The sequence below is a fragment of the Panicum hallii genome, chromosome 6 (genome assembly GCF_002211085.1).
Source record: "Panicum hallii strain FIL2 chromosome 6, PHallii_v3.1, whole genome shotgun sequence".
In the NCBI taxonomy this organism is placed as follows: Eukaryota; Viridiplantae; Streptophyta; class Magnoliopsida; order Poales; family Poaceae; genus Panicum; species Panicum hallii.
The window spans coordinates 5217814-5284577 of record NC_038047.1 but is presented as its reverse complement, the minus strand read 5'-3'; the positions used below and the strand labels follow the sequence as shown (position 1 = coordinate 5284577).

At 47.3% G+C, this 66764-nt stretch overlaps 7 protein-coding genes and 1 long non-coding RNA gene across 14 annotated transcripts; 6 read left to right on the top strand and 2 right to left on the bottom strand.

The window, feature by feature from the left end:
• Window positions 1–13869: 13869 nt before the first annotated feature.
• Window positions 13870–19047, top strand: LOC112898051 (probable RNA-dependent RNA polymerase SHL2). Its single transcript, XM_025966465.1, has 3 exons — window positions 13870–14058; window positions 14125–16692; window positions 18009–19047. Exons 1-3 carry the CDS (start codon window positions 13870–13872, stop codon window positions 18924–18926), a joined length of 3675 nt encoding a protein of 1224 aa, XP_025822250.1. The 3' UTR covers window positions 18927–19047.
• Window positions 19048–20770: 1723 nt separating this feature from the next.
• Window positions 20771–23558, bottom strand: LOC112896239 (26S proteasome non-ATPase regulatory subunit 8 homolog A). Its single transcript, XM_025964159.1, has 6 exons — window positions 23323–23558; window positions 22688–22766; window positions 22230–22332; window positions 21412–21675; window positions 21214–21325; window positions 20771–21116 (listed from the first exon to the last, which is right to left on the bottom strand). Exons 1-6 carry the CDS (start codon window positions 23425–23427, stop codon window positions 20976–20978), a joined length of 804 nt encoding a protein of 267 aa, XP_025819944.1. The 5' UTR covers window positions 23428–23558; the 3' UTR covers window positions 20771–20975.
• Window positions 23559–24201: 643 nt separating this feature from the next.
• LOC112897511 (VIN3-like protein 2) lies at window positions 24202–30065 on the bottom strand. 2 transcript variants are annotated; one of them, XM_025965817.1, is made up of 6 exons: window positions 29847–30065; window positions 29439–29504; window positions 26449–27115; window positions 25785–26110; window positions 24636–25597; window positions 24202–24552 (listed from the first exon to the last, which is right to left on the bottom strand). In XM_025965817.1, the coding sequence occupies exons 3-5, from the start codon at window positions 27105–27107 to the stop codon at window positions 24684–24686; spliced, it is 1899 nt and encodes a 632-aa protein (XP_025821602.1). In that variant the 5' UTR covers window positions 27108–27115; window positions 29439–29504; window positions 29847–30065; the 3' UTR covers window positions 24202–24552; window positions 24636–24683. The 2 variants fall into 2 exon arrangements, with proteins under 2 accessions (XP_025821602.1, XP_025821601.1); XM_025965816.1 differs by having other exon boundaries at window positions 24202–25597.
• Window positions 30066–31204: 1139 nt separating this feature from the next.
• Window positions 31205–37862, top strand: LOC112897955. 3 transcript variants are annotated; one of them, XM_025966361.1, is made up of 3 exons: window positions 31205–31677; window positions 33023–33119; window positions 33542–33684. In XM_025966361.1, exons 1-3 carry the CDS (start codon window positions 31536–31538, stop codon window positions 33543–33545), a joined length of 243 nt encoding a protein of 80 aa, XP_025822146.1. In that variant the 5' UTR covers window positions 31205–31535; the 3' UTR covers window positions 33546–33684. The 3 variants fall into 3 exon arrangements, 1 of the variants encoding a protein (XP_025822146.1); XR_003229793.1 differs by lacking the exon at window positions 33023–33119 and adding an exon at window positions 36707–37862 and having other exon boundaries at window positions 31214–31677; window positions 33542–35439; XR_003229792.1 differs by lacking the exon at window positions 31205–31677 and adding an exon at window positions 36707–37862 and having other exon boundaries at window positions 31684–33119; window positions 33542–35439.
• Window positions 37863–38212: 350 nt separating this feature from the next.
• Window positions 38213–41949, top strand: LOC112897886 (protein ECERIFERUM 26-like). Its single transcript, XM_025966283.1, has 2 exons — window positions 38213–38724; window positions 40891–41949. Exons 1-2 carry the CDS (start codon window positions 38221–38223, stop codon window positions 41761–41763), a joined length of 1377 nt encoding a protein of 458 aa, XP_025822068.1. The 5' UTR covers window positions 38213–38220; the 3' UTR covers window positions 41764–41949.
• Window positions 41950–44367: 2418 nt separating this feature from the next.
• LOC112896446 lies at window positions 44368–45302 on the top strand. The gene is made up of 3 exons (XR_003229459.1): window positions 44368–44531; window positions 44664–44812; window positions 45171–45302. It is a non-coding gene; the product is annotated as an uncharacterized LOC112896446 (long non-coding RNA).
• A 3174-nt stretch (window positions 45303–48476) lies between these two features.
• Window positions 48477–52352, top strand: LOC112897817 (probable cinnamyl alcohol dehydrogenase 5). The gene is made up of 5 exons (XM_025966209.1): window positions 48477–48782; window positions 50759–50872; window positions 51005–51518; window positions 51630–51783; window positions 51971–52352. Exons 1-5 carry the CDS (start codon window positions 48646–48648, stop codon window positions 52174–52176), a joined length of 1125 nt encoding a protein of 374 aa, XP_025821994.1. The 5' UTR covers window positions 48477–48645; the 3' UTR covers window positions 52177–52352.
• Window positions 52353–61824: 9472 nt separating this feature from the next.
• Window positions 61825–66511, top strand: LOC112897940 (SKP1-like protein 21). 4 transcript variants are annotated; one of them, XR_003229788.1, is made up of 10 exons: window positions 61825–61961; window positions 63319–63598; window positions 63719–63943; window positions 64036–64227; window positions 64410–64520; window positions 64623–64698; window positions 65438–65538; window positions 65617–65776; window positions 66077–66175; window positions 66249–66511. XR_003229788.1 is itself a non-coding variant. In XM_025966346.1 (10 exons), coding segments are annotated over exons 2-10 (996 nt in total). In that variant the 5' UTR covers window positions 61825–61961; window positions 63319–63562; the 3' UTR covers window positions 66250–66511. The 4 variants fall into 4 exon arrangements, 3 of the variants coding, with proteins under 3 accessions (XP_025822131.1, XP_025822130.1, XP_025822132.1); XM_025966346.1 differs by having other exon boundaries at window positions 65622–65776; XM_025966345.1 differs by having other exon boundaries at window positions 65622–65776; window positions 66077–66511.
• The last annotated feature ends 253 nt before the right edge of the window (window positions 66512–66764 follow it).

Sequence of the window (66764 nt, the reverse complement as noted above, 5' to 3'; positions counted from 1 at the left end):
GTGTGCCAAGATACACACTCCAAGCCCTCAATCCCGAGATCGAGTTAAGTTCGCTCGCTCCCGCTAATAGCTCCACTCACCAACTCCTTGAAAATGCATCTCCAATCACGCCAAGACTATTCATCCATTCCCACACAAACATATGCGAAGCATAATAAGGCATCTCATATTTATCAAATGTATAGGATCGCAAGGAATTCAGATAAATAAATAGGCTATGCAGGTTCATCTCATCGTAACACATCACGGGTGATAGCATATCTAGCAAGCAATGCCTAATAGGTATTCAAATCAAAGATGGGCATGAACTTGGATTCTCTTTGTAGAACTCCTAGGCCTCCTGGTAGTCTTGGGTGTCGATCAACTCCTCGGCGACGCGTCCTATTCGTAAATACGTATAAGGGCAAGGATCAGAGTGCAAAAGTGCTCAAAAGTTTCCAAATAAGATCCAGTTCACCACAAAACCTACTTTAACGGGTAATTCATGATTTTAGATGAATTATGAAACTGGTTTCAGAATTTTTGAAGGTCCGGTTGATTTATTACGAATTTTCTAAGAAAAATCCTATTTCTGAAATTGATAAATGATTATCGGAAAACAAACAAGCAGTGACACATGGCAACACCAGATCATGCCATGTGGCATGCTGACATCAGCAGACATCACTGGGGTCAGTCCTTGCTGCCGTCAGCAGTGGGCCTGTTGACATCAGCGTTGACTGGTCAATGCTGACCAGTCAATGGGTCTACGGTCTAAGGTTAGGCGGGGCCACTGGTTAGTCTTTGGGTCTCATCGACAGGTGGGACCCACGGGTCAACTAAGGCTTAAAACAAAAGGGAAAGGACAGGCAGCTCCGGTTCTTGGGCTCAAAGCGTTGGGCCGGCTCAGCTGGGCCCACACAGTTAGGCTTGGCTAAGAAGGCTCAGCTCAGGGTTCAGCTCAACCTGCGGCTCAGCAGGCCGGCTGGTGTTGTGGGTTGGCTCAGCTGGCGGTGCGTCGGGCCGGCTTGATAGCAGGCTGGCTTCTAGGGCCGACTCGGCTATGTGGGCCACCTCCTCTTCTTCTCTTCTACTCTTCTGTTGGTGTAGGTAGCCCACTTGTCAGCCTCTTCCTCTTCCTCTAACAGCTAGGGTCTGCTCATCGGTCTCAGGCTAGATCCGGTGTGGTAGTGCCCAAATCTGGTGCGGCAACTACGTGTGCCTGCGTGCGTGTGTGTGCAACGGTGTGCAGGTGATGGCCGTCCGCAGGGTGCTCGGCGAAATTTTGTAGTGGCACCTGCGGGTGCCAGGCTGTGATATCGCAGGGATGTGCACGGTCACCATAGCCGTGGCATGGCCATGGTGCGACGGCAGCGGCTCGGGAAACGGGCAAAAAGGCACGGCCTTGGTTGGTGCCGGGTGTGTGTCCGTGGCATCCTGGCCTCCTAGGGCCGCGGCACAACACCGACAAGGTGGGACGTTGGCGGTCCGGCGAGTTCAGGGCCAAGGCTTGGCCCTCCGGTTGGCTTGGTTTGGGTGCACGCTCACGTGCGGATTCCTGGGAACCCACGGCTGCGACGTGGCCTTGCCGTGCACGCGGGGCACCGGCACTCCGGGCCTGCGGCACAACATGGCGGTGAGGTGAGGCGATGGTGGTTTGCGAGGTGCAGAGGCGGCGCGATGGGCTCTTGCATGTGAGGGAAACAAGGGGGGTAGAGTACTGGGGCTCTTCTACAAAGGGCTCATCAGCGGCGCCGGCAGCACTATGGTGACGGGAAAGGCACGGGTGAGGACGGGTTTGGTGCGGTGGAGAGGTGAGGCAGGTGGAGTCGTGGCAGTGTAGGACGCGCAGCATCGTCAGTGGAGTCATTCGGGCACAGGCCTGGTGAAGCTCCGGTGATCGGTCCTCCTTTTCGAGCTCCTCCTGCTTCCTCGGGTCATGCCGGCTGACATGGGGGAAACCCTAAGAGCTAGGGTTTGCGTAGCACTCAAGGGCTCTTATAGGGTGGCTCGGGGCTAGGGTTTGGCGCGGCTGGAGTGGCCTTGACGTCCGGGTCAGGACGCGTGGAGACTTCACGAGGCACGAAGCGGCGAGGTACTTTCGCTATCGCGTCATCTAGCGTGCAGGGCGAGCGGGGAGCAGGGCGAGGCGCTGGTGGGGTACAGTAGTCAGCGAGGCGAGCGACGCGATAGGGGGAGCCGACAGGCTCTCACAAGCGTGTGCTTGTCAGACACCCGGCCATGCCGTTGCGAGCGCAGGTGAGGCGAGGTGGTGTCAGGGGGAAGGGGAAAAGGAAACAATGGGGGCTAACATGTGGGATTGGGCTGTCAGCAGCTGCGGGTTAGGTTGGCTAGGCTGGTTGTGGCGATGGGCCGGCATGGGCCGTGCTGCGCCGTGGGGTGCGGGCGAGGCTGGGAGGTTTAGGCTGGGCCAGCTTTGTTAGCGGGCCAGGTTGTTAGAGAAGTTAGGTTTTGAGTTTAAATTCAAATAGCCCATTTGAATTTAAACTCCACACAATTTCTGACAATCAAATAGAATCCAAATAAAGCCTAAATCAATAAAAACCAAATATTCACACTAGCAAATAACAATCTTATTTCAACTAGGTTTTTCATTACCAGAAATTTTGTAGAGAGAGCGAAGGCATTTGTCAGTGGGTGAATACTGCAAGGATTTTGGCCGTATGACGATTAGGAAACAAAGGGGTTTAGATAGGTTCAGCCTTGCCTGGTTGCAGTAGGGCGGGCGCATTAAATGTGCCGTCAAGCGATCCTTCCCCACAAAGGAACCGCCACCTCTCAGGGAGGTGCTTGGCCTCCCGTGGTGTTTGGTTCTCTAGGAGGCGCCTCTCTTTGGCCCATTACCGCTAATGGGCCAAGAGGGCCTTTAGCCCACCTATCTTTGATTTGTCCAAGGCTTCGGGGACCCCCGTTCCCATGGCACTGACAGTAGCCCCCAGACCCACACCCGAATCTGAATCGATGAGTTGGGCGTCGAGCTAAGAGTTACTCTCTGCTCCACGCGCCTGCGCCGTGTGGCGGCTATGGTCATTCCTTCCACTTCGGGATTCTGCCAGCCTTTCCGAGGAGCCGGCGTCTAGGGTCCGTGGGATTCTCGCGAAGTTGGAGCGTCGCTTCCCTTCCCTTCAATTAGGTATATATTGTCAGAGGGGAGGGCATCGTTGGCCACCTTGTCCACTTGTCTTCTCACCAACAACTCCTTCCATCTTCCTCTCGCCGCCGTCACCCAAGCTTTCACCATGGCGTGCCACAGTGGGCAAGATGGTAGCTGCCGCGTCCTCGACTTTGGGCCCTTATCGGTCACCGCGGCTGCAGTGGACCAGGCGAGAGGGCCCATGTCCCCACGCACTCCCCTCCACGCTGGGATGGCCTATCCCAGCCCGCGGTGCTTCGGGGAGGTTGTTATCTTCCTCCCATTCCTGATGGCGGGGCTGGTGCCGCCATTCTCGCCCTTCTTCATTGAGGTGCTGGAGACGTATGCCATCCACATGGTGCGCCTTGTCCCCAACACTGTCGTCACCCTGGCGCTCTTCGCACACATGTGCGAGATGTTTGTCGGTGTGCATCCGTTGGTGGAGCTCTTCCGCCACTTCTTCAGCCTTTGCTAGTCGCACTCAGTGTCACCGGGCCCGGGCACCGCCCCCCCAAGGCCGCACGGTGGGCGGATGCTACTTTCGGATCCGTCAAAGGCGGCGCCAGGAGTTCATCGCGCTCTCGGTGCGGAACAAGTAGGAGAACTGGGAGCGGTAGTGTCTGTACATGGAGGTTGCCAACGATTCACCCCACCTTCGCCTCCCCTCTGGCCCGCCATCGAACACCCCCGCCTGGACGGATGTGACCCGGTCCTAGCCAGATTCGCCCAACTGCGCCGGAGCGGGTTGTCAGCGGCGATGGCGGGGATGGATTTCTTTTGTCAATGCCTTGCTCCGCTCCAGGTTCGCCTCCGCCCAGCGTGGTTCAACACCAGCGACGATGACAGAGTGCCACCTCGCGCGTGGCGCCGAGTTCAACCACTCCAAGGAAGTCGTGGCATCCTGGATAGATCAAGCCATGGAGGTGAAGGATGTGACGGCGGCCTAGCTCCCTGAGGAGATCCAAGGCCTGTGCGAGAACCTGGAGTGGCACGCCGTCCTTGATGGCCTGTAGGAGTCCGCTGGCCTTGGCTGGCTCGAGCTCACCCGAGCCATCACTGACAGCCCGAGCAAGTTCACGCCCCAATTGGCCGCCCTGGCAGAGCGGTCGGAGGAGCTGGGCGACACCATCAAGGAAGCCATCATGGAGGGCTCCCGGGAACTTGCCGCCAATGTGGTGGAGCATGTCCTGGCGAGCTTGAAGAGCTGGCTCCCGAACTTGCCCCTGGAGGTGGCGCTTGACGACATCATCCCCGGCGATGAGGAGACAACTTGCGAGCAGGTCTACGGCCTGGCTGCGGACGCGGTGGCCATGTTCGTTCTCACCGTCCGTGGATCTCCGCCTGCGGACGGGGATGGTGGTCCAGCCGGCTCCAACCCACCTATGGGGGAGGAGTCAGAAGCCTCTTCTGATGCTAGCCAGTAGGGCCAGTTCAGTCTTCCTTTTTGTTATTTCTGAAGTGTGGTGCTTTCGGCGCCATGTATCAGAACCTTGGGGGGGCCTGCCTTGCCCTTTCACTTGTTAACTTTGTTGCTTGTTACTTTTGTGTTCTCTTCTGTGCCACGACCAGCATTGCATGTGCTTTCCCTTACATGTCTCGCTCAGGTAGCTTTGCTAGGGTGCCCAGCTGGCGTCAGCGATGAGTCGGACGACACGCCAACATTGTGACACGCCAACAAAGTAGGCGAGGGCATGACTCTTGATTGCATGCCGGGGCATGAGCTGCAGACCAAACTCGACCAATTCGATTGCCCACTCACCGTGTGCCCCGTCCCCTCCAGTTCCAGAGGATGTGGCCAAGGGGGTATAAGGTAACCATAGTGACCTGATGCGCTTGGAAATAATGCCACAGCTTTCGGGACGCCATGAGGATGGCGTACAACATCTTCTGTGCCTGCGGGTAATGCTCCTTTGCGTCTCGGAGTACCTCGCTCACAAAGTACACCAGGTGCTGCACGCGTCGAGGTCGCCTTAAAGGCCTGTCCGGAATGATCCCAGGGTCCAGGGTTGGCGACCTTTCCGCAGCCTTTTGTGGCTCCTCCCTCCCGAGGTCCGGGCTTCCATCTACGCTGTCTTCCTCCTTCCCTCTCGACAACCAGCACCGCACTTATGACTTGCGGGGTGGCCGAGATGTAGAGGAGTAGTTCCTCCTTGTCACGGAGTGCCACGAGCACCAGGGGGGAGGGAGGAATGATATTCTTTCAGACCCCGAAATGCCTGATCCGCTTCCATGGTCCACTCGAACCGGCCGGTTTTCTTGAGGAGCTTGAAGAGTGGAAGGCCTCTCTCTTCGAGCTTAGAGATGAATCGTGCGAGAGCCGCCATACACCCTGTGAGGCGCTGAGCCTCCTTCAACTAGGTCAGGGGCTGCATGCGATCAATTGCTTCCACCTTCTCTGGGTTCACCTCGATGCCACGACTCAACACGAGGAAGCCTAGGAGCTTCCCCGCCGGCACCTCGAACACGCACTTCTCGGGGTTGAGCTTGAGCCTGGTGGTTTGCAGGCTATCGAAGGCTTCCGACAGGTCCCGCAGGAGAGTCTCCTGCCATCTGGTCTTCACCACAATGTCATCGACGTAAGCTTCAGTGTCGTGGCCCTGCAAGTCCTTTAAGGTAATACGCATGGTCCGTTGGAATTTTGGCCCAGTGTTCTTGAGCCCCAAGGGCATGCAAATGTAGCAGTATGTCCCCACAGGAGTGGTGAACGAAGTTTTCTCCTCATCCTCCTTTGCCATGCTTATCTGGTGGAACCCAAAGTACGCGTCCAGAAAACAAAGGAAGTCGCACCCTGCCATGGAACCGACAACTTGGTCGATGCAGGGCAGTGGAAAAGGATTTTTGGGGCAAGCTTTGTTGAGGTCGGTGTAGTCCACGCACATGCGGAGCTTGCCGTTGGCCTTTGGGACAATGATTGGGTTAGACAGCCACTCAGGATGAAAAACCTCCTGAATGAAGCCTGCTTCCAACATCTTCCCCACTTGCTCGCGGATGAAGTCTTGCCTCTCTGGTGACTGACGTCGGACTTTCTGCTGGACAAGCCGTGCATCGAGGTGCACGGCCAGGCGGTGCTCGATCACCTCCCTGGGGACTCCAGGCATATCCAACGGTTTCCACACGAACACGTCGGTGCTAGCCCGGAGGAAGGAGACGAGCGCGATTTCCTATTTTTCGCTCAGCTACGCTCCAATTGTCACCACCTTCTCGGGATCGTCCCCGAGGCGGATCACCTTGGTGAGGGCCGCATCATCTGGGGTGATCCGCTGCTTGGCCAAAGGGTGTGCCGATGGCTCGAGGTGTTCGCCATCGTCCGGGGAGACGGCCGCCATGGCCTCGTAGAGCCTCTCAGTGCAATGCACCGACCCCTTGATGTCCGCCTTGACGGAGATGACCCTGAAAGGCCCCGGGATTTTCAGGGTGCTGTATGCATAGTGCACGGCTGCCATGAACTTGGCGAGCGCTAGGATGGTGTTGTAGGAGAGGTCGAAGTGCGCCATGTCAAAGACAATGTTATCAGTGCAGAAGTTGTCTCGTTCCCCAAACATGACGGGCAACTCGATCTGCCCTAGGGGAATCATCTTCCCATCAGTGACACCATAGAAAGGCATCGATGGAAGTAGCTTGCGTTCCTCGATCTGCATCTTGTGGAACACCTCCGGGGAGAGGAGATTCAGACCCGCTTCCCCATCAATGAGGACTCTTCCCACCCCGAGGTTGCAGATCATGCAAGTCACAACCACAGGGAGGATGCCAACCCCCGTTGTGTTGTCCGAGTGGTCCTTCTGGTCAAAGGTAATCGGTGTACCCGACCATTTTAGGAGCTGGGAGCTCGCCGGCGTAGGGGAGGCAGCGCAGACCTCCCTTCAGAGGAGCTTATCTCTCCTCAAAGATGGAGGAGCGCTTGCTCTGCCAAAGACGGTGGCCACGGCATGCTGTGGCTCCTGGAAGCCTAGGCCCACGCCGCCCGGGGCGTCTTTGTTGCCGTCACCATAGCGGCGATGCTCCTTCAAGTGGTTCTCCGTGAGGCCCTTGACCAGCCCACACTCGGTGAGGTCGTGCCGGTCGGTCCTGTGGATCTCGCACCACTTGTCGTATCCTTGCTTCGCCGGGGCAAGCTTTTGGGAGCCCCCTGCAGGTTTTCTCCCCATAGCTGGCTTGTTGCAGCCTTCTATCACCAGGGCAGCGATAGCCTTCCGCTTGTTCTTCTTGTTGCCGGGCCTACTGCACTTTAGGGAGGCGGGCTCCTCGGGTGCGTTGCGCCGTTCGGTACTGTTATGAGCCTCTGCTTCCTGGGCGCACTTGTCCACCAGGGCGAACAGCTTGGCAATGGTCTCGACGTTGTGCGTCCCGAGCTTCCCCACCAAACGCTTGTTGGTGACCCCTTCGCTAAACACTAATATGATGGCAGATGGCAAAATGCAGGGAATGGTGTTACGCACCTGGCTGAAATGCTGGATGTACTATCGCAGCGTTTCGCTTTTGCATTGTCTGACCGCAAGGAGATCTCCTCGGATCCCGAATTGGTTAAACGACCCAGAAAAGTTGGTGACGAACTGTTGGCATAGTTTGCCCCAAGAGCCGATAAATCTTAGCGGGAGGTTCATCAGCTAGGACCTCGCGGTACCCCTGAGGGCCACGTGGAAGTAGTTGGCCATAACCTAAGGCTCCCTACCCACAGCCTGGATGGCCGTGGTGTAGATCTGGAGGAACTCCTTAGGGTCTATGGTACCATCATATTTCTTTGGGATATCCGAACGGAACTTGGTGGGCCAGTTGACCCGCCGCAAGTCTGCAGTGAAGGCCCGGCACCCGGTCCCGTAGGGACCAATGTCGTCATCGCCGGTGGAGCCGCCCCGCCCCTAGTTTTCCTGCGCGGGGGAGCCGGACGAGGCATGATCCTCCTCGGCCTCTCGGCGCCATTCGTGTGTATGCTCGAGGGTAGTCCGGACGTCTCCACCGGCTCTCTTCTCGTCGAGGAGGGAGTGCAAGTCGCGTGACCTGCCGATGCGCGCTCGGCCAGGAGTGGGCTACCGCGACGGCGGCCGGGAGTCCATAGGAGGGACCTCCGGCGATAGCGTAGGAGCCATAAGCCCCCGGCCTCGGGCACGCCTTCCTGACGAGGCTGGCCAGCTCATCGAGCCACTTCCCCTCGGGCGTGGCGGGCTCTACTCTCACCGAGGGGTGGCGTAGGAGCGCGCGGGCCGCCACCAGTGCTTCCCTAGGGGGAACGCCGCAGAGGTCGAGCTGCCCTTGTGCCCAAGACGCCTGCAGGGCCGCCCGCTTCCAGGCCTCAACCAGGAACTGGGCGAACCTGACATTGGCGGAGGCGGTGCCTCCAGAGACGGATGTGGGAGCATCAAGTCAAGGCAGCGCCGTGATTATTGACGCCAGCCGGCACCTGCCTGGTGCGAGGGGATGTGGTTCCACTGCCCCCACGCTAGGCGGCGCATTGGATGGCCCCATCCGGGGGCATCATCATCATTGCTCTCTCCGTCGGAACGATTAGAGCGGTTCGCCATGGTTTCTCTTGAAGGTTCTTCGTCCGGGATGGAGATCCTACGTGCCAACACCCCCTACCTGGCACGCCAACTCTCGGTGGGTGAGTACCGCAAGCAGGGATTCGTGGGAACCCCCGTTTAGAGATTCGGTCAGGGGTGTAACATGCAGTAGGATTCCGGCCGTATGACGATCAGGAAACAAAGGGGTTTAGATAGGTTCGGGCCGCTGTGAGTGTAACACCCTACGTCCTGTGGAGCTGGTGGTAGTATTCAGCTGAGTTTGAGTTCGGATTGATCGGATCGGATCCCCTTTACATATTGCCCATCTATTCTATTTATAGCCTTCCCTGTGGACTCCGGGAAGAGGCTTACCGCCTCAAGTGTGAATGCGGCGCCTAATGAGGGGCGCCGGCTTGTAAGTGGCGCCCGCCCGCCAGGCAGGGTCCTGCGCCGTGGACCAGGACTGTCGTCACCCGAGGTCCCTTCGGGATCTCTCTCGGGCTCTGTGCATCGCTTGGGATCTTTTCTGTGCGTTGCCCGTGACCGCAGATGCTCCTCCCCACGTGTATCCGATGTAACGAGAGGTGTGAGTGGCGGGGGCCACACCACCACCTATCGCCAGACGACGCGACGTGACCCGGGCGGGGAGGCTCCCTTTATCCCAGTCGCTGCACCATCTAAGAGCACACCTCCCCCGTAATCATGTGGTTTTACGGGGAAGGGGCGTCGCTCACGGGCCTCGCCCGGTTGTAGTAGGGCGGGCGCATTAAATGCATTGTCATGCGATCCCTTCCCTACAAAGGAACCGCCCCCTCCCGAGGGTTGGAGGTGCTTGGCCTCCCGCAGTCTTGGGTCCTCTAGGAGGCACCTCAGTTTGGCCCATTTATCGCTAATGGGCCAAGAGGGCCTTTTAGCCCACCTATCTTTGATTTGTCCAGGGCTGTCCAGGGCTGGGGACTCCGTTCCCCTGACGCTGACAGCATTGTTATGGTGGATCCTTGCTAGTAGCATAACAAAAAAAGGTTTTTGAAAATTGCAATTTTCAACGTGTAACATTCCGTGAAAATGCGGGATGTTACAACCTTCGTACTTAGGCCTTTGATGATTGTTGCAATAGAGCCAGCCAGCGAGGCCCAGTGAGGACCCGAAGACCCAGAGGGTATGTTGAGTCCATACACCTCTGGAAGTTTGTTTTTGTTGTATATGAGAACCAATGACTGAGTACCCTTAAGCTTGTAGGGTTTCCGTTTGAACTCAGTAGTGTCGGTTTCTATGCACTAAGTTTGTTTCTTAAGTTGTAATAAACTTGAACCTTCATATCGTTGTATGATATCGTGTGTGTAATAAATGTTGTGCCCTTGTGCAAGTGATCCGGATTTACACCGTTTTAGGAGCGTTGATTCGATTATCCTAAGATAAAGGATGATCGAGCGCTTTTGAGCCAGTTTAAATTGCGTGGTTCCGTCACAGAAGGCTTGAGAGCAAGGCACGAGAGAGACTGGACAAAGGGGAACAATTAGATGAGACTGATTTTTCATGTTATGACCATCAGCTTTTTTGGCGTACTTCTTTGGTGGCGACGAGGGGAAGAAGTTGGCTAGGAGGGGACGTGAGGGCAGGTGCCAATATTCAAAGATAAACCATACATATCTGAACTAAAGATCACTTTTGTATTTTTGAAGCGGGGTCGCTCGTTGCTTGACCTGATTCCAGAAGCGCTTTTATGTATATGCAAATTATGCATTTTCTATCCGGACTAAATAGATATACTACTGAAGAAAGAATAATAATAATAATAATGAGCGATAACCATCAACAGTGACATGCATAAAGCTCGTTACCCTAGACACGTCATAGTTACATCAAATTCCAGCATTTATAACTTAGGCTAGTCTCAATGAGAATTTCATCGGGAGTTTTATGAGCATTAAATAATATATACCACATCAGCAATAATTTTGATAACTTGACAGTATCATTATGAGGAAAGATGAAGGAGAGTTTTATAAGATGAGAGATGAGTTTCATCCGCATAAAATTCATGGGTATAGTTACCAAGTTCTCGGAGTTTGATAATTCTACAATAAAACTGTGCACTGACGTACAATACAAAAGTAACGTGCAACAATTACCTCTTATCGCCATAGGGCACTCCATTTGTGATCGTAGGATCGGAGACAAGTTTGACCGGCGAACCTACCAATCGTTATCTCGAGGCATGCACAAGTTTGATGTAGGAACCTATCTTTGCCCGGGAGGTATCTGATCTGGGAGGTAATTAAGCACAGTAGTTCCATGCATGCATGATGCAACTGCTCACGGAAAACAATCATGCATGGTTCAAGGAAACGAATCCAAGGATCGTCGCCGTCAACCCGTCATGGTCACCACTAACGCCCCTATCCGAAGCCATCGTCCAAACAGGATCAGCACAAAGTGACAAACATAGCAGACTGAGCGCCGGGCCGGTCTGGCCGCCGGCGGCGACGACCCAACCCGGCCGGCCGCTACGGTGAAGTCGCCAGGGGAGCCGGCGGTCGCCACGCGGGTGAGCCTGCGCGGCTTCGACGCCCGCCTCCCGGCGCACGACCTCACCGGCTATTTGGAGATCGCGGCGGTAGGCAAGGTCCTGGGCCCGCTGCCGGGTCAAGACCTCCTGCGTGCCGCCCGGCCCCGGCTCCTACTACCGACTTCCAGCGGGCCGCCGCGCCGTCGCCGTACGGTCGCACGCGCGCGCACGCCTTCGTCCACTTCCGCGCCGCCGGATGGTCTGGGCTCCACCTCCGCGACCACGACTACGCCAAGCAGCCGTTTTTATTCGCGGGCCCGCTCGTCGAGGTCGGGGAGCTCGTGGCGCCCGGCGGCACCTTCCTTGCCGCCTGGCTGCGCGGACCAGACGACGCCTCGGCCTCCGCCTCCGAGCTCGACTTGGTGTTCGTGTTCGCCCCGTCCTACGGCCGCTTCCGGCTGCTGTTCGCCAGCGACGCCGCGCTCGCGCTCCCCGGCGACTCGACGGCGGAGTTCCTCCGTTGCGACAGGCGCGACGCCAGCCAAGCTCGAGTTCCTCGACCTCCTCGACACGACGACGCCCCATGGATGCGGACCACCGACGTCACGCCCGGCGGGCGGCGCCATCGGGCGTTGCGGGGTGTGCAGGATCTCTCGTTCATTCAGGACGTGGCTCTTGGACACGATGATGGACGCGCTGGCGTAGTACATGGAGGAGCAGGGGCTGCCCGTCGAGTACTTGGACGAGTCCAAGTTCGGCCAGCCAGTGCTGAACCTGTTTTTTTCTTTTCTTTTCTTTTTTTGCGAGTGTGCTGAACCTGTTTTTTTCTTCTTCTTTTTTGCGAGTGTGCTGAACCTGTTCTTCATCAGTGTGCATAGACCATAGTTCTTGTTCTTGAGCTCCGTTATTACCATAGTTGGAGAAAAGCTCCGTGACAGAAAAAGAAAACAAAAGAGAGATTGTTGCCCCTGCTTGAGTAATGTCCATACGGCCATGCCAAGGAGAAATTGCAAATGGTGTAAAAAAACATGTTACCTAGCTATCCCACTTGTACCCCTGGTTCCCTGATTGCCTGTCATACTAATAGCCAGCAGGTTCAGAACCCTTCCTTGTGCTCCGACCATGCAAAACGATGGTGTTGGTGTCTTCAGGGAAAGTTTCGTGTCTGGACGGGTGCCTTGTACGCGTCCTCGTAGCTTTTGTTTGATGTGAATGTATTCCACACCTCCTTGGAACCTCCCTGCCGCAGCGGGGACCACGCAGTAACTGATGTTGCCGATCTTGAAGCAGCAGCGTGCATGTCTCGACTCTCGACGTGACCACATCTGCCTGCTTGCAACCCGGAAATCCTGATCAGAAGGTAAAGGCGGTGTGAGCAGCGAGCACGCCTCGCCGCCCCGGACGCCGGCCGGCCGGCCGGGTCAATCGGCACGACGGGGCATTCGACCGTCGCCACGCGGCGAGCAGGCACTGACCGCCACCGCGCATTCCACCACCGCCCACCCAGCCACCAGACGGTCAAAAGCCTGTCGCCGACGTCATGCTCGAGCTCCTGTCCCGTAGCCTGCCTGCGTGCGCCACCCACATCTTCCGCGAACACTGTACCGTCGGCATGGGCGCCGTCTCCAGACCTCCCCGATTATTGGCCTTTCGAAGTTGAACAAGTTTGGGTAATCTTTTTTCTCATCTGCCCATCTCGATTCCTGAAGTGAAGGTGAGACGCCAAGCTTTGTGCCATCGCTTCGGATTGTCCATTGCAAATCATAAACAAATTAGGGAGCTTCTCCTGTTCTTGAGGATTATCAGGGAGCTTCTTCTTAAGAGAGTCCTGCCGCATCACTTGTCCTCTCAAAAGTTGGTTTTCTTTCCATCGCCAACCCCACCATCACAGTTCTCTACCTTGTGCAAGTACAAATCTTTTTTTAAAAAAAACTCCAATCAAGTAAGTACTGGACCAACGTTTTGTTTGCCACATTTATGCTCTTGTCCCTTTGTTGTACTATCCTTTACATTATTATTAGAGAGATTTGGGGTCCGTTTCGATGGACTAGGTCCAATTGTTAGGTGCCGCTAAAACAGCCTAATTTCTAGGATGGGTTCAAATATTAGCTGTTCGACTATTAGCACTTTGGTGTGTTTGGTTCCACGAATAACAAACTACCAGTGTGTTTTTTGCTGAGGTCTATTGTGCCCTCCGCTCTCTCTTTCCCTTTATCCTAGGGACTAACTAGTGACTTTTGGTTGTCGCGAGGGCAAAATTGACTTTTGGCAACTACTCTTCTGATCTAATGCAGCAAACATGTCCTTGTTGATTTTGATCCTTTGCATAATTCTCGAAACACAAGATCCAATTATCCGAGCTTACTGCATAACGGCACGCCATGGTGATAATAACCACAATTAATCTCATGAGGTTACTCCCGAGTATGATTGGTGAGGCCATCACCATCTGTTACTATAACGGGTAACGCACGTTCCATCTGCTACGCGGCAGCTACAAACACGGAAGGAAAAACTCATCCCGAAACAACGGCATCAGCGCGAAATCGTGAAAGACACGCGACCAAGATGAGTCCGCGTCGAATCCTACTTCCCTCCCACGAGCCGCCGCTCAAACCACATCAACCGAAGCCGGCGGCGGCCAACTGATGGATGGTGTGTTGGAAACCAACATCCTAGAGTTAAAACCCCAACATCGTCGGCCGCGGTTGTAGCGCAAGCAAGCCCCGCCAATGGTGCCCACGAGCCGGGAGCCGCCGGCCGCCACCACGCAGGTCAGCGTCGCCGGCTTCCACGCCGGCCTCTCGGCGCGGGGCCTCGCCGGGTACTTGGAGTCCGTGGCCGGCCGGGTCCGGTGCTGCCGGGTCAAGAACTCCTCCACGCCGCCCGACTCCTACCCCAACTTCCAGCGCCTCCTCCCCGCCGCGGACGCGCTCCGGACGGGCCAAGCGCCGCGCCGGCGCCGAGCCCCGGACGGGGACGGCGAGAACGACGACGACGCGTTCCGGGCCGCGCCGGCGCCGCGCGAGCTCGCGATGCCCCCGCACGCCTTCGTCCACTTCGCGGAGCCGGAGGCCGCACGCCGCGCCGCCGCCGGCTCCGAGCTCCTCGTAAAGCGCGCGCGCCCCGCCCACGGCGGCTCCCTCCGCCGCGCGGCCCGCCGCCGGGGCGCCGAGCCCTTCCGCTTCGCGGGCTCGCGCGCCGAGGTGGGGAACCTCTGGGAGCCCGACGACTTCGCCGTCGCCTGGCGCGCCCCGGAGCCGGGGGACTCCGCCGCGCCCGGGGGGCTCGACTTCGTGGTCGACCCGCTCGACGACACCTGCCGCCTCGTGTTCTCCCGCGACGCCGCATTCGAGTTCCCGGGATCCCGCGGGGCCTCCGCCGTGCTGCGCTGCGACGTCAAGCTCGAGTTCTCCTTCCTCGACGTCGCCGAGGTCCTGGCGTTCCAGAACGACGACTCGCTCCTCCTCCGGCTCTCGGCCGCGCCCCTGCTGTACTACCGCACGGCGGCCGACGACGTTCACCAGCCGGTGCCGTTCGACCTGCTCGACGACGACGACGACGACCCGTGGATACGGACGACCGACATTACCCCCAGCGGGGCGATCGGGCGGTGCTGGGTGTACAGGGTCTCGTTCAAGACGTGGCTCTGGCCAGAGATGAAGGACGCGCTGGCCTACATGAAGGGCCAGCAAGTGCCTGTCCTGTTGTGTGGCATCGGGTGTCGGGGGCTCAATGTGAACGACGAGCAGGCGTTCGGGCAACCAACGGATGACCTGTTCTTCAGCGTGCAGTATGAGGGGCTAAGGTTTCCGGTGTTGTTCTTGGTCAATGTGCTGGTGCACAAGGGAATAGTGAATGAACACCAGCTCACATCGGAGTTCTTCGGCTTGCTGGAGAAAGAAGAAGATGATGTGAATGTGGCTGCGTTGACGGAACTGTTGGGAGAAAAATTTCAAGTGTTCTACTTATGCCGGAGGCTAAAGAATGTGCAGATTAGGGCTGCTGAGAACAACAAACTTCTTCGTCTTCACAGCAGCAGAAAGGTTACTGGTGATCACAATGCCGAGGTGCGGAGTATGGTGATCACTCCCACCAGGGCGTATTGCCTGCCGCCTCAGGTGGAGCTCTCTAACCGCGTTATCAGACATTATCATCGAGTGGCAGACCGGTTCCTGAGGGTAACATTCATGGATGAGGGTATGCAGCCGCTGAACATCAATGCGCTGAACCTCTATGCAGCACCAATAGTCAAGGACATGATGTCAAACTCGCTCCAGCAGAAGACAACAGTTCATAGGCGTGTCCGAACAATTTTGACAAAAGGTTTCCACATGTGTGGCAGGAAGTACTCATTCCTTGCATTCTCATCGAACCAGCTGAGGAAAAGATCAGCTTGGTTCTTTGCAGAGGATGGGACAACAACTACTGCAAGCATTAGAGAGTGGATGGGACAGTTCCCGAGTAATAATGTCGCAAAACACGCTGCTCGAATGGGGCAGTGCTTCACATCTTCATATGCAACAGTATTAATCCAACCTTATGAGGTCAATGAGTTTCTTGAGGATGTTGAGCATAACGGGCACAATTTCTCTGATGGAATTGGCAAAATCACTCCAGGTCTCGCAATGGAAGTTGCTAAGAGGTTGCCTCTGATGCATAATTATCCCCCATCTGCGTACCAGATTAGATATGCAGGATTCAAGGGTGTTTTAGCTGTTTGGCCAGGACAAAATGATGGGATACGGATTTCCCTTAGGCCAAGCATGAGGAAGTTTGAGTCTACCCACTCAGTGTTAGAAGTTGTGTCCTGGACAAAGTTCCAACCTGCATTCTTGAACCGCCAGATTATAACATTGCTGACCTCCTTGGGTGTACCAGATTCTATCTTTTGGCAAATGCAGGGGGCAATGCTTCATAATCTCGACAGGATTTTATCAGACAGAGATGCTGCTTACCAGGTTGTAACAACAAGTTGCTCTGAGCATGGAACCATCCCAGGACTGATGCTTAGTGCTGGGTTTACTCCTGAAACTGAGCCACACCTGAAGGCAATGCTTTTAGCTATCAAGTCCTCACAGCTGCAGGGTCTTTTGGAGAAAACAAAGATTTTTGTGCCTAAGGGAAGGTGGTTGATGGGCTGCCTTGATGAACTTGGGATCCTTGAGCAAGGACAATGCTTTGTTCGGGCCTCAGTGCCGTCACTCAACAAATATTTTGGGAAGCATGGCTCAATATTTTCCTCGGGAAACAAAAGTGCAGAGGTCATTGTAGGTACCATTGTGATGGCAAAGAATCCCTGCCTTCATCCAGGGGATGTCCGTATCCTTGAAGCAGTAGATGTGCCTGAACTGCATCACCTTGTTGATTGCTTGGTCTTCCCTAAGAAAGGTGTGAGGCCACACCCCAATGAAGCATCTGGGAGTGATCTTGATGGGGATGTCTACTTTGTGACATGGGATGAGAACCTTGTACCTCCGAGGAAACAGAGCTGGACCCCTATGGACTACTCCCCGGTTCACGCAAGACAGCTACTGCGTGGAGTACGTCAACATGTAAGTTCAACTATTCTTGGAATATGTGCAATTCTTTCCTAAAATATTTGTTCAGTTTAGATGCCTTCCCTATCATGCCTGATTCTTTTAGTCCAGGGGTTTTCTGTAGTGTTTGCTTCAACTGAGATTAAATAACATGTGATTCAAACTAGTTCAAAGACTGGCAGGCTGAAACTAGTTCATTAACTTTGTCCTGAAAAACAGGTGGACATATGCTTGTGAAAAAACATTAGTCATGTGACTCAAACAAAATGCAAGGGACGTTAATCAGGTAGTGGCTGTTTATTGTTGAATTTGGAGCATTGTGTCGATTGCGAAAAATGACCACCCTTACAGTACTTCAAAAAAAATTCTATTTTCCTACCTCCAACTACTGTGTTTACTTATCCAAAAATTTCGAATCATGTAACTCTGAATTATATGAATTGAGTAATAAGTTTGTCACTAATGAAAATTTGTCTTTTTCTCATGACACAAAAGTTTTAAAGTGTTTTTAGTTCAAATTTTGTGTAATGATATATGCACCACAACCTATGTTAGAGAAAATAATTTTATGATTATTTTATTAAATAAGCATAAAAGGATGAGTCATACACATTGAGAGTGTATCTGAAACACAGCTCAAACCACCAATGTTAGCTGTCTTTTCTTGTTTAAAATGTGAAGTGTCTTTAATTTTAGACAAAATCTATATGTACCGATATTCATTTTTCCAATTTATCCTTCAGAACTATATGAAAGGACAAACTTAAAATTGTGTGTCAGCACATATCCTAAATTATCAATTGTTTTTACTGAGGAAAATACCTGATATTTGCTATGTACAAATAGGGGGCTAAAGGTAGAGGAAAGTCAGAGAAATAGCAGTTAGCAATCCTGATGTGTGATCTGGTTTTCAGTGTGGTTTGATCCTTGGGGATAAAGTAGAATTATTGATTATTTTTATTATGATGATTATACTTTTGGATTAGAAAATGCCGAGTACAGCAGTAACTTCAGCTACGATTGATCAGCACCCGTTTACATCATTTGTTCAAATGCAACCCTTCTTATTTCTTAAAATTACATTCAGTTAATAATTTTTATATTAGCTTAAATATCAGGTATCAGTAATTTCAAGCCTGTTATTATCAAGTGCCTCTTTCTCTTTTTGCAGAGGTGAATGCTTATTATTGGATTGATCAGATACCTAGAACTAGCATCCAAAAACTATGACTTGCATCTTTATTTCACCTGGATTCTGCAAAAAGCTTCTTCCTTTCTACACAAATATTTATTTCCATAAACATGTCATTAACACCTTGCTCTTGTAACAGGATATCATTGATTTCTTCTTAAGGAACATGGTAAGTGAGATCCTTGGTCCGATAAGCAATGCTCATGTTGTCCATGCTGACCGTAGCAAGTATGGAGCAATGGATGACAAGTGCATTCAGTTGGCTGAACTAGCAGCCACTGCTGTGGACTTCCCCAAGACCGGCAAAATTGTGACAATGCCACCATTCCTTCGACCACAGGAATATCCTGACTTCATGGGAAAGGAAGATGACATCTCGTATAAATCAGAAAAGATCCTTGGAAGGCTTTATCGGTCGATTCAACAGTATATGCTTGTAAGATCTTTGGAAGACTTTAGCAGAAATGATGTCCCTTATGACACCAATCTGGAAGTTCCTGGTGCATCACTTTTCCTTGAAGATGCTTGGCAATGCAAGTGCTTGTACGAATCAAAGCTGAACCGGCTGCTCAATCAATACAGCGTGCGCACTGAGGCAGAGCTCGTGACGGGGGAGATATGGTCGCTTACAGAAAGAAACAAAAGGAGGAAGAATGAGATAAAAGAGAGGCTCAAACATGCTTATTCCAAACTCCATCAAGAGTTCCGGAATATCTTTGAAAGCATTGGAGCAGATCATGGTGAGAGCCCTGAAGAGAAGAAAGTGCTGGTATATGAGATGAAGGCATCTGCGTGGTACCAGGTAACTTATCACCCCAAATGGATCCAAGCTTTAAGGGAGACGAGTGAGTTTGATGGTAAGGAAATGCCGGCAAGACTCAGCTTCCCATGGATCGCTGTAGATTACCTGACACGTATAAAGATAAGGCGCCGAGGACAAGCGGATGCCATTTCAAGGGATCGCGGCCTACGTTTTAAGCGACAATTCAGTGAGGGCTGTGAAGTTTCCTGGATGCCTGAAGCAAGACCACTCTACCATTTCGCCTTGCCTACTTGAAGCAGGACCACTAAGTTCAGAAGCCGCTGACATGAGCTCAAACGTGGTACTCGGTGGGATCAATGTTTTTAGTTGGGGACTACTGTACTGTTCTTCTTAACTCTAATTACGACCACATGAAGACCTGTTTAACTTGTTGCCTTTCTTTTCTCAAAGTACGGGGAAAGTTTTCCTTTGCTGAAATACTATTAGAAGAGAATTGGTCATCGTTGCTTAGCATACTTCAAACTGCATTCAAGGAAGCAGCTCCAACTTCCAAACCAGGTCCTGTCATTTAGCACTACTACTTCCTTCTGTTGTGGAATCAATGGGTCTAACCAATCCAATGCTACCAATAACTTCAGTAAGATTATTACCTACTCCAATGCTTGTGGCACAACGATTAGTCGATTACTCGTCTCACTACCATGGTAGCACGCTTGCATCCACCACTGGGTGAGTAGAGAGATTTTAAAAAATTAGTGGGTTATGCTGTGGGTTAGGACTGAGGCAGTGAGGATTGCGAGATCGCCGGTCTCCGGCGGCTCCTGCCGCCGGATCCACCGTCCGGTGCCGCCCCTGCTGAGTGAATGCCACGCCCCCGCACCATCCCTAGCCCACCGGTTATCAAGATGTCGCTCCGGCCGGCGGCGTCCCCGCCGCCGTTGGTCTTCCCTACCACCCCTCTCTCTTCTTCTAAAGCCGCCAGTGACCACCGGCGCTTCGGCAACACCCCAACTTGAAGCCTGGCCACCACGGCTCGTCGGGGAAGATGAACAGTGTGCCTCTACAATGTCGCGAGTTCCACTCACGCGCGCGATAAATAGATGTGGCGTCTCCCCGGCCGGGCAAGAAGAAGGCTTGTCCTTCTTAATTCTTGCTTTATTTATAAAGGAGATGCCGTGCTTTTTATATAGAGCCCAAAGCACATGCAAACAGATGGATATGCATGTCTAACAAACTAAACTATCTCATCCGTTCATCCTACTAACTAGTTCCTGGATGGGTGCTTCTGTTGACTTCCTGCTGCTGCATATATGATAGAACTAGAAGATTTTACGCATGAACACAATGGCTCTTTTGGACCTAGTTGGGATGAGAATAGAAAATTGGTCGAAACCGTTACCGAAGTTTATATAGGCCCTATTTGGATACGATTATAAGCCGATTCTCGACGAAAATAAGCTAAAATCCCACCCAAACGTCTCTATTAATTTTCGATTATTCAGGAAGCCGCTTAGCTGAGAATCACCGATTTTCTCCAACACGTTTCCGAATCCGCGTTTACCAAGACCGTTTTCCTTACCTGCCCTCCGCTTCCTCTCCCTAGTTTTCCCGACGCCCCTCTCTCCTTGCGCCCCCACCCCGCCGCCCCTCTCCCTGTGCCGCCTCCTGCTCGCGCTCCGGCGCTCCTGCCCCCCCCCCCTCCCCCCCCAAATCGCGCCGACGCTACCGTCGCGCCATCGAACCACGACGCCACCCCTGCCCTCTGATTTTGTCGAATAGGTTCTCTCACATGAGGTTTGTTTTTTCTTATGTTGTCGTTGACCGGAAACCCGGTGCTACCTAGTTTTTTCAGGTACATATTTATACGACATTAGCATACAAATGGTGGTGTTGGGTTTGAACTCTAGGCCACCCAAAATTGGAGGGTAAAAAAGGATTTATTTCACTCACCGTCGCTGGCGAAAGCTGATGGTGCGTGTGATACACAACGGAGACGACAGTCACACGTTACAGAAATATCATCAGTCGGATATCAAAACGGTGTACCGGGGAATTCTCCAGATCATACAGATTATTCGTTCAACGCACGTGCCAGCTTAAAGGTTAAAGCATCGGCAACGCAGTCACCTTAAATTCAATTTGTGAATTTAACCTTTTCAATTGACCATGGTGAAACACAAATGGAGCTAAAAATTCAATATCGGTCGGGCAGATACAGCTCCAGAGGTTCACATGATGAAGTTTTCCAGACACACAAGAGCTGTGATGAAACGTAATGACAGTACAGGCCATGCCAAGTGACCATAGGGGAAAAAACATTCATCGAATTATTGTGAAATTAAATCATACAATGCGCTCCAGCTCCCTAGCGTAGCTGAGCGTCTGGTTGATTAGCTGCAAGGATGGGATCTCCTTGCAGGGCTGCGACTCCTTGGCCTTCTGGAAGAAGACAGAGCCGTTCTTAATCTCCCATTCCGGGTGCTCCTGTTAATGATTTTTGACATTATCAGAATTTCGTGAATGTCATACGGTACCACACATAAATACACTCAAGATACAGGAAGGAGAAAATAGAAATTACCTCTGTGATGTACTGGTGCAGTTCTTGGTCCGAGGTGAACATCAGCATTTGTTTGGCATCACTTATGGATAGGGAATCGTATCCCTTCTCGCTGCACCCGGCGATCTCATCTCTGCACGACAACAGAAAACACCATAAGCATATAATGATAAAACCATACGATCAAACAATAACCAGCAGTACCAGAAGTTCACTCACCTAACTGTCTTGGCGAGAAGGTCCATGAAGTAAACATAGGTCTCGTGCGGCACAGCCTGCCGAGCACTCAACACTCGGTTGTAGGCACCCTCCATAAAGGATTGCTCAAGCTCGACGGCATGCTTGATGCAAGGATGCTCAAGTGCCTTGACAGGCAGAAGCTCCAGCTCAGTGTGGAACTCTGCAATTCTATTCTGGACCAACAACCTCAGAAGATTGAGTCCCAAAATTGGGTACTCCTCTGGTGAGGGTGGAATTATGCCACTGCATCAACAAATATCATTCAGTATCAAAATCACATTGTTTAGCATAAATAACACAGTTAATGCATAACAAAAATTCTAGAATGCTCCTGAACAAACTACCTCCTAGAGGCAATGTTCTTTAGGCTGAAGTTTAACCCCCATAACATCCAGTTTGTGTCTCAATTGAGACTATTTAGCCAACTAAAAATAATGTTTTGCTAATTCCACTAATTGGAAACCTCAATTTAGATGTACAGACACACCAGAAGGATTGATTTGCAAACCAGGGGAGACAGTTGGATGCATATTACAACAGCAGGGCATAATCCTGAGCTGCATAATATGTTTTAATTGTTCTTGGGCATATAGTGACCTGTTCCAAATTATCATCTACGAAATAATTTTTATTTCATCCATGCCAGAAAAATTATATATGTTTTCGCATATCAGAAAAATACACCCTCCAAATCCAGCTTTAAAATGTTAATCTAACTTTAACATTAATCCAGTATAAAGAAATTAGAAACTAAATTGATAGAAACTAAATGGACAAATTGGTAATGAGGAACTAACCATGTATCCATGTAATAAGGCTTGAGCTGGCAGAAATCTCGTTCAAAAGCATCTTGGTCCTCAAGTTTCACGCTCAAAACAACTGCATGCTCGTAAATGTCCCCTGAAATGTTTTAGAAAGAGGTTAGCACTTGCTCTGTTCAAGGAATATTAGAATGAGTGCACAAGAATTTACTCGCCTCTTGAACATTTAATTACTAAACAGCTTAGTCATAAGGATACACATAAGTAAAATATAAATCAATTAGCACAACTGATCCTTTATGTCTGTGTACAATCATGGTAATGAAGCAAAGCACCAAATGAGATATCCAATACTACAACTAAGATAAGAAGCAAGACTATCCATAAATTCACTGTGCGAGTTGAAAACAAGAATGCAATTTTGCATATACAAATCACTAGAGGATTGCTAGGGCAACAACTGATACAGAAACAGGAGACCAAGGTCATCTTACGTGCAAGTTTGAGCTCCTCCACAGCGTTGGGTGTCTGCTGAAACAGCGGCGGAAGGCTGGGAAATTTGGTGAGCTGGACCTGCAGAAGCAAGACGTTTCGCGTGTCAACCACATTTGTAATTCGCGGAAGGCTGGGAAAATCACACAGGCAATTCAATTATCCAGTAAAAATCCAGGCTTTCCGCCACAAATCAAATTAGAACCGGAAGAGAAGTTCAAGTGCGGATCTATAACAGTCGGATCTAATCAACTAGAGCAGCAAAAAGCGACACAACATCACGAAAAACTGCTAAAAATCCGTCCTTTCTCCCCGTTAACTATCGCAGAGTGCAAACCAATCGGACACGGATGGAAGGAAACCCTAGAACCAAACCGAAAACGACCAGAACACGGCGAGACCAATCGCGCCAGCGTCACCGGATCAGCCCTAAGCCGGAAGAAAAACACAGAACAAATCGTATCCCTCGGAACCATCGAACCAGAGTTAGTAAAAATCGCATCTTCCATGCCGCCAGCGTGAAATCCCGCCCCCAGAACCCACGAAGAACCACCGCGAAATCCCCCCGGAGGAACCGAAAGATCGGGGTGAAGGGAACGGCGGGCGAGACAGATCCGGCGCGGCCGGCGGCACGCACCTTGAGCTGCGAGAGGAGGGTGACGCAGGCGTCGAGGTCGCTGCGGGCGTACGCCGCCTTGAAGCGGGCGAACATCTGGGCAACCTCCGTCAGCTTCGGATCCATCGGCGGCGGCGGCGTGCGCTGGAGCTCAGGGTCTGGGTTCGTCGACTCCTCGTCTCTCTCCTGCTGGTGCGGGGGGATGCGAGCGAGAGTTTGCTTGCGGGTTGGGTTGAAGAGCTTTTTTTTTCCTCTCCCTCCTCGGCTCCTCCTCGCTCCTGTTTTATGGTAGCGGGCCTAGATTTGGTTGGGCCGGGTTCGGACTCGGAGCCCGCCGGCTGGGAGGGTTGCAGGCTGCTGCAATCCGACGTGGACTCTGACGGGCTGGACCTCCGTGTCAGGATCTCGACCGTGTAACTGGCAGCCTGCCACGTTGGCATTGCGAATGTTTACCAATGATTACAGTCCTAGGTAGTGTTTGGATCCAAAGTGCAAAAGGATAAAAGGGTAAAAATTTTACCATTTGCTAAAAGTGGCAAAATTTTTGCCATTAGAGATGTTTGGATCCAAATAGCAAAAGTTTTGGCAAAAGCTCATTTAAACCCCTTTTCTTCCTCTCCTATCCCCTTTCCCGCCATTTCATACAGAGTGCACAAAATTGACCTGCTGACTACGGATGGACATGGACACGAAGGGGGAAAAGAAGAAAATTAAACTCAGAAAGAATTGAACCCATGTCTTCAATGGTGACAAAGGTTCGTCTCTGTCTGTAGGTTCATCATGTTTGCTTATTTTTCACCATTCGAACCAAGGCGTCTGATTGAAATGGAACGACGGAGAGTCGGAGAAGTGGGTGGACGTGGAAGCGTACACTCCAAACACATACGAGATCCCACACAATAAGGTAAGACATCTCCAAAGTCAGGATATGATTTCACAGAAGTTAACTTGCAGATCCACCATAGCATTCCACATATGCAAACAGTTGCTTGACTACTCTTACAAGCTCCAACTACTCAGGAGTTGCACGCTACACCCAAACCGGATCATGAACCATGTCACACCAGCACAAGGTTCCACATCGATTGTATCCATGGACCAATCATCACCCTACCAACTGAATTTGAATGAATAAATGAGATATCAAATGGACCTGAATGCCAAATGAAGCACCTACTACATATAGGCGTCTCTCATAACTACAGCCCACATTGCACTTGTCAGCAACCACGAGGAGTTTTATTCATGTGCCTGATAAGAGAATTTAGATGCAACCTGATAGCCAGCAATAGGCGATAGCTTCAATATGCATCCTTTAATCACCAGAAGGTTACCAGCAAAATGATGTCACACGGTGAGACGTCATGCAGCGATGAAGCTTTCTAGTGCCAAAGCTTGCAGCATGCACCCTTCTGTTGCGGCTGAGGGGGCTTCTCCTTGACGCAGACAACATCCATGAATGCATCAACCAGTTGGGCGACCAAGCTCACGGGATCACCAATGAGAGCATCCACGAAAGCACCCACAATTCGCCTGTCCTGCGCTGTTGCCTTCAGGCTGAACCAGGTGAGGAATTTTACACGGAAGTCACTGTCCATGTGCCCTTCGTGCTCCAGCCACCTGATCACCTTCACGCAGTACTCGTACTGCTGCTCCACATAATTCTTGGAGGCCGAATCTGGGGTGCCAATGAGCAAGTCAGGTTTGCTTGGAGCTTCCGAAGGAGAAGAGTTGGAGCTCGGGAATGGTAAAACTTCAGATGTTGGCGGCAACTGGCTTTCATCGTTGTCACTTGCACCATCTAACCTTGCAATCTTAGCCCGCTTACAATACCTGTCACAGGATAAATTGTTCTCACTTGAATTTGTAGAACCCTTAGGTGAATCATATTGAATGGCTCTCTGATGATTCTGCAAATTCAAATCCTTTTTCTGATGCTGCACTGAATCCTCTTTGAGGCACACACTCTCAGAATTCTGAGTTGAACACTGGCTGCTGCCGTGGTCAAGGCTCCGTGTACTGCATTTTGCCTCCCGCTCAGTAAACTCCTGTATGCTGCCAAAAGGTAAAACCTTGAAGAAGTATTCAGTTGAAGGGCTTAGACCAGAAACCAGGCTCCTAGTATTTGGTCTCAGTATGTGGCATGTGGGCTCTGATGAATAGTTGAGAACCTTAGCACTTCGATGCCATACTTTGCAACCATCAATGTGCTCCTTACCGATGTTATCCTGATATTTCAACACAATAACCACAGAGAACGGAGTGATCTCATCAAAAAGGATTTGGGGTTGGGGACCTGAAAAGGTAAATACTATCTGTTCAGACACGAAATTTTCGCCTGTATCTTTTGTAAGGAAATCTTTGATAACTTTTGTTTTGGGGGTAACAAACACAACTATGTCCAATTGTTCAAGGAAGAAGACTCCTAACATTCAAATGCAGTTTGAGCAAACATGAAAAATCATATTATAAGAGAAACTTACCCAGGACTTTCGGATTATCATTCAACTCAAACTCCAAGGTGTTATCGACTGTAGAGTCTACAATTTCTAATGCATTTGAACAAAGCTTCTGAACTTCAGCGCCACAGCTAAGCCGGTTCACGATGCCACGCCCCATGATTGCAGAAACTTGATCCAATGCACCACCAACTTCTTTCTCTAGTGTTTTCACAGCTGAACTGATTATGCTTGCTATTTCCTTGTAATGGTCAGACCCTTTTACCATTTTATGGCTCAATGACAGCCTCTCACAAAGCACATCAACTCTTCTTGCCTCCCTGGCAATTGCAAGTTGTTTCCGCAGACTCCTGCAATAGATAAGAGGTAAAAAATATAAATGGAGTTCCAACAGGCACAAGAGGCATAGGTGGATACAATATTTTAGCATGTAAAACATATTAGGCTCCATTTATCACTTTTTCTTTACTAAAATTTGTGTCAAACTCAGTAAAGGGACTAGAAAGATATGTTCAGTTATGATAAAAAATTACCAAATAAAGCATTGCACATTAATACAGACTGTTACAGTAGTTTTGGATGGTCAGACCCAAATAAGAATTAGGATAACAGCAGAGTTCATAGTTTTGTTTCTTATAAATCATAATTTTCAAGGGATGTTAATGAACCAAAACAGTCAGAAGGGTACCTCATTAGCCAGTTGATTTTACCACAGCTAACACAGTAGAAACTACAATCCAACTTGTTGCACCCACTCTTGACAATGCCAGCTTTTTTATTCTTTAGAGCACACTTTAGGTGACAAGAGATACCACATGAACTACCACTGTATGGATTATCAGAGCTGCAAACCAACCACAAGCTAGGATCTTTGTTATCATCGTATTTATTGCAAATGCAGCAAGAGCAACGCTTGCAATATTTATCGCCTGCATTCCATATGGCTTGGCATGCAACATTTCTGCACACCACTGTACCAGCTTGAGCCTCTCTGTGCATTGATGAGTCGGAGTTTGCAGTTTTGAGTGAATGCTGTGCTTGTTCCTCATATTCTTTCATTTGTGTGTCATCTTTGTTATCCTGCCCCGATAATATAGCCTTTGCACTATCATCCTTGACTTGTCCACTGTTCCGTGAAACTAATTTCAAGAGATATGCAATCATCTTAGATTTTGGAACATTGGTGTACTTCCTCTCCTTGCCCAGCTCCACACATATAAGCTCAAGAAGATCCCTGCGGGTCCAGCACTGAAGAATCTCCATGGCACCTTGCGGCCATCTTGCAACTTCGTATACTAGTTGTCTCTTGTCCATCAGGCTCATCCCATTGTGTTTTTCTGGATCCATCACAATTCCTGGATGAAGAATTATGAACTATATCAGCTAAGCAGTACTATACCGTATGAACTGAGTACAAAACTACAACAAGAGAACAGTGGTGCAAAAGAACAGAATATACATGCACAAAAATCAAAGGAAGAAAAGGCATATCCTTCTATCCTTTAATTTTGACTACAAAAGATTGCATTCATGTATAATGGTGTACAAGTTCACATACCATTTTAGGAGATCAAGAGTAACAAATTCAGCGAGAGAGAAATATGTACTCTCAGCGTAAAAGACAAGGTAATAAATGTATGATTTTGTCGCTGTCTTCAAACTAAAACAAGTGTAAATTTTGTCATTTTCCTAGGTCAAAATTTGGAAAGAAGTATTAGTATCTTAAAAAGCTGAATGTCGGGGGGAAAATGGCAGTTCGCACAACCTCACTCTGTCCTCTAACTAATAATTGGTGCTTAGCACTAACCAAAGCATACAGTGATTGTGCCTACACATGTAGCTTGACTACACTTTCTAAAAGCAACTTGAGTAATCTGAAACTTTATTTAACATCCCAGTAGACAAACGATGCCAGAATATTTAGGGTCTGTGTAAAATTTTGAACACAAATTGAAAATTGGTGCATCTCTAAAATTATTTTTGACATACCAAACAAATGATTCAAAAATAGAAAGGGTAATCAAGAAATCCAGTGAAGCTTAACATTCTCTCACTACAGCTGTATTTACCAACATTTGGACTCAGGTGCACAAAGAAGGACATTTTATATCATAATTCTTACTTCTATGGAAACAGGAAAAATAGAAGAGGAAGTGAAGCTAGATTCTCTTCAATTCTTCTATACAGTACATCATGATACATAGAAAGTCTACAAAGCCCTCATTCCCTCAATACAATGATGCCTTCAAAAGGAAGTGAAGCTAGGCACATTGTTGCCGTGTTTGTAAATTCACCCAGTAGTTCCGTTGTTGCGGAGTCGTTGCTTTGAAAGGAACTTCATAAATTCAGATTTAATTTCGCTAACATAACTAAATATACAGACTTCCTACATATCCAACATGACACATTACATAAAACATGATAGGATCACCAAAACTTGGCATGGCTCAACTATTACGAACTCATACCTCAACCAGTGCTCAAATTGGATATTTCGTAACAATCCTTAATTGCTATTACAAGTTAGAAATCCATTCCAAAATTGCAACTGAAAACCTTCTAAAATTTCAGGAAAACCTGGAAGATAACAAGAATCTAATTGCCAGACAGATCGAAGATTTCAAATGCTATGCCGCAAATGAAAGCAGCACCACGCTGATTGCAAAGAATGAAGGGTGGACAAAATGAAATGAGACGGATTAGGTTTCTCGTCACCTTGGACTAACTTTAGGATTTAGGATTTTTTATCACCTTGGCAGACTTTTAGGATTAGGGGTCCTCAACACATCAGCCGCTAATTTTTGGGAGGCTTTCGCACAACTTGCCACAACGGAGAGAAGCTTCGTTGAGAAGTTCGTTCAGGAAAGGAATTCTTATTGCTTCAGCGGCAAAAAGATGTAATCTGTTGACCAGAGTTCTATGAGGCAAGTTAGGCGCTAGGCGGCACCATCTTGGCACCTAGCACCTCAAGTCCAAGTACCCAGGTGTACCCTTAGCTTGTGTAGGCAACAGCCATATGTGGCATGTTTGCATGCAACTACCACCAGCCTTGAGTTATTAACTTCACAATGCTTACATAACAGCTAAACGACAATTGAATAACTACATAACTGATCTATACTCTAGTTCACTGTGGGCCCTAGGTTGCGTAACGCGCATTTTCTAAGTGTTAGGCTGTTTTACGTTAGCAGAAATATCCACGTTTTGCAAATTTTCTTTCTGAAAATTCCAAGTAAAACCAAAATCATAGTATACCTGTTATTCTACAATCCTGTGGTTTCAAACTCTAGATGTTTGCATGCACAAAAAGTTTAGTTCGTAATTGTGTCAGCATGATCCTATGGTTGGAGGAGTCATACCACATTTCCTAACATTAGGGCAAGGAAAATCTATAGAAAGATTGAGCATTATCTATAATCAGGGAAACACATCATGTCCCCCGCAATAATGGAAGCAAGAGCATACCCTGAAAAATGCGCTACCATGCGACTGACATAATTGCACATGTCGAGAAGCCTTACAGTCTACTAAAAAGCAACATAATGGAAATAACGGTTTACTAATGGCATCAGAAGGCAACAAGGCAACACATGCAAGCGATAACCGATACATGAGTGCGCAATAAATGAGCGGCATTCTCCACCGACAGGAGCATGAGCATAGTTGCTGGGAGCTTACCAGCCGAGCGGAAGCAGAGCGGGCGAAAAGATGCCGCCAGTCGTCACTTGAGCTGAACTCGGTTACCTGCAGTGGGGGAAAACAACCAAAAAGGGTGGGAAACATCAGTTCGAGGCCTTGCGCACACGTGCCCACCCCACGGATGGCGGCGGCGCCCGGCGAAGCAACAGCATTGCGCGAAACGGCGCCGTAGAGTTCAATGTCGAGGGGAACAAGGCCCTAATCGGAGCACGCACAGGCGGACGGCGAGGGGATTAGGTCAGCACCGATAACCAGCCCACCCGCCGCCATCTGCACGGGTTGAGGGACGCCCGTCCAGGGAGGAGGATTCGGGGGGTTCGATTCGACTGCTGGAACCGGAAGAGAGGATGGGGGAGGGGAGGGTTGAAAAATCGGGCCGGAGCTTACCGGGAAAGCCGGGCGGGCGGATCTCCCCCGCGCGACGCCATCCCGGGGCCAGCGAGCAGCAGCAGGCGGGGGATTGGGGACGGCGGCGCGGGTGGGGTGAGGAGGCGGAGTAGGAGGAGCGCAGGTGCTCGGCAGCGCTGCGGGGTGGGTGGGAGACGGTGCCGTGGTGCGCGAGGCTTTTGAGACGAGAACGCCACGGGGTGGGGGAGGAGCCAGGAGGCGAGAAGAGGAGGGAGGGAGGGGTAGGCGCGGTGGGGGCCCACCGCGCAGTGGAAAAGGCAGCGCAGGCTGCACCTGCACTGTGAGGCCACAGCGCATCTCGAGGATCGGGGGGGGGGGGGGGGCGGGCGTACTCCAACGGTACGACGGAACACGTGTCGGCTAAAGAAAAACAAGAAAAATAGTTTTCATGTAATCATGTTAGGTTCTGGGCACACCGTGTAAACGTCACGGAGTATTTAGGGATATCTGTTTAATCAGCGATTTACCCTATTTAATAACCATTTAACCTGATTAAATAGTCATTTACTCTGAAAAAATAGATCGACTGTTAAATGTCTACCGTTTAGACTAACGCTATCGCAAACCGAACGCCTACCGTACCACGCTTGCAAATTGAAATGAGCTCCCTCTTGTCTCGGCAACTTTAAAATGTTAAAGTTGAGACATGCGAGTTTACAATCGATAATGGCTAGCAAATGATGATTTAGAATCTTTAAGAATGCAATTCGGATGCTTCCAAATTCATCACTTACGAATGAATGCAGGTGGTGGAAGTATTAAACACTGTGCAGGTTGTCTGTATTGCATTCTTTTCTAAATCCATAGTGGCACTAGTGGAAATATCAATGGCCCTGTGTATAAAAACAGAGGAGTATCATCTATCATTCCCATATTAAAATATCAAATTAGTAGTTGTCTACCAAATCATTCCGATCTTAAAATATCAAATTAGTAATTGTCTACCAAATTAAATGACGCATCCTATCCATATATCATGACATGCTTGAAGGGGGGTTAAATTGGAACCCAAACCCTTAAAATCCTAAAAACTACTCTAATGAAGTGATGGTACCTTTTTTTTCTTTCATCATGAGACAAAAGTAAAGGGGGTGAAAGCCGTAGAGTGGAAAAGAAAGGCTGAAAAAAATCATGCAAATGGTCCAAACGTGTTTTAACTTTTCCCATAAAGTTGTTGTTGGCTGCTCGAGAGTGATGAGCTTGAGCATGCTTCGAGTGGGACTCTGGGGAGTGGCCTTTGCCCTCCTACGCGCCGCCGCCTCCCTCCGCTCCGCGGACAGACTCCTCTGACGTCACGTCAACTTGACTTGGTCAGTGACGTGCGGGCCCTCCAACGACGGGTCCACCTGTCATCTTGCAAGCCACGTATGCAGTACGTCACCGGTGCGCCGCCCCGCACCCCCGCCGCATTTTCTCCTTCCTCGTCGTCCTCGTTCCGCTCCGCCGAACGCATCCGGGAGCAGGGAGAAGCGGCGGGTCGAAGATTCTAAGTCAGGTTGGGAAATCAGTCGTCGCTGGCGGCGGGCGAGTCGTAGCGGCTGGCGGAGCCGGCAGCTTTGCTTTGCCTTGCCTGCGGGGACCAGCGAGAAGCGCGGAGGCGGCAGCCCCGTCGTCGCCGCCTCCCCGCGGACCCCGCGAGCGCGGAACGGGGATGCGCCGGAGGCTGAGATGACCGGTTGGTGGCGGCCAGAGCCCAGAAGCATCGGGGGGAACACCGCCAGCGCGTCAGGGCGCAGCGGTGTGGACGTGCCCGGCGGCAACCGTGGTTCTGTCGTTGCGGCCTACGCCCACCTGACTGCTGGTCTTGCAGGTAGTCATTCCGGCCTTGAGACTTCCCCTTTGGTGAACACGTCGAGCCTTGGAAACCAGTCTCATTTTGTTCATACATTGGTTCATCCTTCTTTTATCTGTTCACCGAATCTTGATGCTGGTCTGCTTACATAATGCATTTTGCTTCTGCTCACTGAATTGAGATTCATCAAGACCTCGTTATTCTGAGAAGTATGAGGTATCAGAAGGAAAACTTGTTCATTTGAATTTTTTTGGAAAACTTATGTGATGATTCATAGAAAATTACCAACGCCCAATTTGTTGGTTGGTTGTTTCTCTACATCTAAAAGTGAGCATCAATAGTTCTTCCTTCCTCCAGTAATAGGATCAGAAATGGATTCGAGTAAGATGACTTTGTAATCCCTTAGTTTCTCATTTTGTTGTTAAACTGATAAGTTTGCTGCATGTCAGTTCATTTCTTTCTTTGTCTTTTTTTTTTTTTGAGCAGGTGCATGTCAGTTTCTGAAGTGCTATTCTGAGCATGCTTATCCCTGCAAGTTTTCTTTCTTCCCTCTGAAAGAGGCACATAGACATACTGTACTGATGCTGCTTTTAGATAAATGTTTGCTTAGCCTAGTATTTATTCTTCAATAAATACTGATGCTATTTATCTGGTCATCAAAGAGCTTAGATAAATATGTTCAGCATTGCCTTTTATGTACATATATTTTCAGAAGAACTTGAGGCGGTTAGTGAAACATTAAGTAACGTGGATCATGTACACTGCACACTTTTTTTTAGAAGTGACAATTTGAGAGGTTTTACCAAGCAGTTGAACTAGGTAAGCTTAAAGTTTTTGTGAAGGTTGCTATCATGCAAGCTGGGATAGCACTATAGTGTACTGATATTGTCACATGAGACTGCATATCCAAAACCAAAACAATATGACATCATGCAACCAAAATAGGTGATGTAGTACCGGACTTCTGGAGAGTCATAATGTTCACTATCATCTTCTTACAGTTATGTATAAGACTATTGCGTGCAAGTTACTGCATACACTGGCAAATGGATTATGATTATAAGTTTCATTCCAACAGTTTTGCTTCTGCAATTGAATAGCACATGATATAATCAAAACTAATCTAGATCTCTTAGCTCTAATCTGAGCTTATACTTCAAAGTTGGCAGCTGAACTTGTAGTTTAGACTTCAATTAGTTACTCCCTCTGTTTCTGTATAGTATTTTATTGATTGAGATTAAGCAAAATTATGTCAAATTTGTACTCATTGGATAGATCAATAGTTTGTATGCCCAATGAGACAAAAATGATCCAATTTCATCTAAGTTTACTTTGCTTTTGTGCCTCCTGGGTATGTGGACAGGGAAAACATTATCAAACGGAGGCAGTGGAAGATTTCTACATGCTAACTCTTCAGAGGAAACTAAGTTCCATCCTCCTACAATAGTGTTGGTGTGTGGGTATGTGTTTCGTACTATGCAATTGTATTATGGCCAGTAATGCACATTTATGATCTCTGGCTGTAGGTTGATAAACTGTGGCCAGATGAGATATTGTGCGTATAGTATTTGGGGAGAGAGGGGAGGGGGTAATTTAATTTTATACAAACCAAACCAAATTAAGGGTTCTGAAGATTCTTGGACTGGTGTTACCCCCTTGTGGACGCCTGGTGCAACTGCAGCCGTAGCATAGCACTCAATTTCCTATTAGCGTCCTACCATGATAAATCACCAGGGATCAAATAATTTTTAGTAAAATAAGTAATTCCCTATTCCATGTTCTCTTGTTGTATGTGTATTTAGCTAAGTCGATACCTATGTTGAACCATGGAGTACACAAAGAAATTTGCTATCTGATTACTATTCATTTTTTTAACCAACAGGTGATTCGACTCAGGAAACTAGTGCACAATGGAGAATCTGATCAAACTATAGCATGATTGGGAAATTCAGTTGCTAGTGCTTCTAAGTTTTGAAATACAAATATTTCTATTCTTCACTGGTGGCCTTCATCGCCGAAGCATCAACATGTTGCTTAGACTCTCTATTTGGATAGCTTATTTGGGAGCAGACGTGATAGCAGTTTATGCCCTTGGCTACCGCTCACAGCATAAGGATGCCACCATTGAAGGAGACACAATAAGGGGAACCCAGCCACTAGCTTTCGTCTGGGCTCCCTTCCTCCTCATTCATCTCGGTGGGCAGGACACTATCACTGCTTTTGCCATGGAGGACAACAACTTGTGGTTAAGGCATTTATTGAATCTCATGGCGCAGGTTGTCCTATCTTTATATGTTTTCTGGAAGTCGATTAGAAGACACAGCGTGGAACTTCTAGTTTCAGGTATCTTTGTGTTTGTTGCGGGGATTATCAAATATGGAGAAAGGACATGGTCTCTCAAGTGTGGGAGCTTTAAAAGTCTTCAGAGCTCCACTGGAAATCACTGTAAGCATCGGTTTCCAGAATTGATTGATGGGGATGCTAGTTATTCTAACACTGTCTGGACTGGTCTTCGTTCAATGCTAGATGTCCTTAATTTCTTCTCTGGCCGAACCTTGTTTGTTGGTGATCCGTTGAGGTTTGGTCGTGAAGGTTTGGGAACTTGGCTACCCAACCAAGTGCTCAAGGTGCTTGGGGTCGAACTTGGTATGATGTATGATGATCTCTACACCAAAGCTCTTGTTCTTAGAACAAGGAGTGGCATTACACTTTGTTGTATCTCCCAGTTATCTGCTTTGGTTGCCTTCGCGCTCTTCCTTGCAGGCAAGAAACATAAGTACAGTAGGGCTGATATTGCAATCACCTATTTATTTGTCGGCACATTCTTCCTGGAACTTTGTGCATTGTTTATATTCTTGATGTCTCCATGGACATGGGCATGGTTGAAAGCTCGAAAATACGAGAGGCTTGCCCAGTATTCTTGGTCTCTTTTTTCCAGCGGCCTCATTGGATGGCCAGAGAAGAGGTCATTGTGGTCAAATGCAATGGGACAGTACAACTTGAGGGTTTGGTTTGAGGAGTATGGCAAACCAAAGTCTTGTGGCCAACGAGTGATGAACATGACCAGAAAGTTGGCAACATCAATCAGTGTTGATAAGGAGAAAATATTTTGGCTAAGCAAGCTATTAGACATGGAGTATGTCAAGGTGGATAAGGTGACGGAGTGTCTTGTGGAGGCCACCAGCAACTTTGTTCGTCAACCCTATGAGTTTCAGAGGACCGGGAATGGCCAAATCTTGACCCTCTCTTAAGATATGCACAAGTTTTTTACATCGCAGATTCTGGTTTTGCTATTGTCTTTATGCATATGGTTACTGAGCTACACCTGAGCAAATACCCCTGCCCAGACATTGAAGCAGATGTAGCAGAAGATATTGATGTTTTGGTGGAGATCTGCTAGAAACTTTCCTGCTACATGATGCACCTCCTGCTCACCCTCCCTTCCCTGCTGCCTCTCAATGCTAGCGCGGTGGCTACTGAATAAGCGGCAAGCTTACATGTTGGAGAACGATATCATGACAGAATTGAAAGGGCTTGATCCCCAGCCGGGCAAGGAAGCACTAGAGGAGATCAAGGATCTATGGGTGCGGCTCACCATCTATGCTGCTGCCAAGTCACAGCCGGAGATGCATGCAGCACAACTGGCAAGAGGAGGGGAACCCCTTACTTTTGTTTGGCTGCAGCTAGCGCACTATAACTGTGGGGAATTCAGGTTCAGTAGGATCGAGCTTACCCGTGATCGCTCCAAACATTCGATATTCTATGTCTTACAACTCAATGGTTGGTACTCCCTCCGCTCACCTTTACAATCTCCAAGATGCACCTTTGACCACTGCTTTATATAACATAAGATACATACATGCTAATAAGATCTTGTTTTAATGAAAGCTTTTTAAAGAGAAATTAAGTTATATAGTTTCCATGTAGGTAATATTGAAAGTAAATATACTAGTTTTGCAAAGTAGTGGCACAGATTCTAGGACACTAATGAAAAGAAAAAAATCGGTCTTGCCATTGCTTTTTTTAATATTTAGATTAGACTCATGCCATAAATGTGTTAAACTTGCTCCATTTATGCCATTACTGTACCAATTTTAGTGTCAAAACGAGTTTGATTCATGCCACTGGAAATGGTACGGAAGTGGCATAAATTGAACAAATTTTATACAGTGGTGGCATGAGTCAAAATATTACACAAGCAATGATGAATATGTATACTGTAATTGACACAGTGGCATCTAGTTCTCCTGAATAAAAATGAACGGAAGGACTAGAAATTAGTAAATCAAATAATCAATTTCAGTATAATATATCTGTTCAACTAACCCTGCATGGATGCTTGCTTATTTGTTGCTTTCTTACTAGCTTGATCTAGCAAGATAAATTTGATCGAATGCAAGAGAAATTACCATGTTAATATTTTACTTCCAGCTACTATGTGTACTTATATTGCAAATAATTGTTTTTCCTATCTAATGTCACTCTGTATACATCTTAAAAGAACTTCTGTTATGTATATGTTAATTGTTTGTAGTCTTGTGTACTTCAGCGTTTTTTCTCCTCTTATTTATCCACTTTGGACCTTTTAGTTATTTATGTAAGCTTTATAGAGCCGGGTTTGAGCTTCTATCACATTCTATTGGAAAAGCACAAAGCAATTAGTGTATGTGTGTAGAGTCAGTACAGAACTTTAATACAAATTTTGTTGTTTATGTGGTCAGATCAACTAGCCAGATCATGCGGTATGGCTAAGCTTTGGTTTTTCCTGTTAGTGCACAGTTTGCAAATAATTAAAGGAATATCAAAACAAACTTACAAGTGTACAGTTGTTGACGCATGAAGCAGACACAGGTCGGGTCCTCTTGACTCCATCTGTACTTCTTTGTTTGAAGTGATAAGGGAATCTAGAAAATCTAGCTAACAAGTTCAATTCCCCAGTGCCAGAACTAAGAGCGTCATTGTTTTCCCCTGCACGTATGCTCAGTTGCTTTTCAGTGATGATATTAAAGGAGTAAAACGTGACTTGTGTTGTTTGGTCCTGAATTAGGCAGCTCAGATGAAAGGAGATTAACTGAAGAGTGGATCGAGAGATTGTTCGCATGAAGGCTGGAGTTTCATGAGTTAGTGCATTGCAGTTGGCAGTGTGTTTGATCGAAGTTACAACTGATGCCGTGATGTACCTTGCCAATGTCAGACGATCGGCATTCCAGGTATGCATGGTGGGTGCCCAGGTTTTGCCATCTGTAGTGATAAATCCAATGGTGGCTGGTACTTAGCCCCCAATTTGTCTCCTAACCTCAATTTCACCTTAATTGTTTAGCTGTATAGCTGGGTTAAGAAAGGTTTGCAAAATCTAAATTCCCTAGTAAAACATTGCCTATGTATATGCCACTAGAAAGATCCTTCTGTTTTGTTCTCCCCTCTCAAGTCAATGTTTTTGTCGAGTGATGTGATGTCTTCTTTTCTCTGATCATCTTCAACAATAGTGAGGACTCTTCTGTGTGGCATCATCTAGGGTTTCCGGAGCAAAATAAGCGGGTTTCGTTCACAAGAATGAGTGCTAGTATAAAATCGCTCAACTAGATTTTACAGAATGACATGGTTCCTCAAACCTTATGCATCATTGGGCATGTAAAAATAAATGTCTCAATTGTTCTCCAAACACAAGGCAGGCTGCCTACTTTGCAAGTACTTGCCGATGCTTGTCAAGTATCTATTGTGGTGAGCTGGGTGGCTGGTGGTCTAATGAAGGCACAATTGAAACATCGCCTTTACTGAATGAACTACCAACTCTCCAACGCAGAGTGCCCTTGCCTACACATTGGTGGTGACCATCTGGTCTAAATTAAAGATCAGGATGTAGACACTGGACACACCTTGCCTTTACTTCTGAGCTAGCAAAGCTTCATCACTGGCAACTGCTGGACAGGGACATACCAATATGCCCGGCATGGTACCAGAGGGAGGGGCCACTCTCTTGGCTTACTGACATTTATGCCGCCATACCTCCATCTTTCATCTCTGTTGCAGGCAGGATTTTACTTGCTTAGATCATCCAGGAGTAGTGAACTTGTTTTTGTTTCCAAGAAAGTTAAACTCAGCCTTTGAATAGTGTTCGCGGAAACAAGTATATGTCAAATTCCTGTAAATTAAACATCATTTGAATTCTCAGTTTCCAGGGTAAAATTTGAATTGTAGACACAGGACAACGATTTATGTCAGTTTGTCTCGCCGACACGCGATGATGGAGAACCACGTGAGTGGCACATTGTAGAACATGTACATAGTTGTACAGCCATATACTGTCGCACAGTAGCCATTTTTCACTGATCTTCATTGCTCAATTTAAAGTGTCCTGTCTACCTGCACGTTGCAAAAAAAAATAGCGAAACATATCGGATCGGCTTCATGAACCGTCTTCAGACTTCAATGTGGTCGATCGGCACACCAATCAAGCCGGTATATAAAGTAGGAAGTTCACACCCCCGTTACTTGCACACTGCCCTCCAGCTCCCAAGTTTCTCAGCAACCGAGCGACACCGCCGCCGCGTCGCGTGCGCCATGATGGTTGCCGAGCTCGCCGCCGCCGGCTCAGGGAGCCCGCTGGCCGCCGGGGCCGGGGCCGGCGACATGACCGTGCACAGCTACCGGCTGTCGACGGTGGTGCCGGGGTCGGTGACCGGGGAGGCGGTGGACTACGAGCTCGCGGACGCCGACCTGCTGCACAAGCTGCACTACCTCCGCGCGGTGCACGTGTTCCGCGCCCCGGCGCCGGGGGACGCCGCCGCGCTCGCCGTCCGGGAGCTCAAGGAGCCCATGTTCCCGTGGCTGGACATGTACTTCCCCGTCAGCGGCCGGCTCCGGCGGCGCGACGGCGAGGCGGCGCCGGGGCGGCCGTACGTGCGGTGCAACGACTGCGGCGTGCGCATCGTGGAGGCCGCCGTCGACGCCACCGTGGAGGAGTGGCTGGAGCAGGAGGCAGAGCGCGGCGGCCTCTGCAAGCCGCTGGCCTACGACAAGGTCATCGGGCCGGAGCTCTTCTTCTCGCCGCTGCTCTACGTGCAGGTTGTCAACACTCTTCCTCTCGATTTGGACTTTGGTCGTCGCCACCTGCAGTCTCGATGAAATGAACGAACGTGCTCTCAGGCCTAAACCATCTAGAACATCTCTGGCCTAAAAAATTGTAGGTCAACATGGGATGCAAGATAATAATTTTGTTTGAACGAATAACACTAGACAGTGCATGATAGCATCGAGTAACGGTTTCGTTTACTACATGTTTATACAAATTGAGGTTAGTTATATACCACTCTACCTCCGTTTCTTTTGCAGTCGTGTTAGAACTTAAAAAATATTTTAGAAGTATATTTTAGCCGTCAATTTTTCTTGTAATATATCACCAGTTGCTACAAAGTCAATGCCATATTAAAAGACATTTGAAATATGAATCCATTCGTGTAATAATGTTTACTACCTCTAGTCATTAAAACTTGTCGTTTCAGACAAGCAGAACAGCTTGTTTTCTGCTACTTTTCCTTAGGCCCCGTTTGGGTCATTTAGGACTAAACTTTATTTTGGATTAAACGTTAGGTGACTAGACATTAGATAATTAAATTTTAAATTTTAGTCCATGTTTGTTTGGATCCATGGACTGAAATTTAGGTAGGACACATATAGAAATATAGAAATATCTTTTTTTTATCCTTGTCATATATTACTGTTGCGCCTACGTGCACATAGTGAGGGACATTTTGGTCTTTTCGCACTTCATAGGTTGGTTTAGTTCAAATTAGATGGATTTTGAGGACTAATGGACTAAATTTTAGTTGAGGTGAAACTAAACTTTAGTCTACATTTTAATCCACCTATTTGGATCATCTAATGGATAAAATTTTAGTCCTAAAGTTTAGCCCATAGATCCAAATGAAGCCTTATTATCTTCAACCTATGACTGGAAGTTTTTTTTTTAACTTTGACTTTTCAAAACTCTAATAGGCCCGCTAAACACGAATCAGGGGAGCTGGCCTTACAGGATAAATACCTTTCTTTATAAATTTAATAAAATTGCAATAGTTTGATTTAGAAAAAACTTAGTATTCCATATATTCCAGAATGGAGGGACTAGTTACTAACTTGAAGCTAGTGCCTTCTTTCCGTTCAACACCAGCTGTTACAGAAGACAACGATCTTTAAGTTAAGTTTCAGAGCATGGCGCAAGTAAGGGGGTGTTTGGTTCAGAAGGTCTAAACTTTAGCCTTATCACATCAAAAGGAATTTTATCATTTAGAGATATTAAATAAAGTCTAATTATAAAACTAATTGCAGAATCTCTAGGCTAATTCACGAGATAAATCTGATGAGGAATATTAACCTATAATTAGCGGATGGTTATTGTAGTATCACTATTGCAAATTATTGATTAATTAGGCTCATTAAATTCGTCTCGCGAATTAGCACCCATCTATAAAAAAGCTTCATAAACAGTTTTTATTTAATACTTCTAAATAATAAGATTCTCTTTGATGTGATGGAGCTAAAATTTAATCCTCCGAAACTAAACGGGGTCTAAAGTGAAATTAAGGCGTTGTCCTTCTCTCCCGTACCAAAAATCTTGAAGCATGTTCTCATAGCAATTGATTTCTCTGGCCCACCGACTTATGGAAGAAACAGGGGAAAGGCACAATGAATTGAAGATACCTGTACAGCAAACCTTCGATACTGATATGGAACCTTCATTTAGGGAAAATAAACTTATTTCATTGACAGTGAATGACAGTCAAACCGCGCCTTATAACATGATGATTAGGGGATCATAAATACAAATATAAATATATTTATATGTTTTTATGTTTGTCCGAAGACACTAGAAAATTTATCCTCAGTCAAACTTATTTAGATTTGACCAATACCAGCTAGAAATACAAATAGTTATGCAATATATGGTTTATGCTAACAGATTCATGCAAAATAATATCATAGTCTACAATATTTATATAAAATAACACACCTTTGTATAAATTGGTGATTAAAATTTCACCTTCTAGACCATGTCCATGTCTAATTGCTTATGCTTGTGAACTAAGTGTGTAGTACAATATTGTAATTAAGAACTGATTGTGTTTTTTCTCAGAGCTTAACACATTTCTTGGTGTCTTGTTCATGGCTTAGCTCTCATGAGCAAGATGGGGGTTACTATTGGCACTAAAAACTCAGTGCCAATTTATTGGACAGATCACCAGTTTCAAGTGCGGCGGGATGGCCCTTGGCTTCACGTGGGCGCACCTCATCGGCGACATCCCCTCCGCCGCCGCCTGCTTCAGCACGTGGGCGCAGCTTCTCAGCGGCAAGAAGGCCCCGGCACCCACCCTGCGGGACCCACACACCAAGCCGCTGTCGGCCGCACCTGCCGGCGTGACGGCCCCACCGTCGGTCAAGGCCACCGCTGCGCCCGTCGGCGACGACTGGAGGGTCCCCACCGCCTGTGAAATGGTGCCCTTCTCCTTCCACGTCACCGAGCAGCAGCTGAAGCGCCTCCTGCTCGGCAGCCACCATCATCAGGTGAGCACGTTCGAGCTGGTCGCGGCGCTGGTGTGGCGCGCGGTGGCCGCGATCCGTGGCCCCGAGGAGGAGGAGGAGACGCGCACGGTGACCGTCGTGAAGACCACCGACCCTGCGGCCGCGCCGAGCGGCGGCCGCCGCCTCGGGCTAACCAACGAGCACCGCATCGGCCACGTCGTCGCGCCGGCAGGCCTGCCGCCGGCGGCGGCCGACGTCGCGGAGCTGGCGGCGCTGCTGGCCGGCGCGAGCCTGGACGGGGCCGGCGCGGTCGCGGCGCTGGCGGGGGCGGACGACGCCGACGCGGTCGTGTACGGCGCCAACCTGACGCTCGTGGACGCCGAGGGCCTGGACGTGTACGGCGGGCTGGAGCTCGGGGCGCGGCGCCCCGCGCACGTGGAGTACGCCGTGGACGGCGCTGGCGACGGCGGCGCTGTCGTCGTGCACCGCGACGCCGGCGGGCGGGGCCGCACCGTCGCGGCCGCCGTGCGCCGGGGCGAGGCGGGCCGCCTCCGCGCCGCGCTCCGCGACGCCCTGCGCGTTGCTTGACGACGGTCGAGCTAATAGCTTGCCTTTCGTCAGGGTCAATAAAGAATCTTGCAAGCACTTCAGCGTGCTCCTTTGTGCTGCTTGTGTTGGTCTGTTCGATCAGTCCTGCGTTCTAGTGCACTCTTGCGAGCAGTTTAGCGTGTATTTGAACTTGTAACTCTAATGTGTGTTATGAACTTTCAATAATATGAATTTGCTGTGTTTGGTAGTGTGTGTTGGTGGACAGGCCGGCAAGAAGAAGAAGAGGAACCAATAAGTGGGATTATAGTTAAATGAAGGCCCTGTTTGTTTCCACGCAAGATTATGTAATCTAGATTATAATCTATAAGCTAGAGGAGCGTAGCTTATTGGATTATGATAATCTAGCTTATAAATTGGAATGATCTTAGCTATAATCTATAGTATGTTTGTTTCATATTATAGATTATAAGCTAGATTACATAATTTAGGTGGGAAACAAACACCCCGAAGAGAGTTAATAAAATAATTACTGATGTCAATGAATTATCCTATCTAATAATCTGCAACATTACCATTACCATGCGAGTTTAGGTCCTGTTTGTGTTTGTTGAGCTTTTGGCTATTTTGGATCATTGACTTTTAAGATCTCCGAAAGTGAGATGCCCTAAAAATCAGAAGGCAGAAGCATCTTGTCACGAGCCTTTTCAGCTTCTGGGTTTTTATGGACATATGGTTTTAGAGCATCCTAAAAGCTAGCAGTCCAAAAGTCCGCAGAAGCTCGAACAAACAGGATTAGACAGTTTGATTTTTGAAATATGTTGAATTGCGTACCCTTCAAATATATACGTCAAGTTCACACACACACACACACACACACATGTACACACACACGCACACACAGAGGTCGTGTTGGGCTTGAATCTTCATTTCTTGCGTTATGGCCCAGTCCAACGGCTCAACCAATAAGAGATGGGCAAAGCCGAAGAGCACAATTGGCCCATGTTCCGTCGGCTGCAACCAGAGAGCTAGCAGCAAAGCACTTCCGGCCATAGCCTGAGATCGCTGAGATCGAATGACCACGCTGTTCACACTGACGACAAGGACGCTTCCTAGCTTCCTTTCGTTTCGTTTCTGGGCATGCATGTACCGGCATGTGAACATGCGAGACGACGGATGCTCGAGCCAGAGGCTGCTGCTAGTTCCACGTGGTTCGTCGCGCTCTCCGGCCGGGTGGCGCCGGCCGGCCGGCCGGCCGTCCGGTCCCCACGCGCGCGGCAGCGGCAGGCAGCTTCCTCTGACGCCAACTAACGTTTCAGATGGCTGGCACATGTTTCAGATGGCAGGTGGTCGCTGATGCTTCGCGATCAGCTATACGCGTTCGGTCGACAGCACCGGCCAGCCGGTTCAGGAACCTGGGGGAGCTTTCAGGCATCATCTGAATTAATGAACAGGCAGCTTGCATTGCGCCCGGCAGGCATGATGACGAGAAACTCAGTTTGCCATCGATAGATTGGACGGTCGTTTATTTTTTTCTCCTCAATTGAGAATTGAGAATCCAGCTGATTATATAAATTTTCGATTCTGGATTCTGAAAGTCATCTAATTTTTAAATTTTTTAAAATTGAGACTTCAAAATCGACCATAAACTAAAACAAACATGACCGACTATAGAATAAAACCGATATCTATCATTACTGCAATAAGTTCTTCATTTTCCATCGTGAACTACAAACAGTGGAGAGTATGCAAATATTTATACCGTCGGTTAAAAATATAAGGAAATCTCTGACGATTGCAGTAGTGTGTCAAAGTTGGCGTTGTCAGTGCCGGAAGCTGCCAGATATACAGGAGAGAGGGGATCGGAGAAAAGGTGACCACGCAGCAGCTAGCTAGCTAGCAACACGGTACGTGGCGCGCTTGCTTGCATTGGGGTCTCACCAGCCACACACAGCCTATCCTCTTGATGTCGCAGCAAGCTGCTAGCTAGCAGCTCGATCGTCCTTCAAACTGATGGACCCATCATCGGTCGAGATTGGATCGAAAATGAAATGATCAACCAAATGTACGTATGTAGAAAAAATAATATATTTAATAATATATATATAAAATCCATTCTACACACGCGCTGTTACTTACGCATGGAACACTGATAAACTGTCGCATTATCAGACATACAGACCACCAGACCTGCTAGCCGCGTACAGGGTCCTACCTTGCGCGTATACCCGTTGTCTCTCCCGATATGTTTGTATGGTATACCAAATAAATTAATTTTTTATACGGTCATTATCCATGGGCAGCATCATTATCTATTAGGAAGACGATTTCAAACTTATTTTTTTGGAGAGATATCCGGATGTTTGCAACGGGATAAGCAATTTGTTCATAGCGTCAGCGTCTGGCGCATATATACGACGCTTCTTCTCGACGATCCTATCTATCTGAATATTGACGACGAACTGGCGATCCGCTTGGTGTTTGGCTCTGTAGCAAGGTGGCGGTGATCAAATACAAGCCCATATTTTCTTAAATATTGGAAGAATCATTCAACCGTAAAAGCAAAAGGTGTCGCCCTAGCACAGCTCATTGACGCTACTTCTCGGAGCTGCCGGCGGTGAGGGTCTGTCCGTATTTCTGCTCTCGTGCTTCTGTGGCTTGGGAACTCCGCTGTGGACAGGTATGTGCGGCCGTAGGTGAGTAGCTTTCGCAGGTCTCGACTTCACACCTAGTAGTATGGAGACGAGATCATCCACGAAGCACGAGGGTGAATGTGCAAGTGGTTTTGCTGATCAGAATACTCAGCGAAGGTATGTAAGCCATGAGTGCCTCCGATCCATTGCTTTTAGTTTGCTTCTCTAGTTCTGATTGATCTGATCTGTTTGCAAGTACGCATAGATCCATCTTGGTGAGGCTGTTTTTTTCCATGTGCTTGAGAGCAGGTTGTGATGTTTATCCTGATCTGAGCGCAAGGTAACTTGAAGCAGCAGCTGATTCTGAATTGTATGCCTGGCTGGACGGGATACGGCGGTGGCTATCTACATGTTGGCCTGTGTGCCATTCGAACGCCCAAAGAAAACCCGCATCAGAGGTATGCATCGTGGTCCCTGGACAACATGTCACCCAGATCACATCTCCTAGATCATCTCGGTGATTCGTCACAATTTTACTGATCGATTTCAAATATGACCTGTCCGCGAAAGTGAATCTCGTTAGTTTTAGAGCTGGAGATTTTTCAGTAGAGATTATTTAAGAATTGATAAAATTAAAATTACTGTGCAGAACATCACTATCCTAGTATTTACGCATACATGTTTCCAGAAATTTATGTTGAAAAACGTACTTAAGCAATAATCTGCATGTTTCATCCATGAAAAATTCAGAGAAGCATTCCTGCAACGACCTCATACCAATACTGTATTTTCTTTTCTTTTCTTTTCTTTTTACAGGAAGGGCGGCTCAACAGTACAAGGATCAGGCAATGAGATGGCTCGTAGAAGGAGCAAGTGCCAAGAACAGAGCAACTCACTCAACTTTTAGTATGCTAGTCCCTGTATATATGGTTATAGTCAACATGTACATGCGTTCAGATCGCATAGCATCTTTCTTGTATGCTAAGGTTACTGAACATGAATATCACTAGTATCCTCTAAATACCATTTTAGCATGAATGGAACAGTTGTTCCAAATCAGACTGCATTTACATTTTTAAACATGGAATAAGCATGTATAAATGGCATCTCCTCTCAGACGCGTATGTACACATACTCATTGTTCGTATTGAAAAGTATGTACGCGTACTCATGCTTGATGTCAAAAAAGTATGTTCACATATATACTCAGCCTCGGGTCTCCAGTCAGGCAGAAAAAAAGTATGCACATATTATTGTCGAGAGAGTATATATGTACACATACCCCTTCTTAAAATAATATGTATACTTAACGTCTGCCAAGAAACATGAGCACGTACTCATAAAAAAAATGTTCGCACGCTAACTCTCTCCAAACTCCATTCTAATAAAAAAGAATTGCCATGTATGCACGCATACTAGTTTGTACGTTTAAGTTTGCCTATATGCTGGCTGTTCGATCTTGACGGACATACGAACTGACTGTGTTTGTTACATCATAACGACCCATCGTGAATCAATGATAGTATACACGGATATACTAGTATTTTAATTAAAGTATTCTGTTAGTTAATTAACTAGTGGATCCACTAACCCGCTAATATAGAGGGAGCAGCTACACGCGGGTGTAAGAAAAACTCATATATATATATATATATATACACACACACGCGCACAAACAAATAGCAGAACGTGGTGGTGTACGTATACGGCCGTGCCTATACGTCGTGAATCACGCGCGCTTGTATCCAACAAAGTAACCTGCACCTGCTACACCTGTCGTTACCATGGGGTCACTGCCGTCGCTGGCTACCATGGCTAGCTAGCTGCTGCCTACTGCTTGTGTGATAGCACCACTCGGCAAGAGGTCGAGGCCCATGCATGGCCTCACACGGCCACACACCTCTCGATCCATCTATCTCCCCAGATCTGGTGGATCCATCTATTATTTATCTAAAAATTAATAGACATAACTACGAACAATACCTAGGTTAGGCCAAAACTTGTCTGGGATACGGATTCCTGGTCACCAGTGCTGCGCCATGCAGAATGCCCGTCGCGGAGCTATCAGATTGCTGGCATTGTGAACGGCCACCACCATGCAGGTGGCTGCCTGCCTCTCCGCTTCTTTCTTTTTTTTTTTCCCTTTTCTTCTTATTGTCAGTATATCGTCGAGCCGACAATAGGTTTAAGCATAGAGAAATCGTGTTTGCATGGCACGAGTTTATTTTATTTATTTATATATATATATACATATATAATGTGTAATATTAAATTCATAAATTGCACTTGATGATATGAAAATAACCAACGGTACCTGCGATTTAGACTACTTAGATCTGGTGTCCAGCCAGCTTTACCAAAGACAAACTTTGCTCAAAAGTTTGAAATATGACAAGAAAAAAAACATCTTCGCACGGACGGGCAAACAAGAACTCACTTCGATCCAAAATATAGATGTTTTAGATTTTCTAGATCTACAGTATTTGCTATGCATCTAGACATATATTATATCTATATGCATAGAAAATACGATGAATCTAAAAATTTCAAAACATCTACATTTTGAACGGGGGAGTAGTAATCTTCCTAATATAAGAGCATCTACAACGGTCTCTCTTTCCCTAATAATCTGATAATATTAGGAAGAAAATATATTCCAGCAGTTCCCCAAAATCTCTCCCTTTCCCCAATAATTATTGGGTTGTCCTAATATTTCATCCCAACTTCCCTCAAATGAAGGGAGAATTTTGGCTCTCCTAATATGTTAGTTGTATTGGGATGAGTTTATTGAGGAACTGTAAAAGCATTTCTCCTAATAATCTATAAAAGTAGTATTGGAATATATCAATACTATTTTATTGAGAGATGTTAATCGAGGAACTGTTGGAGATGCTTCAAGAAGGTAGATGCCATTGATGTGTTCGAAATTACACGACCTAGCTAATTTATAAACTGAAGAAGCCGTGCGCATCGATCTTACCTTTTGTTGCAGGAGTAAGGTACAGTGTATACCCTCCAAAGGAGTCGGAAGGGAAAACGAAATTCCATAGGCTTTCAAAGTCCACGATACCGCCCGGGTATTATGAATAATAACAAAACAGAAATAACCCCACCTGCTGGAGATTCTATGTCAGCGATAATAGAAACCGCGGTAATCGTTCTGTCTCTCTCTAGTAGTTGCATTCATTCACATTTTTTTTACGGGAAATAGGAGGGGCACGTCCCTACCGTGCTATATACTTAAAATAAATCCGGTTTATACATTAAATATCACGAATTCTAATTTTCAACCTTCAACTATAAAAAGGATAATATAGGCCATCCAACTGTCAAAACTGGATAAATTTGGTCCTTTGGGTGGTTTTGAAGGTAGTTTTCCATTTTGTAAAAATTAAAAATATTCAATTTTAAACTAAAAAATCATAAATAATTTATTTTAAATAAAAAATATGAAATGGGCATCAAAGGTAAAACCTATCTATTGCCACTGTACTTGTCAGTTATTCGGATCCAAATTTTTATGTTCATAGTATTTGGTTGCTTATAGTTATATCTATTATTCTTGGATAAAGAAGATTGAAATAGAGCAATAATAGATAGATTATATTTTTTAGAAAAAATTTGGTAATAATTTCATATTTTTTCTGATTTAAAATGAATTATTTTTGTTTTTCTAGATCTAATTAGATTTTTTATTTTTTTAAAATATAAAGCCACCCTTGAAGCCACGTTAAGAGCCAAATTTATCCGGTTTCAGCAGCTAAATGACCTCTCTTATCCGATCTTATAGTTAAAAATTAAAAATCGGACTTTTACCGTATAGCTCGAGTGTAAACCGAAATTTTTGCGATAGTTAAGCAGAACGAGAAGGGGAAACGTACGTTCCAGAAGAAGGTTTGCCGCCAGTGTGCCACAGCGGAGATGCAGCTGCAGCAGAAACACAGAGCCGGCACCGCACCGAACCGTCCCGCGCCTTCGCCTGCTGTCGTAGCGCCCCCGGCCCACACCACACACGGGCACGCCCGGGACGGGACACGCCTCCGGCGTTCCAGTGCTCACGCCACCAGACTGACGTCACCGCTGAGACCCGCCGGCTATAAAGCGCGGCCCACGCACTCTCTTCCCCCCCGGCCTCCCCAAACACACGCACGCAGCACGCAGCTAGCGATCTCTCCAGGCATCGCGGGCGAGCCCGGCCGGCCGGATCCTAATCCTCGCAGAAGCATCCGGATCCCGACCGACCCGATCGACCTGCACCGGCTAGCTGCGCCCGCGGATCGACCGGCGACCGATGGCTCCCACGGTGGCGGCGGAGGCCACGGCGGCGGCGGCGGCGGCGGCGGCGAAGCAGCAGCACACGGGGAAGGCGGCGGCGCTCGCGGCGCGCGACGCGTCCGGCCACCTCGCGCCGCTCACCATCACCCGCAGGTACGACGCGTGCACCCTCCCTCCTCGCGCTTGTCTCGATCGATCGCCGTGTACGTCCTCCTAGAAATGGCGCCCCGGCCCCCATGCCTAGACCTTATTATCCTTGGAGGGCTAGCCGCCGGCCACATCTACCCGCGCGCTACCTAGGCTCGGTCGCGGCGTATCCCCACGCCGCCCGGCCGGCCGGCTGTGTGCGGCGGCGGCGGCGCTGCGAGCCGTCGGATCTGATGCCCCCGCGGAGCCGGCAGTGCGTGCATGCCTCTGCGGAATAATCTATCCCCAAAGCATACATGCCGCCTTTGCGCTCGACGATTGGCTGTCCTGGGCGAGACGCCATGCGTGTTTTTGGATCTTTCATCTTTGCGTCTTGCTGCTTGAAAGTTGAACCTCAGCGATCTGATAACAGCTCACTGGTACCACGTAAACATTATTGTTCTTCCTTGCAAATTTGCAATATATAGTAGTAGTACTGAACCCATACCTGGTATGTGTTTGGGTTATGATTAAAGCGCGGGGATACGATGAGCGAGGGGCCTCGCTAGCGGGTGGAACATCATCGCTAAACTACAAGATTCACTTGTTCCTTGTTCATGTCAATTGACTTTCAGGTTAATGGCGATGTTAAGAATTTCATTAGTCATAAAAATGACCTGTACTGCAAAGTTTACTAGTACGTTTCAAAGTAGCGTTATTGTCCAATTCTTACATTATTGGATACTGCCATGGCTAAAAACCACTGTACTTGTGTCACCGGAAGTTTGTATTGCAATAAGCGGGCGCTGCCCTTGCTTTTTCTACAAGGTTGTCCATCAAGTACAGCAGCATCTACCCTGCATGTGGCTGTGATTCATAACATAGTACGAGTTGATAGAATGACAGTGTATGGTTGTCCTGGTTCAAGTCGCTGTGATGATCGTGCACTCGCACTTCAGTATGTGGCCGTCAAGGGCTAGGTCCGTGTGCAACCTACATGCATCTTTTTCTACTTGCTCGTGTCTCTGTGCCTCTGTTTCTCTTTTCTTTTTCTTTTTGATAAGGACTGTGCCTCTGCTTTGTTGTCGACCTTTGCTTGCCCAGGGCATTTGGTGTTGGTTTCAGCCATTTACTGTTGTTTGGTGGCCAATGTAAAGAGTAGATAAGCTAATTCTATTTCTGATTGGATAAACGCAGAAATCCCATTTATTCGCTTGTTCGGTTTATTGTAGAAAATTGTGTGGATATGCAGTTTCTTCAGTAAAGAAAGAAAGACACTGCTATATATACAGTTTATTCACTAAAGAACAAACTTTATTGTAGCTTTGTTCCTGTTTATTGTAGTTTTTCATGTGAACATACAGTTTCTCAACTAAAGAAAGGTACTGCTGTATACAGTTTAATGTGAATAGTTTTGAGATTTTATTTTGGCAAACAATAGAAGGTTGGAGGTAATCCATGCAAGCCAGTAGTGTTTGGGAACTAGCTAGGGGATACTGTTATTTGTAGATGGTCCTAGCACCCATTATTGTTGTGGCTACCTTTTCAAAATAAAGCACAATGGATGTCACAATCACAGACAGCACTGGCCCGATCGAGCACATCAATAGGTGGCTGGTGGATCCAGAATTTACAGTCTTTTCGGGACTAGCCTTTCAAATTTATTTCAGTGTACCCACAAAAAAAATATTTCAGTGGTGTGGCACAAGTTACTGGGAGAGTTTTATAGAACTTTCTAGTTGAAAGAAAAAAACAGTGTGTATTTGCTAAGTTTATTACCTTTTTATACTTGAGTAATTCAAACTTTTGATTTACACGAATGAATTAATCAATTCATCGAAAAGGGTAATAATAACTTGCCTGCACGATAATTTGATTGCTCGAATAACCAATGGTTGGTTTACATAGATGAATGAATCTGCTATTAACATGTTCTCTTGCAGGATCGGATCATACTTTCAATTTATATGTGCTGAGCTATATATACATCCATTATTATGCAGGAGCACCGGAGACGATGATGTAGCGATAAAGATTCTGTACTGTGGAATCTGTCACTCTGACCTGCACAGCATCAAGAACGAGTGGAATAACGCCATGTACCCCGTGGTCCCAGGGTACGTGACTTAAGATGCCTTGTTTTGTTCCTCACTACTTTCCATGTTATACAGTTGTTTGAATGTTATTATCGAATTCTGAATTCTGAACATGCTGAGGAACTGTTCCTCATTCTCGGTTCATGGTGGCAGTCACGAGATCGCCGGAGTGGTGACGGAGGTGGGCAAGAGCGTGACCAAGTTCAAGGCCGGCGACCGCGTCGGCGTGGGCTGCATGGTGAACTCGTGCCAGTCCTGCGACAGCTGCGACGAGGGCTTCGAGAACCACTGCCGGGGCATCATCTTCACCTACAACTCGGTCGACCGCGACGGCACCATCACCTACGGCGGGTACTCGAGCAACGTGGTGGTCCACGAGCGGTTCGTGGTCCGGTTCCCCGACGCCATGCCGCTGGACCAGGGCGCGCCGCTGCTGTGCGCGGGCATCACCGTGTACAGCCCCATGAAGTACCACGGCCTGAACGTGCCCGGGAAGCACGTGGGCGTGCTTGGCCTGGGAGGGCTGGGCCACGTCGCGGTGAAGTTCGCCAAGGCGTTCGGGATGAAGGTGACGGTGATCAGCTCGTCGCCGGCGAAGAGGCAGGAGGCCATGGAGCGGCTGGGCGCTGACGCCTTCATCGTCAGCAAGAACGCCGACGAAATAAAGGTATCATCATGCCGAGATCGAAATACTGCTCCAAGTTGAACTGAACCAGGCCATGCATGGTAGGATCGATCATGGATTTCTCACTGTGCAATGGCGGTCTTTTTTTGTCAGGCTGCGGCTGCCACCATGGATGGCATCATCAACACGGTGTCCGCCAACATGTCCATGGCCCCATACATGGGTCTGCTGAAGCCCAACGGCAAAATGATCATGATCGGACTGCCCGTGAAGCCGCTGGAGATCCCGCCGTTTGATCTCATCATGGGTAAGTCCATCCTCGCGAAATCAGACTGCTCGTTCGGTTCATGAGAAGTTTGCTAGCTTGTTCCAAATTAAACAGGATTACCTGGATCGAGCACGCATGCCGTTGGTTTTGCATATCATCAGTTTATTCTTGTGTAGATGAAACTGTCAAGTAAGTAATCCTGTGCGTGTAAAAAAAATCCCTGCAGGGAACAAGACCCTGGCGGGGAGCTGCATCGGCGGCATGAGGGACACGCAGGAGATGATCGACGTCGCGGCGAAGCACGGCGTGACGGCGGACATCGAGGTGGTGGGAGCGGAGTACGTGAACGAGGCCATGGAGCGCCTCGCCAAGGCCGACGTCAGGTACCGCTTCGTCATCGACATCGGCAACACCCTCAAGAGCTCCGAGTGATGATCACATCTGGCATTGAAAGCAGTTCTGCTGCTACTGCTGCTTGGTGTCTCTGCTATATGATGAACAGTATAATTTTTCGTGTCCGTGATGTTATAGTGAGGACAGACATATGTAGCACATATTCATTACTGTGTTGGCTATGTTCAAATAATGCGCATTCGCGTCAAAATTAATACATAGGTTTGCTAGGGATTGTGGATGATTTGTTTGTTACCGTAAACCGTGCTATATTTTTTCCTTTCCTCCTTTTCCTCTATAATTTTCGTAAAGAGTCAACATCAGCAACATAAACCAAGTCTGAATCCTTTGAAACCCTAAAGTAAAACTGCTTAGTTGAGTGCAATCTGATCCTAACTCACGCAGGACCGGTTGATTTTCATGCTTGCTATGTCATAACATCCAAGAGAAAAGTTCAGTTTACACCATCAAATTATTATAAAAATCCATGTTTCTATCTTCAACTACAAAACTGAATAAATTTGATGCTTTGGATGGATTCAAAGGTGATTCTATATTTTTTAAAAAATTAAAAATTCTTATTAAATCTAAAAAATTAAAACTACTTCATTTTAAATCAGAAAAATAAAAAACTGCTACTAAAATTTTGCTAAAAATGTAACCTATCTGTTGGTGCTCTAATTAAATCTTATTTATTTTAAAAAATAGTCATAGCTATAAGGAAATAAATACTAGAAATATGAAAAAATTGAAATCGAATAACTGACAAGTAGAGTGTTAATAGATACGTTATATTTTTAGAAAAATATTGGCACCCATTTTGTATTTTTTATTTAAAATAAATTACTTATAAATTTTTTAGTTTAGACTTGAATATTTTAAATTTTAACAAAATGAAAACCACCTTTGAAATCACTCAAGAGATCAAATTTGTCTGATTTTAACAGTTGGATACCCCCGTTATCCAATTTTGTAGTTGAAAATTAAAAATTAGACTTTATTTTATAATAGTAAACTGTACTTTTTTTTGCTAACACCAATGTTTGTATCGGATGCCAAGTAAGTGGCCTCAGTCGAGCCGTGAACCACGTGGTACACCAGAACCACCGATTAGATACAACTGGTAGGAAAAAAAATCCCACAAAACTGGTGTCTTGACCTGTGCTTGATATTGTGCCACTGGAGAAAGGATTGGAGACACGTTGTGTCACTGTCCAAAGCATATAAATTAAAGCAGCATGTACCAAAGATGACGACATTATTGTATTTGCATTTGGGCGCCTGAAGTGGCAAATGCATCTGCAGTCATCATTTTCAGTACAGCAGTGTTAAGTTTATGGCCAATGCATAAAGTGGCAAATGCATCTCTCAAGCAAGATTCCAATGGAACTGGACAAAACTGCTGTTCCCATCGTGTTCTAGTACAACAATGTTTTTTTATAGGGTTAATTGGATCCATGCTATTACAAATGTCCGAATTCATTGATCTGCCATTATAATTCGTCATATTAGAACTATACCATTACAATTCTACAGCTGACGGATCTAGGGACCCGAAGTTTCCAGCGGGCCCACTTCTTGCTAACTAGCCCGAGGCCGTGTGACGGGTCCAGAGACCCGGGGTCCCCAGCGGGCCCACTTCTCGTTGACCGGTCCAAGGCCGCACCTGGAATAAGCACCCATCTGTATAAGGCGACAACTTCATCTAGACTGCCTCGGCCCACAACCCCGACTGACAACTTGGTCAGGATGACCAAGGCTTATATCCCCAACTGTGGGAACGGTCAGAGGCCGAGTCCGTACCAAGACTCCGACTGGGCTCCGCCTTACACGTGCCCACCTCCCCAACCGGCAAGCTGGCCGGGAGGCTAGGCCCGGCTTACCAGCGGGCCCCAAGAGTAGGTTCGGAGGATAAGGAGGAGCTTCGGGGTTAACTTGTCGTATACGGCCAACCTCTCCCTCCACAATGGTTACAGTTCCCTCTGCTGTGGTAGCAGGGCGCCACTATTCTACCTGCCTATCCTCGCGAAGGGACGGGGCAAAACGTCATCATGATACGGCCGGAACGCCCCATCATGATGGAGTAATCAGGCGTGATACCCGTATCGTACCTATCGACACCCCACGACCATCGACTGACGGAGCATGATGCACAGGGAGAAGACAAAATGTTTGCCCCAAGACACAGGACTTGGACGGTGGTCACCGAAAGACTCCGACTGACGGGATGGGAAGACCCAACTGACGAAGCTGACGACCCCAACCGGCGGGGTCGGGAGTTCTCTCTTTCTATCCTTACATCCTTAGCTCTCTTGTAATGGAGCCCCCTTTGGACTATAAAAGGAAGGATCATCCGCCTAGGAAAGACATGCTATCTCTCGATAGATCCGAACCATAGACTCTCAAATCCCGTAGCTTCCGCTCGAAAGCTTGTAACTCCCTAACTCTCACGAGCACTTGGGCTCAAGCAATATATCCAATTGACCCCCAACTGAAAATAGGGCACGATTGCCTAAACCCGTATAAATCTTGAGTCATTGTGTGATAGGCCACATCCAATCACGACGCGCGATACACAGTTCAAGTAGGTTTAGCTGCCGACCATTTCTGGAACCGACAACAGCTGAAACACAAAATTACTTACCCCTTCGATGTGTTTCTGAAAAATTTTGAACCAAAATGCCCCCATTCTTCTTCTTCCTCTCATCCCCTCTCTCCTTCCTTTCCATGGCATCTGGCTCTCCATGGCAGCCGGCTTCTTCTTCTCAGTCTCCTTCCCTTCCCTACTTTGCCACCGCCGAAACCCCTCCTCCCCTCCTCTACCGCCGCCGACTCCTCCCCTCCTCTACCGCCGGCGACTTCTCTCCTCCTCCCCCCCCCTCCTCTGCAGCCGGTGACTCCTCCCCTCCCCTCCCTTCCCTTCCACGGCGCCGCCTCCCTCCTCTCTACGGCGCGGAGGCACGGGCCTCGCGGGCAGCGCGGAGGCACAGCAGGGCGACGTGGCGGGCGCGGCCTCGCAGGCGCAGCGCGCGCGGCACGGAGCAGGGGCAGCGGGGAGCTTGGCTTCTCTTAGCTTGCCGGCTGCCATGGAGAGCCGGACGCCATGGAGAGAGAGAGGAAGAAGAGAAGGGATGAGAGGAAGAAGAAGAAGACCGGGGGCATTTTGGTCCAAAATTTTTCAGAAACATATCAAAGGGGTAAGTAGTGGTATGTTTTGAAGAGTTGTAGAATTGTAATGGCACAGTTCCAATATGACGAATTGTAATAGCAGATCAGTGAACTCAGACAATTGTAATGGCATGGATACAATTAACCCTTTTTTATAATATTTATTTACGCGTTCATAAAACACTGCATGCTACCACACAACAACAGTGGTAGGCTATGTTCTCGTCAACGGAGAGGCGCCTATGGTAACTTCGTCAATCTTGAGGATTTGCCAGCTCAGTCTTTGAAGATGCTCATAGGGGTAGAGTTTGCGTACATGTGTTCGTAATGGTAAGTGTATGTGCACTGTGAGTGTCTGAATTGTACCGTGTAATCTTAAAAAAAAATGTTTACGGGAAGAGTGGAAGCCCTCTAAGCTAGGTTCGAACAAAAGAGCTTATGACCTCCTTATGGCTATAGAATATATACGCTCTCAAACAAGTAGAATATATACGCTTTGCAGCCATCATTTTCAGTATAGTTTGGGAGGAATTTCTTGCTGCAGAAATCTTCTTCATCGGTTGGAGGTCTTGCAAGGGCATTATTCTTCCTATCCCAAAACACAACGGAGTCCCCGTTTGGTTCCGGAGAGCTAAAGTTTAGCCCTGTCACATCAAAGAAAATCTTACCATTTAGAGTATTAAATAAAACTTGTTTACAATTTTTTTTGCACAGACGAGTACTAATTCGCGAGACGAATTTAATAAGCCTAATTAGTCCATAATTTGTAACAGTGATGCTACAGTACCATCCGCTAATCATAAATTAATATATCTCGTTAGATTCGTCTCGCGAATTAGCCAAGGGATTCTGCAATTAATTTTATAATTAGACTTTTTTTGATACTCTAAATGATAAGATTCTTTTTGATGTGATATGGCTAAACTTTAGCCCACCATGTAATAGTGTGACTCTGCATGAAACAACCTACGCATGAAGCCAAAACCGCCATCTAGCAGATCATCTCGTATCAGATGAGGGTCAAGGTTTGGAAACTCCCTAGGACTTCATAAGCGACAGACTCCATCTAACAGATATTCTATCATTCATCCATATTGAGTACGTGCTCTCTATCCAACAGCTTTCTCATCCATAACAATTTATTCTTTTCAACGCCGATGCAACCAATGCATCAACAGTTGGATACCAACTGTATATATTACACAAAGATCACAATTATAAGCATGACAACAGAAAACAATATTACGCATTGTAGATCATCATGTTTTGTAGATCAAAGAACAGGGTCGACAATTGGTGCACTGTAGTAATGATGTTGGATCAACAAGGAGTACCTGCTCTCCCTCTGTGTGTGGTGATACGAGAAAGACAAGCAGTTAGCACATAGAGAACGAAGATACAGATTTGGATAGGGTCCTAATCATCTAATAGAAAATCCAGTGAATAGAACGTAGAATGACAGTGGACTTTGCTTCAACACAAGCTCGATGTTGGCTCCCGAGGAAAAAAAGCCGAAATGGCCCAGCAGCAGCCAGACGAAGGAGAGGAGCTCTATCTCCTCCTCTGGCCAGCCGCGCCGCGTGCATCTCCGGCCGTGACTTGCTGGCGGCGTAGATGATGAGCTGTATCCACACCTCCTTATTGATCTCCTCTTTCCTTGCTGGGGTTCGTAGAGTCCAAACATTCCACTGATTCTGTCGTCTGAAACATTCAGCCAGATCTCTAGCGTGGCTACGGCGCTGTGTTCAAGGGGCAGCAAGAAAGGGGAAGCAACCATGAGGTACATCATGCAGCGAGACAGTTTCCGGCAGTCCTCCCCCAAGACATTGGCACCAGGTTCTACATCCGCCTCCACATCCGAGCATGCGTATTTGTCTAGGTGTGCCTCCGCGAGCACATGCAGGAACGGCCAGGAATCATTCCGACCCTATGAAAATTAAATGAAGGGACTGTGAGACTGGGAATTATTCCCACATAACCGAACGGGGGCCTTAAGCTGTACTGTCCCATTGAATTGGACCACATGCAGTGGCCTTTTCTCTGCCCAGCCATTGTGGTCGCTGGAAAAGATGAACCAAGAAAACCATGCAAGCTTGTCACAGTTTCGAGCCTTAAACCGTGCCCAAGTCCATGGCGATGCCATGAAACTAATCGCCGCACAAACTTCTAGGAAAAGACTTCCTATAAATAGTAAATAGGTGATTGCAATATCAACCCTACTATACCTTCCTCTGTCACTTGCAAGGAACACTATCAAAGCAACCACTGCACATATTTTTTTGAAGGAAAACCACTGCACATATCTTAGAGACGCATCGGAGTATAACTCCGCACCTTGTTCTCAGCACAAGAGCCTTGGTGTAAAGATCATCGTAAATCACAATCTCCAACACCTTGAGCCATTTGTTGAAGACTCCTGTCTCTTCTCTAGGATCTTCCCGGGAATGAATTTCTAGCCCATGTGAAACTAAAAATATAAAAACAAATCCCATTGCATGCAGGCCCATGCAAACAACATTAGAATAGCTAGTATCCCCATCAATCACATCTGGCAACCGATGCTCATACTGACTTCCAGGGGAGTCCTCAAGGTTTTAATTTCACACCCTCCACACCTGAGCGACCATATCCTTTCTCCGTACTTGATGATTCCCACCACAAACACAAATAAACCTGAAACTAGAAGCTCCACATTGTGCCTTCCAATTGACATCCAGAAAACATAGACAACGAGCAGGGGCGGAGCCAGAATGGCGTTGCAGCCCGGGCTAAAATAAGTGGGCAAGTGTTAGGTTGATAAAAATAGGCCGGATGCTAGTGTTTCTGGACCTAAATACTACATGATGTACAAGGGAGCACCTGGGCTGAGCCATGCTGTAGCACGCCCAGCACGCGCCCTGGCTCCGATCCGCCCCTGACAGCGAGGACGACCTGCAGCACCAAGTTCAACAGATGCCTCAGCCATAGGTTGTTGCCCTCCATGGCAAAAGCAGTTATTATGTCTTGTCCGCCAAGATGGATGAGGAAGAAAGGTGCCCAAAACAAAAGCCAGTGAGTGGGCATCCTGATGTCGTGTGCAAGCTAGGTAGCCAACGTGTCCGCTCCCAAATAAGCTATCCAAATGGAGAGCTTAAGGAGCAGGTTGGTGCTGCAGAGCCGAAGGCCACCAGTAAAGAAGAGGAATGTCTGTATTGCAAAACTTAGAAGCATTAGCAGCTGAATTTCCCATTCATAAAACAGCTTGACCAGGTTCTCGATTGCACACTAGATTCGGTGTCTCTATATAGGACCACCTGTTTCTAACAACAATGTACATAAATTAGCATGGTTTCATATAAGAACAAACTTCTTTGAAAACTACTATGGTTCAAGACATACAATGAAGTAGCTCCATGCATGAAGGTCAAAATTGTGTGCCATAGACATGAACTCTCTACTCCATCCACATACAGCAATAAATATGTTAATTAATTACTTTGCAAAATTGCTTAGCTCTAGAGAATAGTGATTATAAACCTTGATTCATATTACCTTTACATCATATACAGTAATATTTAAAAGTATTCAAAGGCACTATCAAAGACTCTATTAAAGAAGGTTGGGATATCTATAGAGCATCTATTTCATAAATTAAACCATTATATTCTAGGTGGCCTACATAAGAGTATGGCCACAGGTTTTTAGCCTGTGATGCCTACTTGGACAACACCTTTTTGCATTTTGTAAGAAAAAAAATAAAGACCGCTATTACGTTTCTAAAATTGGAATTATAGGAAGGGATCATAATCATTTAGTGGTATCATAGCTAGAAGAACTAGCGTACGTACCGGGCAAAAGGCGTGGTTAGTACCGGTCCATCCGACCAGTACTGCCTGGCCGGTACTAAAAGGCGGACTGTTTAGTACCAGTACCGGCTGCAGGGGCCGGTACTAAACGCGCCCAGCTCATAAAAAATTAAAAAAATTGTTATGAACCCTCGGGAGGCCCGCACACGTGCATCGTTGCGAGTCACAAGCTTTCGAGCGGAAGCTATGAGATTCGAGAGTCTATGGTTTAAGTCTATCGAGAGATTGGATGTGATGAGTTGTCTTCCTTGTTTTCTAGGTGGAAGACCCTCCCTTTTATAGTCCAAGGGAGGTCTCCATTACAAGGAAGCTAAGAGTGTAAGGATAGAAAGAGAGGACTCCCGACCCTGCCGGTCGGGTCGTCAGCTTCGTCAGTCGGATCTTCCCATCCCATCAATCGGAGTCTTCCGGTGACCACCATCCAAGTCCCACGTCGTGGGGCAAGCATCTTGTCTTATTCCCGCGCGTCATGCTCCGTCGGTTGTTGGTTGTGGGGGCGTCGATAGGTATAGTACGGCTATCACGCCCCATCCCTAGCACCTTGCCCGGCCATTTCTCGTGATGGGGGGCGTTCCGACCGTATCATGATGACGTTTCACCCCGTCCTTTCACGAGGACGGGCAGGTAGAATAGTGGCACCCTGCTGCCACAGCAGAGGGGACTGTAACCACCGTGGAGGGAGTGGTTGGCCGGATACGACAGGTTGACCCCGAGGCTCATCCTTATCCTTCGTACCTACTCCTGGGCCCGTTGGTAAGCCGGGCCTGGCCTCTCGACCAGCCTGCCTGTCGGGGAGGCGGGCATGTGTAAGGCGGAGCCTAGTCGGAGTCTCCGGTCGGACCCTTGGTACGGACCTGGCCTTTGACCGTTTCCACGGTCGGGGATATGGGCCTTGGTCATCCCGACCGAGTTAACAGTCGGGGTTGTGGGCCGAGACACCAAGATGAAGTTGTTGCCTTATACGGATGGGTACTTGTTTCGGGCGCGGCCTTGGATTGGTCAACGAGAAGTGAGCCTGCTGGGGACCCCAGGTCCTGGACCCGTCAGAGGCCCCCAAGCGGCTTCACGATTTGTTTAATCGTGAAGGCGCTACTTCTCGCTGCGTTGTACCTTCGCCCGGGGTGAGGAATCGCATCGCTCTGTCTCATCTGCAGAGAGACGTAGCGTTCAAGGGATCCCCCCAGTAGATTTTGATCCTGGCTCCGCCACTGCCACGGATAGATGATGAGGCAGTGGTTAAATCTTTTTGGGAAGGGTCGGTGGCTAAGTTTTTTCTCTCCCAATAGTTTTTGGCAATTTTATTTTTTCACACACTCTTGAAGATGCTCTAAGGGCATGTTTGGTTATGGCCTGTGTGAGCTAGGTCAAAATTTTGTTGATGGCAAATATGGGCAAGGTAAAAAAAGGTAAAATTTGGTGTCTGAATTGTGGCCAAGCCAGTCGAAGATGATGCCAAAACCTAGAGAGTATGACATGTGGGTTCACCATATTTTTTCATCAAAATATGTTCCACATGGTTCTTGTTATGTTAACGAGGAAATATAGGAGTATATGCAACCACTAGTACGCTGCCACCTTATTGCTAGGCTTGTGATGCTGGCCAAGCCAAAGTCCGGCCAGCGAAACTCTAGCCCACGCTCTGCCCGTTGCCTAGTCGGGAACAAGCTAATTTTTAGCCTCAAACCAAAAGACAGCCAAATTCCTTTGGCTGGCCAAATTTTGGCTTGGCCAATCAGAATCATAAAGCAATCATACCCTAAGAGCAAGTATATTAAGGATATTAGAGCCGTCTAATAGACGATCTTATATAATAATATGTTATCTTAAGACGATTTAATAAACAACCTACAACCTCTATAATAGGTAATCTTTTTATCTCGGAGTAATATCATATCCCTTAATCTGTGAAGTAAAAACAATAATATTATGAATAGTACAACAATAATAACTTATATAATGGTAAGAAAGCGGTCTCATGATCCTTTAATTTTAGTCGATGAGCGATCTTGTTCTTCTTCTTTCTCTCTCTTCTCCATGTCATAAATTTTTTTTGCGTGGAATCATACAAAACAACCTATAAAATTACTGGCATGGCATGTAGTACCGTACTTATCTTAAGAACACATTTAGATGCAGCCCCTTACTGGTCATGCCGGCGGGAGTAGGAGTGGCTGAATCACTATCTGGATCCAAACACAACACTAGCACTCCCGATCAACGACTTAAATTTAACGGGCCGGTGCTGGTATCCATCCAAACAGACTCTAAGAATACTCGCATTTTCTTCTGCATAAGAATACCTTTGGAATGTACTAGATCTTTATACCACTGGGAAACGATGTTTGTGCAAGGGGTAAACAGACAGCTATTAGCTGCTGGAGAAGAACAAGCTGCACACAAAGCATTTTCTTTTCCTGTTTTATGATTTTGCTTAGCAAGTGGCGTGGTGAAACATTATCGCGCGGCCGCGTGGCATTTAAGTAAATAATAAATAAATAATATCTTTTTTTGAGAGGATATAAACAATATCTAACATTTTGAAATCCAACAATCGGCGGCCCAGCATCCATGCTGAAGTTGCGGCCCAGCGTTGGTTGTGGGCCAGCTCTTCTTGCGCGGCTCCGTCCGCTTGACAGCACATGCCGCTGAAGGCCCACAGGCCCGCGGCGCCGTTGCGATTGGTTGGACCCAACAGCACGTCATGTCAAGCCAATGCCGACCGAGCCTTGTTCTATCCTCGCCGCCGCCGCCGCGCCGCCGCCTCGTCTCCCTCGGAGACTCCTCGTTCCCGCGCGCTCCCGCCCGCCGCAGGTACGCGCCCCCCCCCTCCGCGGCCAACCACTCCCTCCTCGCGCGCCCCTCCTTGGATTGGCTAGGAATCGCCTCGCAATCCCCCCCCCCCCCGCGGGCGCCGATTTCCCGTTAGGGTTTAGCCCCCCATTTCGCTGCCCCGGGGTTGCGATTGCATGCGGGTGGGCGTCTCTCTCCACCTCTGTGCATCGTCCATTCCGGCTGGATGCGGATTGGTACGCGCCCTGGGGGTTGGCAGGGTTTGGAAATCTTGGTTACCGGAACTTGCCGCCGCCTTGCGGAGAGATTTGCGGCCATTTGGGGGACATGATTTCCGTCCCTTGTGCCCTGCCCTGTTTGATTGTTGTTTGCCCGCTTTGCTGGTCGCTATTCAATTTTTGCTCGGGATCATCTGGCATGATACAGTGCAACTCAGGGGGGAAGCTAGAGCTGAAACCTGGCGGATGCGCCACTTCGATGTTGTCGTATTAAGTGATACAGATAACCCTATACGTAACTGGCAATATGAACTTTTTGAAAATCACAGATGCGACAAGCAGCGCTACCTGAACAACTATGTTGGATTCTGACACCCGTGTCGGATTCCAAATGGTTTATGGCGTGTCCCTGAAAAAGTTGCCGAATCAGACACCTGCACCCAAGTCGGAAGCCAACAGCTACTCCTGTGCCCATGTAACACTGCCGGCCGATAAGACAACTATTTGTATAGGTGTTCTTATACATAAATAGAAACATAAGGCGACACATGGCACTGGGCTAGCTCAGATGTAAGAGGAAATGCATGACACATTCTGCTTTTTCTGCACCTAGATCTTGGGTGGAGCAGCGTGGCTGACTGGGCAGTGGTACGGCGGATGCTGGGAACATGCCTTTGCAGTGAAGAAGGGGTTGGGGGGGGGGGGGTTCATAAATGGTCAAAATGAGCTGCTAACCATAACGATTGATCTACGATTTGGGCGTATCTGCACCACCTTGGCCCTACATAGATTTGCCCTGAGTGCAATGATTGCTTCTTTCTTTCCCTTATTTGGTACTCAACTCAAATTAAACGTTAGTACTTCTTTAAATCAGTGAAACAATTGCCTTCGCATTCAGATTACTTTTGAAATAGAGATTACTCCATTCATTATATTCTTGTTACTGGCATTGTCTAAATTTATATCTCGCAATTTTGACTGCTCACAACTTCAGTAGAAATGTTTTGGGTGTTGAATGTCTACCTGAAATTGGTTACTCTTGTTGGATATCTTCTCACACTTTTTACTCTGTTGTAGTCTTTCGTTTTACTGTTACTATTCATCCCTTGTAGGCAAAAGCTTCCTCCACTTATGCATCTTGGCCTTGTTCTCCACTGCAGGTTAATCAAAGGTTGAAGCTAAATTTTATGCCTCATTGTTTGATCTGAAGGCAAATAAAGTTATCCTCCAATCTGAAGGCAGAAAAAGGATTATCAAGATTTTTTCTATAGGATAAAGTTTTCTCAGCTAGTTGCTTGACATTGGAGAGCCCAGTGGTGGTTGTATACCTTGAAAGGAATTCTTTGTAAATTTCCCCCGTATCTGGTTTTATTAGTATCATTATTTTTCTGGCATTGGGCAATCATGTCAGAGAGCGAGTTAGCAGTAATAAAACCAGAGGTACATTCCCTTTTGCACTTCTTAATTTTGAACTTTTTGTTTGCTGTTAATTGGAGGTAAAGAGTTTCATCCTTGTATCTCGTTTGGGCCTAATTCGAGTTTATTGGTGAACTCTAACAGGCATTGAAGACTTATATATGGCTTCAGTGCTTTGATGGTTCCATACAGCAAGTGGAAGAGGAAGTTGCAATGTTCTGCCCTATGATATGTCGGGAAATAGTAAAAAATGGGACAGGATCATCTAAAAATCATGCTATTGTCCTCCCAGAAAGAGTTAATCCGGCAAGCTTGAGTTTGATTCTTGACTACTGTCGGTTTCATCAGGTCCCTGGGCGCTCAAACAAGGTTTGCAGCAGTTTATAATTTTCTTGAAGATTTTGATGTTTTAGACTATAATTTCTCCAACATATCTTAGAAGGGATTTCCTTAATTTGCAGGAGCGTAAGTCATTCGATGAAAAGTTTGTCCGGATAGACACAGAAAAACTCTGCAAGTTGGCTTCTGCAGCCCTCGGTCTACAGTTAAGGCCACTAGTTGATCTTACTTGTGGAGCACTTGCTCGAATCATCGGAGGAAAGACACCCGATGAAGTTCGAGATATCTTTCATTTACCAGATGACTTGACAGAGGTAAGAGTACCATTTATACTCTCAGGTAGGAAAAGCTCATTTGATCTCCCTGATTATAATTCACCCCTCTGGAGCTCAAAAACCAGACATCATCACAAGAGCAGAGGGATAAAGCTCTGGAGCTTTTCATTTGAGACATTGACACATTCAATACTTATTTGTCAAAACTTATTGTCACTCAGGAAGAGAAATTGGAGCCGCTAAAAAATATAAATGCTGATCCTACAATTCGTTTATTGAACCGGTTGTATGCAAAGAAGCGGAAAGAACTCCAGGAGCGCCAGAAACTAAAGGTATTTATGGCTGAATCTATGCAGTGTGTTCAATGATATTTCCCTCATTGACCTGGATGTGTTCAAGTTTTATGTTGGTTTCTGAGGTTCGCTTTATTTCAGGATGTTCAAACACAGGAAGAGCAAAAGGATGAGAGATCTTTGGATGAATTACTTTGTTTTATAAATGGTGATGGAGGTTAGTGATTATATTGAATATTTAAGAATTTTGCCACAGAAACTACAAAAATATGTGGTATTTGCACTACATCATTTGGTGTCCTGCCCACTGCACAAAATGATGTTCCACGGTGAATATAAACATTTTGTAGTGTCCAGAAATTATAAGTTATTTTGGTTTCTTTAGAGAAAAAAATGCAAATATTTGAGTATCATGGCAAAAAATGCACTAGAATTTTTGTGTTGTTGTTTAATATTGAGCAGTCATAATACCACAACAAAATTGTTGTCCAGGACCAAACATATTAAGCTACTATGAATGAACTTGATAGAAGTTTTAGCAGTATTTTGGCACTCAGACATTAAAGTGGATGTATATGATTATTTGTGGGTTAAACATAACAAAATATTATCTTGTCACGAGCTTTTGTAGAGTCAGGGTTTATGGTGCTGTTTTCTCCATCAAGTTTAATACAATATTTATTGGTAGACTGCTTACTTAGATTAAAGGAAATTTGAACTAGGCACAGCAGGAGCACGTGATTATTTTTGTTAAGTTGATTCCTGCACCTTCTGATGTGTTCATATGAAGTTATTATTGCACCTTTTTTGCTTGTTATATTTTTGTCTGCTGTAAGATTGATAATCTGTTCCCCTAATGTCCACAAGCCAGCAAAAGCATGCAACACAAGAACTTCTTCCATGAGTTCTTTGTTTTTTGTTAAAAAGTTCTTATGTTTCTTGTAACCATTTTACAGATTCTAGGGGCGGGAAAGCTGCTAAGAATAAGAGAAAGAATAAAAGAAGGAAAGATCAAGCTAAGAATCCCGCAAAAGCGAACTCTGAACCTGTAAATAAGGTTAGAGCTGCAGTCTCATTTTCTCTTGGGTGTAACTTTATATAGAATATTGTATTCCTTACATAATTATTTTGGTAGTTCAGGAGGGAGCTAGCTGTGTGGTTCCGCGCAAAGCAGATAGTGGTAATATTTCTGGGCTTCCTTGCCGAAGGCCAGATTTGCAGGGCGATATCGACCCCTTTGACGATGCTGAACTCGATGATGGACTTGATCCTGCAATGAGGGAAGAGATCGATAGGTGAGGACATGAGATTTCTTATGGGTGCATGCATGTAGGCTCATAGTCTGTTCCTCAATTGTAAAGCATTTTGTTGACCCTGAAAGTCAAGAAATATGAAGTGATTTCTGGGCTGGAATTTCATGGATTCTGTAAAATTCTGCTACCCATCATTCGATCCAACTTCTGTTTGTACGTGCAGTTGCTGCGTGTGTCCATCATTTGATTCAGGCTATGTTTAGGATGCTATCAAACCATTTACTGTTAGCATGCATGAAACTGTCCTGTTCTGAAATAATAAGCCTTGTTCTTGACATGCAGAGAAGTGGCGGACTTTGCAATGAAGTTGAACTTAGTTTGGCCCGAAAGAATGCGTTTGGACCAGGACCAACGGATGGAGTCGCATGTTGGTGCGCGGTGGTAAATGGTTCTCGCAGAATTCTCTGTTAGTTTTTCTGCATAGAATTATCTTGATGAGGTTTTTTGCTGTTAGAGTGGCGGAAAGCCTTAGGCAGGGAGGAGTTTTGTTCGAGAGAAACACAGGACGACATTGCAAGCAGCAATAGTTTGTTCTGTGACTTGTATGTACCCTGCTTTTCATCAAGAAAGTAGTGTACAACCTGTGTTACCCCCCAAAAAGAAGTGGAGTGACTTGTGAGTGTAACCAGAAGTTTTGAACCTATGTATGTTCATTAATTTTGACAGGAACTCATCTTTATGAATAAATACAAGGGTAAAGAATGTTGTGTCTTGGAAGTTGGTGAAAATAATCGGGTTGATTGCTTCAGTTTGATATGCATCATCGTTTCCCCGCAGTTGCTTGTTCTTATATGCTCTACTTTTGTTTTAGCCCCATTGGAGTTTGGCAGTGTTGGTGGTCCGGGGTGCTCATGACGCGTCAAACTCAAGTATTTAATTGGTTCCATGCATTGTCTTGGTAGATGAACATCGCTGTAATATAAATGAACAGTTTTTGCGAGACAAAATTTGAAGGCTAAACAGACACTTA

What these genes read in the sequence shown, in the direction of transcription:
- LOC112898051 (XM_025966465.1), top strand. Translation starts at nt 13,870, where the DNA reads ATGGTGCCCACGAGCCGGGAGCCGCCGGCCGCCACCACGCAGGTCAGC. An exon ending in ACTTCCAGCGCCTCCTCCCC is followed by an intron (nt 14,059 to 14,124) that starts GCCGCGGACGCG and finishes GGGGACGGCGAG; the next exon opens with AACGACGACGACGCGTTCCG. An exon ending in TGCGTGGAGTACGTCAACAT is followed by an intron (nt 16,693 to 18,008) that starts GTAAGTTCAACT and finishes CTCTTGTAACAG; the next exon opens with GATATCATTGATTTCTTCTT.
- LOC112896239 (XM_025964159.1), bottom strand. Translation starts at nt 23,427, where the DNA reads ATGGATCCGAAGCTGACGGAGGTTGCCCAGATGTTCGCCCGCTTCAAG. An exon ending in CCTTATTACATGGATACATG is followed by an intron (nt 21,676 to 22,229) that starts GTTAGTTCCTCA and finishes TTGTTGATGCAG; the next exon opens with TGGCATAATTCCACCCTCAC. An exon ending in TGCACCAGTACATCACAGAG is followed by an intron (nt 21,117 to 21,213) that starts GTAATTTCTATT and finishes AATCATTAACAG; the next exon opens with GAGCACCCGGAATGGGAGAT.
- LOC112897511 (XM_025965816.1), bottom strand. Translation starts at nt 27,107, where the DNA reads ATGGATCCAGAAAAACACAATGGGATGAGCCTGATGGACAAGAGACAA. An exon ending in AAAATCAACTGGCTAATGAG is followed by an intron (nt 26,111 to 26,448) that starts GTACCCTTCTGA and finishes TATCTATTGCAG; the next exon opens with GAGTCTGCGGAAACAACTTG. An exon ending in TGATAATCCGAAAGTCCTGG is followed by an intron (nt 25,598 to 25,784) that starts GTAAGTTTCTCT and finishes TTACCTTTTCAG; the next exon opens with GTCCCCAACCCCAAATCCTT.
- LOC112897955 (XM_025966361.1), top strand. Translation starts at nt 31,536, where the DNA reads ATGACCGGTTGGTGGCGGCCAGAGCCCAGAAGCATCGGGGGGAACACC. An exon ending in CCTGACTGCTGGTCTTGCAG is followed by an intron (nt 31,678 to 33,022) that starts GTAGTCATTCCG and finishes GTATGTGGACAG; the next exon opens with GGAAAACATTATCAAACGGA.
- LOC112897886 (XM_025966283.1), top strand. Translation starts at nt 38,221, where the DNA reads ATGATGGTTGCCGAGCTCGCCGCCGCCGGCTCAGGGAGCCCGCTGGCC. An exon ending in CGCCGCTGCTCTACGTGCAG is followed by an intron (nt 38,725 to 40,890) that starts GTTGTCAACACT and finishes TTTATTGGACAG; the next exon opens with ATCACCAGTTTCAAGTGCGG.
- LOC112897817 (XM_025966209.1), top strand. Translation starts at nt 48,646, where the DNA reads ATGGCTCCCACGGTGGCGGCGGAGGCCACGGCGGCGGCGGCGGCGGCG. An exon ending in AGAACGCCGACGAAATAAAG is followed by an intron (nt 51,519 to 51,629) that starts GTATCATCATGC and finishes TTTTTTTGTCAG; the next exon opens with GCTGCGGCTGCCACCATGGA. An exon ending in GCCGTTTGATCTCATCATGG is followed by an intron (nt 51,784 to 51,970) that starts GTAAGTCCATCC and finishes AAATCCCTGCAG; the next exon opens with GGAACAAGACCCTGGCGGGG.
- LOC112897940 (XM_025966345.1), top strand. Translation starts at nt 63,563, where the DNA reads ATGTCAGAGAGCGAGTTAGCAGTAATAAAACCAGAG. An exon ending in TCCCTGGGCGCTCAAACAAG is followed by an intron (nt 63,944 to 64,035) that starts GTTTGCAGCAGT and finishes CTTAATTTGCAG; the next exon opens with GAGCGTAAGTCATTCGATGA. An exon ending in ACTCTGAACCTGTAAATAAG is followed by an intron (nt 65,539 to 65,621) that starts GTTAGAGCTGCA and finishes TTGGTAGTTCAG; the next exon opens with GAGGGAGCTAGCTGTGTGGT.